The 71,514-nt window shown below is 47.4% G+C and overlaps 1 protein-coding gene across 1 annotated transcript; it reads right to left on the reverse strand.

The window, feature by feature from the left end:
- Window positions 1-3,999: 3,999 nt before the first annotated feature.
- ADRA1D (adrenoceptor alpha 1D) lies at window positions 4,000-31,372 on the reverse strand. The gene is made up of 2 exons (XM_030825778.1): window positions 29,478-31,372; window positions 4,000-5,451 (listed from the first exon to the last, which is right to left on the reverse strand). Exons 1-2 carry the CDS (start codon window positions 30,586-30,588, stop codon window positions 4,844-4,846), a joined length of 1,719 nt encoding a protein of 572 aa, XP_030681638.1. The 5' UTR covers window positions 30,589-31,372; the 3' UTR covers window positions 4,000-4,843.
- Window positions 31,373-71,514: the final 40,142 nt, after the last annotated feature.

Below are 71,514 nucleotides of genomic sequence, written 5' to 3' on the forward strand. Positions count from 1 at the left end.
AATGTGCAATCCCGGGGGGTGTAGTAGGGTGGGAATAGAAACAGGGTGAGGGGTGCTCTGAGGAGTTAAGGGTCTGACAGGTCACTGAGGGAGGGTGACTGAGGTCCCAAAACTTTCTCCAGGACCTGTTGGCACCCGTTGGAGGAGGGATTAAGGGGCTGGCTTGCAGCATGACAGTCAGGAGCCTTTCGGGGCAGGGTGGGGCTCCAGATGGGAGGGTTAGGTGACCTGGAGGGCGCATGGAGCCTGTGTTCCTGCCAAAGTCCAGGGCGCAGCTGGTTCCTTGCAGCCTCTAGCCCCCAGAGGACTGGTGGGACCAGCAGGGGTGAGGGCCTTGCAAGGTTGGTGATGGTGAGCCAGCCGCCAGACGGCAACCGGGCAGTGTCCCAGAGAAGGGTCTGTGGGCCAACTCCCAAGATCCAGTATTCAGTAAACACTTAAGCCCAGCCCTAAGCAGCCCTGGGGACAGAGCCCTCTCCCCTGTGGAGGATGCAGGTGCAGATTCTATCGCAACCGAGGATGACTGGTGTGAGCTACGAGGGAGGCTGCAAAAAGTGCAGGGCTTGGCAGGGGATCTGTGTATGGCAGAAGGAAGATGAAGACTCTGGAAGATAGGGAAGGGAGAGGGCCAGCAGGGTCAGGGGCGTCATCATGCCCAAAGAGAGCAGAGGAGATAGGAGATACTGCAGTAGGCGAGTGGCCTTGGGGCTTGTATTTGGGGTGTGAACACTAACATCTGGAAGGGTGAACACTAACATCTGGAGCTAGAGACAGCCTCTTGGGAGTCATTTCTGTACAAGTGGTCATTGAGATGACATGGAGTGGATAAAATTGTGTGAAGAGTTGAGAAAAAAAGGAATAAAACCCTAGGGAGCATTTAAGAGTGGAGAGAGAAGCCTGTGGAGGAGGCAGAGAGAGAGAGTAGGGTCAGCAGGTCAGAAGAGATCCCAGAGGCACAGCTCAGAGGCAGGGAGGGAACATTCCAGGAATCAGGGGGTGGCCACCAGTGTGGACTGGAGCAGAGAAGGCGGGGAGGAGACCAGGAAAATGGAAGGTCCCAGGTGACTTGCAAAAGCAGCCCTGGGGATGCTGGGGACAGAGGTCCCGGGAAGAGTGTGGGAAGAAAGCAAGGTGGGCAGTGAGAGCCCAGCTGGAGAGAGAGGGCAGACTGGAGATGGCGTCCTTGAGTGGGAAGCAGGAATGAGGCTCTTTAAGGATGGGGAGTGGGCACTTGGGTGAATGCTAGTGTCCTCGGAGGCTTGCTTCTGTCCCTGTCACATCTCACAGGACCATCTCTTTCTCATTCACAAACTCCCTCAGGCCTCACCCCATCCCTTGAGGATCATGTAAAGAAATTCCTACTTGCTGGAGACAATTGGCCCATTTTTTTTTTTTTTTTTTTACATGCATCTCAGGGACAGTCTCTCTAATCAGATGTGTGGGCCGGGCTGGGGATCTGAGCACCTGAGGACCCAGGAAATGGTACAGCGAATGCACTTCTTTCAGATGGTCCCCAAATCACTAGCAAGAGGCTGCCTCCTCCAGAAGGTCTGTTGCTGTTTTCTCCCATCCTCTTGGCCATTCTATGACCCTTTGCCATGTCCCAGAACCAAGGTCAGCAGCACAGTGCTTTATTGATGATTAGAACAAGGTACCTGGATGCCCTTGCTGTGGCATGATCTATCTAGGGGCTCTGAAGCCCTCCTGCACCTCCTGTAGGCTCACAACCTGGTGAAGGGATACAGACGGAGGAGGTAGCTGTGTGCAGGGGGGCCCTGTGTCCCAGAGACAGGCTGAGGCTCAAACATCAGACATATTTTCCAGATTGATTACCATGCCTGGAGCAAGTACAGGACAAGCCGCTGGCCTTCCTGCCTCCACTCCCACTGGGTTAACCGGGGCAGGGAGGCCCACAAATCCTCCTAATGAAGGCTTCCTTCCCACCCTCCCCTTTTGCCCCCACTGTTGACTTTCTGTGGGATCAGCTGCCCTGGCATGTGGGACTGTCAGAGGTGCTGGAACCAGAGTGACTCCATCTTAAATAGGGGCTGGGTAAAATGAGGCTGAGACCTACTGGCTGCATTCCCAGGAGATTAGGCATTCTTAGTCACAGGATGAGACAGGAGGTCGACACAAAATACAAGTCATAAAGACCTTGCTGATAAAACAGTTTGCAGGAAAGAATCCGAACAAAACTCACCAAAACCACGATGGCGAAGAAAGTGACCTCTGATTGTCCTCACTGCTCATTACATGCTAATTATAATGTATTAGCCGGTTAAAATACACTCCCACCAGCACCATGACAGTTTATAAATGCCATGGCAACCCAAGGAAGTTACCCTATACGGTCTATAAAGGGGAGGAACCGTCAGTTCTGGGAATTACCCACCTCCTTCCTGGAAAACTCATGAATAGTCCACCACTTGTTTAGCATATAATCAAGAAGTAAAAATAAATATGAGCAGCTGAGCAGCCCATGCTGCTGCTCTGCCTATGGAGTAGCCACTTTTATTCCTTTACTTTTTTTGTTTTTTTTCTGAGATGGAGTTGCCCAGGCTGGAGTGCGATGGCATGATTTTGGCTCACTGCAACTTCTGCCTCCCAGGTTCAAGTGATTCTTCTGCCTCAGCCTCCTGAGTAGCTGGGATTACAGGTGCCTGCCACCACACCTGGCTAATTTTTTATATTTTTAGTAGAGACAGGATTTCAAAATGTTGGCTAGGCTGGTCTTGAACTCCTGACCTCAGGTGATTCACCCGCCTCGGCCTCCCAAAGTGCTGGGATTACAGGTATGAGCCACTGTGCCCAGCCTATTCCTTTACTTTCTTAATAAACTTGCCTTCACTTTACTGTATGGACTTGCCCTGAATTCTTTCTTGTGCAAGACCCAAGAACCCTCTCTTGGGGTCTCGATAGGGACCAACTTTCACTCTGCTTAGAGACCCTCTGCAAATCCAAGGCTGCTGTTGAAACAGGTCTTGCTCACCCCTGTCCCAGACTCCAATGTTCAATTCTTTGACACTGCAGTCTGCCCCCTTACTGACCACTGATTTAACAGATGGCCCCTACCTCTGCCAGAAGACAGTGAGGGCTGTCCCCTGGTGTCCCCAGCTTTGAGGCAGCCAATGTGCTGCAAAGTGGAGCCCTCTTTGGAGTATGCAACATTCTGTCAGCACCCAACATGCTCTCAGCCATAAACTTCCCTTCCTGTGCCTCCAGGGAGGCCAGGCCTGAAAGCCCAGAACCTGCTGTAGACTCACGGTGTGAAATGTCTGCTCCAAGCCCTGCCTTTTTACTGGCTGCCTTTTTAACTCTGTAAAACTTGGGTAAGATGCCTGAAATTGTGGGTGACCTTTTAGATAGACTACCTGCCTAGAAAGAATGGAAGCTTTGGGCTCAAAATACTGGTCTATGTGGCCCCAGCAGCTGGGTCATCCAGTTCAGAGCACCCCGAGACACCCCAGTGTATTGTCTAACCCACTCTCCTCCCAAGGGTCCACTGGACCACAGCCATCACCCCCATGCTGGTTGGAAGTATGTGGTTGATACTATCCAGCTGAAGACTGAAATGCCTGCAATCTCATGGGAATATGACAAGTAGAAATATGACATTTTACTCAAAGCTAACAAGCATGGTTCCTAGGTATGGGTTCTTTTCCTAGCCATGTACAGCTATCTACTCGGGCTTGTATATCTTTTCATGTAAAGTTATGTTTCACCCATTTACCTGATGGCCGCCTTCCTCACTGAGGCCCTCAGAGCATTACATAAGCATCTGGGGAGACTGACAAAGGGACAATTTGTGCTTAGGATCACTATTTGGTTCACAAGACCGATCATGTGAGTTTTAAAACCTAACAACCCCCCCAGGTCCTTTGGTCATGCTAAAACTCCCAACAGACAGCAGCCATCAGTTAAAGACTCAGTTAAGTTGAAACTAGAAAGGCAAATGTAGACCCAATCTATTCTGTTGCGGGCCTTTAGTTCTTGACAGACTTTAGGGGAAAAAGTAGTTTTTTTTTTTTTAATGGGTTATGGGCTAAAGAGGGGCAGTTTGCACAGTTTGGACAAAATAGAAGTACTCTTACCAATAAATATGTCTCAAAATGACAAATAAAGCTCTCCAATTGGTGGCTTGGAATCCCAGCAAGAAGTGAGGGGCACAGGCACGATGAGCTATGTACAGAGTGTAAACAGTAAGGCCCTTGAGAGGAAGTAATAAGGGTTAGGGGCCAGGTGATGGGGTGTGCACGGAGGAGCCTGGGTGGCGGACAGTGGGCCCATGGATAAATACAGCAGGCTTGTATGACGGCTATACAATCTGCCACCAAAGCTTGTGGGTGGTGGTAGGTCCATTGGGTTCCTCCAGTCGGCAGTAAGAAGGAGAAATTTGTCCATTGAGGAGCCCTGGTCCCACTGACTTTTTCCCTAAGGGAGGCACTGGGGTAGCCGGCCAAAGCTTCTGTGCCTATTTCCCAGAAAAGGAGGGGCAGGCCTTCCTGGCCATGCTTGCGGCTATCTACTCAGGGTTCAGGGCATGGAGGATGGGGCAGTGTTTCTCAAACAGGGATTGGGAGCAAAAGGCCCCACGGAGCCCGCAGCCTCTCCCTTCTAGGAGAAGAGTTCTGGGCACCTGAGTCCAGCAGGGGGCCCCATTACTTTTCACCTTTCAAGGGCTCCAGCCTCAAGCTCTGCCCAGTTTCTCAGGGCACAGAGCAGCTGCCCTGATCAGTTTCCGGGTCTCCGATTTGCACGGGGGCTCTTAGAACAACGCCAGCCTCCCTCTCTAGTCCCCCTTACCCCCAAGCCCAGCACACTCCGCGGCCTAGCTCTGGGGTCCTTAAATATCAGTCTCCCGTAGGTTGCTGTAGTCGGCCAATTCGTAGGCGTGGCAGGTGGCGCCCTCGGCCACCTCGTGTGGGACGCCTAGGGACACGGCCTCCACCTCTGAGCGCTGGGCGCACGCTGCCTCTGCGCGCTGCGCGCCCCCGGCGCGGATCTTGTGCGACAGGCTGGAGACTTTGGCGCGCAGCTGGGTGGTGGGTCTCCGGAACGGCCCCAGCAGCCTCCACTCGCGGAAGGCGCTGGGTGGCTTTCGACGGCTGGCGACCGGAGCCTGCATCTCGGGAGTGCCTGGGGCTTCGGGGTCGGGGTCGGGGAGCGCGGTGAGGGCCAGCGGCGCTCCAGGGGGCGCGTCGCCCGAGCTCGGGCAGCAATCCTGGCGCAGGCCGCTGGTGGAGGCCCGCCAGTGGTGGCCGTAGACACGCCAGAGGGGGCGGCGGCGCCGGCGACGACGGCACTGGCAGCGCAGGAGACGGAGGAAGGCGCGCTTGAACTCGCGGCTGGAACAGGGGTAGATGAGCGGGTTCACGCAGCTGTTGAAGTAGCCGAGCCAGAAGATGACCTTGAAGACGCCCTCCGATGGCTTCAGCTGCGGGAACAAGGAGCCTGTAGGGAGCAGAGACCGATACTGGTTAGCTGCTTGGGGAGGGAGAGGCCAGGCGGCTCTGGGCGCAAAGGGGAGACCCTTCAGTAGCCTCGGCTGAGTCATTGACTAGGAGTTCTCAAGGGATCCGTGCTATAAATCAGGAGGTCCATGAACTTGGATAGAGAAAAATAATAATTGTTTTCACTCACCGCTACCTGATATTGAGGATTACCTTCAATGAATGTAGGCAACAAACCAGAGTAGAGTTAGACAAAACCACGTGCAATTGCTGTTTTTGTAGCTCAAAACCGGTGCAATATTGGCAGTTTCGTATTATGAGACAAAGTAGCAAACATAGCCATGTTTGCTCATTTCTGCGTGCCAGCATCATTTCACAAAGTCCCCGACTCTGTGACAAACTACGGCTCTCTGGAAAGATGCTTTGAAGATAAAATAGGATAGAACATATGCCCCCGCCTCCCTGCCACATTTCTTGTCTGAGTCACTATTTTCCTGAAATGATAAATGACCCTAGTCCTTGCCTCTTCCTACACAGAAGATAACGTCTGACCAGGTTAGTAATTATGCTGCTATGAACAGATATACTCTTACACTCAAAACTCAATATAATTCTGCTTTAATAGAATTGCTGAGCAAGTTCAATATAATTTTGTACATATGGAACCCCCGCTACCTATATATAAACAGTAGATTAAAATACTGTGCTGGAGCAGTCTGATATAACCTCTCTGAAGGGCTGGGCTACAGGGCTTAGTCTATAGTCCTCAATAAGGCTTCGAAATAAAACTAATGTTAATTTTTTAAAAGCTTTTTTCTTTAATTGATAATATGATTCAAACGAATATTAGCAGTCCCCACAGATACTTTCCTATCACTTTCAGTTGTTGCAGATGTTTTGAAATATTCTCTATGCTCCTCACTTTTGGGAAATGACAGTCATTAGAATGCACCACTAGATCTTGTTTTTTTTTTAGACCCACAGAGTCAATTTATTTTTGATAAAGGTACAAAGATAATTCAATAGAGAAAGGGTAGTCTTTTCATTTGTCTTTTCAACAAATGGTCCTAGAACAATTGAACTAGATCTTGTTATGTAATACCTTAATGCAGAAGCACATTCATTAGCAAGTCACGCATTTCCTGTAAAAATATTTTGATGGCTTTTCCAATAAAATCAGTTTCATTTGTAAACTTTTGTATTTTGTTTTATGCTTTTGAAAGCGTGACTCTGAGAAGGGACCCATACGCTCCCGCAGGTGTCTAAGTAGTCTGTAACAAAAAGGGGTAAGAACGCTCGAATTAAATGTTGGCCAAGGTTTGCTCCCTGCCAGGTGCTGTGCTGGGCTCACCCACACGAGGAGGCATTACACATGGCCCTTATTTCCTAGCTAGAATGTGAATAAATATCTTTGAGATGGAGGTGGGGTGATGATGGTGGTGCTCAGTGTAGACAGTCCCTGACTTTTGATGGTTCGACTTAATTTTTTGACTTTACAATGGTGCAAAAGTGATATGCGTTCAGTAGAAACCATACTTCAAGTACCCAAACAACCATCCTGTTTTTCACTTTCAATATAGTAGTTAATAAATTACATGAGATATGCAACACTTTATTATAAAATAGGCCTTGTGCCAGATGATTTTACCCAACTGTAGTGAATGTAAGTGTTCTGAGCATGTTTAAGGTAGACCAGGGTAAGCTATGATGTTCGGTAGGTTATATGTATTAAATGCATTTTGACCTATGATATTTTCAATTTATGACAGGTTTAACAGGACATAACCTCCACTGTAGCTCCCCACTGCAGCTGTGTGTGCATGTAGGGTGGCAGCCACAGGCTCAGAGACAGCTTAGGGGGGTCAGCCAGGTTGAGGCAGGGCAGAGGGTATTACAGGTGGAAAGGACAGGTGGGCAAGAAAATACCAAGTTTGGGTCCTTGGAATATCCTATAGGATAAACTCAGAAAATCTCATTTGGGACAAATAGTGAAGGGGCTTACATGCTGTGAAGTTCAGCTTTTATTTTGTGGATGCTTAGGGGCCGTGAATATTTTTAAGCAGGGGAGAGATAGAGCCTGGAATTAAGCCTCCATAAACACACTGCTCATGGGCTGTTGAGATGCAGGGCAATGGGGCTGTTCCAGTGGAAGTGGTCAGGAAAGGCTTCTGGGATGGTTTTGAAAAAGGAAAGTGCCAGGCAGGATGGGGCAGGGGCACTAGGATCTGAGCTGTGCCAGGAAGACCCTCCTTTCCACAAATATCTCCCCTCGCATCCCTACCATGGACCCAGAAAAGGTCATTTTTCCAGAAAGGCACATGACCAAATGCAAAGGCACAATCCAGGCAGCAGAGGCCACTCTTTCATCCTCACTCACCCTCAGCAGCAGTAGGGGCAAGAGAGCAGGGGGCCAGGGGTGTTCCATCCTGGATAGAGGCTGCAGGTGCCTGTGAGACCAAGCAGGCCAGGGGTGGGGGGGTCCTTGACAAATTATGGGACCTTCTCTGTCTTCCTCTTGCCTTCAGAGAAAAAAGAGCAGGGATCCCTACTGAGGAGGCAGAGGCACCATTCCCCTCTCTTTGACCTGGGGAATATCAGCTTTGCTTATCACCCCTCCTCCCACCATACAGGGACAGTTTCTGGTGCTAAGAGACACCGCAGGGGAAGAGGAGGGTCCCATAGCATCATATGGCACAGGCTTCTCAAACCTTGGTCATATGGCCCTAAGCAAGTTATGTGGCCATCTAAGTTTTTTATTTTTTATTTTTTTTATTTTTTTTAATTTTATAGATGGAGTCTCGCTCTGTCGCCCAGGCTGGAGTGCAGTGGTGCGATCTCGGCTCACTGCAACCTCTACCTCCTGGGTTCAAGCAATTCTCCTGCCTCAGCCTCCTGAGTAGCTGGGATTACAGGCACGCGCCACCATGCCCAGCTAATTTTTGTATTTTTAGTAGAGACGGGGTTTCACCATGTTGGTCAGGCTGGTCTCCAACTCCTGACCTCATAATCCACCTGCCTCAGCCTCCCAAAGTGCTGGGATTACAAGCGTGAGCCACCGTGCCTGGCCCATCTAAGTCTTACTTTCCTTTTAATATTATTTTTTCTAGAAGGCATTTTGTGAAGATTCATATATTTTAGGTCCCAGCACTTAGCAGGCTCTTAAAAAGTATTGGTACCTATTACTTTTTTTTTTTTTTTTTTTTTGAGACAGGGTTTCTCTGCCATCACCCAGGCTGGACTTCAGTGGCATGCTCTTGGCTCACTACAACCTCCACCTCCTGGGCTCAAGCGATCCCCCTGCCTCCTGAGTAGCTGGGGCTACAGGGGTGCACCATCATACCCGGCTAATTTTTGTATTTGTAGTGGTGTTTTGCCATGTTGGCCAGGCTGGTCTTGAACTACTGACTTCAAGTGATCCGCCTGCCTCAGCCTCCCAAAGTGTTGGGATTACAGGTGTGAGCCACCATGCCTGGCCTATTAGTATCTATTACCTCCATTTCTGTGGCTTTTGAGTGAAGAGACCTCAGATCTGGGAAGGGACTCAGTTTCTAGCTCTGGAGAATGGCCAGAAACAGCAGCTGAGACCTAGTGGGTTTAGGGGCCACTGGCGCATTAGTCAGGATGTGTGAAGGAGATTATTTTCCCTGGGAGAGGGATTGGGCCGTCCCTGGAATGTGGGGGGCCACTAGTGTTGACCTCAGCCTCTAGGAAAGTGGCCCTCAAGAACAGCATCGCTGAATGGCTGTGAACTAAGACAGAGTGCTGAAAATAGCCTTCTGACTCAGGCTACAATTCTTTTATATTTAGCCCAGGATGACAAATCAGTGGACTATGCTTTTCAGTGGTGAGCCTGAAGCTGGCCAAAGGGCATTGTTATTGCATGGTTTTTATTCAGACTGGTGGGCAACATGGTATACTGTAGTATGGCCAGGTCATGTTGTAAACATTAATATGGTAATTTATGCTCAACCAACCTGCTGTGAGCTGGGAATTCCTTACACGAGAAGGAGCTGTAGTACAAACTCAGCCTTTCAGCCCCAAGGTTTTCCCACTGTATCCTGTTGAGGTTTAGTCTTACTTTGGGCTCTCCCATAGCAGATTGACAAGAATGGAAATACAAGCTTTTAATTTGGGAGGTAAATGAAACAGCTTGAGTGCAGTGGGAAAAAGAATGAGGGAAGAGAAGGAAGCCAATAAAGTGTGTTATCAAGTTATTGATCACTATGGGCAATGGGGGAGCTCTGGGTGGCTATGAAGAGCACAAACCTCAGTGTTCTCACACCAGTAGAGTGAGGGAGGTGAGGTATTTATACGCCCATTTCCATCAGTCATTGTTTGGGCTGCTCCTTCTGGGTGTTAATTTTCCACACTTCCTTTCTGCCACATGAGTGTGCAGAGAAAGTCCCTGGGCAAAGAAATGCAGGCAGGTGCTTCAACAGAATTTGGCCCTCATGCACTAAAGCTCTGGGGGAGATGGGTGGGGAACCAGTGGCATCTGCCACAACTTTGTTTTACGTGTTCTCTGCCCACTGCATGCAGACATGTTGCCTGGAAATACAAACAATCTGTGCATTGGGCTCCAGATTCCACAGGCAGCGGCTCTCAAGAGACTTCTCCTGTTCCGCTCACAGATGCAGGTCTGAATTTCACACCCGCCTCTGCCCACAGTGCTCCAATCCACCACCTACACCTCCCTGCACTTGCCCACTCTCTTGGCTGCACCCCTCAGCATTCTCTTATGGGCCCACAGCCTCATGCGGGCATCTCTGGAAGTCAGAAAGACAACTGGGCATTTCCTTCTCCATGGCATACCATGAGTGTGAAATGGGGAACTGCCCTAAGACCCCTGAGCATGGGCACTTGGCTCACGGGCGTTGTTCTTTTGTGGCTCCAATGTCTCTCTGCAGTCCTCTTCATGTGCAACAGCCAAGTGGCCATGCTGACTCACTTTGCACTCTGGCCACAAGGGGCTCCCCAGTCTTGCCTCTGGGCTCTTGCACATGATTATCCTGGAATGCCCTTCCTCTATATCTGGTAGTGCCAGCTCCAGTGGCACCTCCTTCTGAAAGTCTCTCTTACACCACCCGCTCCTGACCCAGCCGAGCTATTTTACTCCCCTCCCACCAGCAGCACATCACACTCCCTTTTAAGTGCCTAGAGCACTATAGGTAATGATCAATTTCCTGTCTATTTCACCTTTAAAGGCTAAGCTCCCACTACCACTTGGCATCTAGTAGGTACCTGATACATTCTTGGACTCTTTTCTGTGTATTGCACCTTGCAGCTCACCCATCACCAACTCCTGTTGGCCCCTAAGTCCCCTCGACTTTCTTTGTATCACCTTCATGTACCTTGGTCCAGGCTACCATCGTTGTCTACCTGCAGTGCCTTTCTTTCCTTCCTTCCTTTCCCTTCCTTCCTTCCTTCCTTCCTTCCTTCCTTCCTTCCTTCCTCTCTCTCTCTTTTCTTCTCTTTCTTTTTTTTCGACATGGGGGTTTCCCCATGTTGGCCAGGCTGGTCTCGAACTCCTGACCTTGGGTGATCCGCCTGCCTCGGCCTCCCAAAGTGCTGGGATTGCAGGTGTGAGCCACCACTCCTGGCCCCTGCAGTGCCTTTCTAAGCGGCCTTCCTGCTCCTGCCTTGTGCCCGCCCCCCACTCCGAAGCTTGCTCTCTATGCACAGCTGGGGATCCTTTTAAAATATAAGCCTGAGCATTTCATTTCTTCACTTAAAATCCATTAGCCACTCAGTGCAACTTCCTGTCTTTTCTCTCTCTTCCTTATCTGTACTTTGACCTCCTGCCAGCTCCTTGGATTCCTCCTTCTCTGCTTAGCTGAGACTCCTACTCACCAGCACCTCAACTGTTCTCTTTTCCACCAACCCACCTCCTCATCCTTCTGGATGTAGGGAGACTCATCCAGCCAGATCCTGACTCTAGAGCAATTTAATCGCTCCCTGAACACTCTTGGGGTCTCCGACCTCAGCTCTATGTCCCATATTTCCAGTGATTTAGGCTCCCGTCCTCTGCCAACTCTCTCCCTTTTCCTGTACCGGCTCTTTACTGCATCTCAGGTAGACAATGATGGGAGTGTTGATCAAGGTGGCATTAAGGAGGTGGTGCAAAGTTGGGGGGATTTGGCAGCCTAAAGGAGTTGGTAGTGGATGAGTTGCAAGGTGTGATACAAAGAGAAGAGTCCAAGAATGTATGAGGCCCCTACTATGTGCCAAGCACAGTGTGGGAAGCTTAGCCTTAAAAGGTGAAACAGAGAGGAAACATATAGTTGCCTACAGTGTAGCCTTTCCTACACCAAATCTTTACTCCTCTCTCCAAGCCTTGCAGCCTGCCCCTTCTTCTCCGGAGCAGTTGATCTTACCTCCTGTTTCACAGGGAAAGCAGAGGCCACAGAAACTAGGCACTCGCCCAGCCTTCCTCACCTCTCCTCTTCTTTGGTAAGGAAGGGATCTCTCCTCCCACCCAAGGTTAGCGTCCCTACTTGTATGGTGGAGCCCTCGATCCTTAAGCCACCCACGAGCCTGCCTTGGTTACAGCTGCTGCCTCTCTGCTGGCTGGCTCCCTGGCTACCACCTTGTTCTCTCCACCTCTCCAGCCCTCACCTACAGTCTCCTCGTCCCCACCTGACCTCACTCTGCTCTGCTGCTTTGCCCCACATGTTCCACCCCTCCCAGGCCCTCAACCTGCAGACACTGCCCTCATCCTCCTGGGTGCCGCTCATCTCATCTGTGGCTTCCCGGATGACAGTCTCTTGGTTTTTCCTACTCCTTGTCAGTTTCCTTGCTGCTCCTTCCTCACATCCTCACTGCTAAAATGTAGGAGCGCCTCATTTAGTCTTGCAGTTTCCTGTCTTTGCATTCTCCTGTCAATGTCATCCAGGCTCATGGTGTTAAATATTGACTTTACAGCTCAGACCTCTCTCCTTAATTCCAGACTCATTGATCCAGCTGCCTCCTGGACATCTCCCCTTGGGAGTCTAGTGGATCTCACACTTATCCTGTCCTCATGAAGCTTACATTTCACTGGGGAAGACAGGAAATAAACAGGATAAACAAGGAAAATGTAAAGGTATCAAAGAGTAAAGGTTGAAAAAAATGAAGCAGGAAGGAAGATAGGAGGCGAGTGTGCCTGTGATATGTGGCTAGGGGTGGTGGTATAAATTCTGGATAAGGTGGCCAGGAAAGTCCTGATGAGAATGTGACATTTGAGTAAGGAGCTGAATGAAGTGAGTGAATGAGATGTGTGGAGATCTGGGGAGGAACATTCCAGCAGAGGAAACGGCAAGTGCAAAGGCCCTGAGGTGGCCCCGGTATGTTTGCAGAACGATGACGAGGTTGGTGTGGAGAGAATGCAGTGATTGAGGGCAGAGAGGAAGGAGATGAGGTTAGAACTCAACCACCCACCCTCAGTGTGCCCTCCCACCCTGTCTGAGACACCATCATCAGTTGCCTTGATGAATCCAGCAGCCCCCTCACTGCTTGTGCCCCTGCCCCCTGAATCTTTTCTCAACCTGGCAGCTAGAAAGACTGAAAAGACTGGTCACGTCACTCCTCTGCTCAGAACCCTCCAACAGCTCCTCTGCCTCCTCCTAGCAAGGGCCTATGACCTACACAGCTCAACATGTCCCCCCAAATCTCTCCTCTCCTCTCCTTCCCTCGCCTACTCTGTTCCAGCCACACTGCTTTCCCTGTTGCTTTTTGGACATGCCAGATGCACACTCACCTTGGACCTTTGCACTTTTTCCCCAGAATTTTCTTCCTCCAATATCCATGTGGCTCACACCCTCACCTTTGTGATGAGATCACACTGACTTTGTATTTACAATTGCAATATCCCCCAACCCTGTGCTCCCTGCCTGGCTCAGCTTGCTCTGTTGTGCCTCATGGTACTTGTCACCTTCTGTCTTATTTGAGTCACAGTTCATTTGTCTATCGTCTATCTCCCTGCAGTGAACATCCCTGGGGTGGGGCCGGGGTCTGTTTTGCTTGGTGCTGCATTCCCATTGCCAAGAAGACCTCACAGGCATATCAAGCACACAGCAGGTGCATAACACTTGCTGAGTTTGCTGAATGAATCCCTCCTCTGTATCCTACACATCCAACTGGTCACCACGTCCTGTGCGGTAGATGTCCTTTTTAGCAGGCCCCCCGTACTTCACCATGTTCTTTAAGCCTTGGTTTGCTCTGTCATTTCATTTTGCTTAGGTGGCGGCAGCAGCCCCTGACAACCCCTGGCTTCACAGCCCCTGGCCTCAACCCATATCCTCTCCACTCTGCACACAGCTGCTGGGAGACTTTTCCTTAAAAGTTGGTTTCTGTCCTTTCGCTTCTGAAAACTGTCAATGGCTTCCTGTGGCTCAGAGGAATCAATCGAAACATGGTGCTGCTCACAAGGAAACACAACGTTTCTAGGGCCAGTGTGGTCTTTGTCCTGCCTTCCTCCAAATTCAGCCATGTTAAGCCCCAAGCAGATCCTCCCACACAGCTGGGCTCCTTCTGCCTCTCTGCCAGGACTTGCTGCTCCCAGGAGCCTCCTCCCCGAGTCCCTGAAGCCCCAGGTCAGGTGTCTCCCCACCCAGTCTGGCTCAGCCGTCCTTTCCCGTGCAACTATAGGTTCATACAATTTGCTATTACTTCATCTACTCTATGTTACTCTTGGTTTCTTGAAGGCAGAGATGGGATTCTTTCTTTCTTTCCTTGCTTTCTTTTCCCTTTCTTTTCTTTTCTTTCAGTTTTCAGAGACTGGGTCTTGTTGTCACCCAGGTTGGAGTGCAGTGGTGCAATCATGGCTCACCGAACTCCTAGGCTCCAGTGAGCCTTTTGCCTCAGCCTCCCAATTAGCTGGGACTACAGGCATGTGCCACTACACCTGGCTAATTGTTATTATTATTATTATTATTTTTTGTAAAGACAGGGTCTTACTATGTTTCCTAGGCTGGTCTTGAACCCCTGGCCTCGAATAATCCCCCTGCCTCAGCCTCCCAAAGTGCTGGGATTCCAGGAGTAAGACACCGTGTCTGGCCTGAGAAATTTTCTAAAAGGCATGTTTTTGCACTGTCCAGTATGTTTTTCTTTTTATCCCAGCCTCTAGCACAAGTGCCTGACTTGAACGAAGCAGGGACTCTGAAATGAACAAGTAAATGGCACTTGAATAGGTGGCCTCTAATGTGCAGAGGAAGGAAAAGGGAGCTGATGCTTTCCGAGTGTTCAGTACCTTCTAGGCACCATGCTGAGCCTTGTATATAGGTCTTAATGAATCCTCATGGCATCCCGCTTTGCAGAATGATTCTAGTTACCCAGAGAGCCAGTAGCCCTTAGGGTCAGGACATGCATCTGAGTTGGTCTAGTCCTAAAGCTCCCGGTCCTCTCCTGACATCACTTAAACAGAGAAACAGAACTCCCCTTGGGCTTCCAGGGGCACTGGGGTCAGGAGGCACAGCCACTCTGTTTGTTCTTCCTGGCAGCTGCCCCACCAGCAGTGAGCCCATCCCACCTCTGGGTTTTCTTTTTCTTTTTTTCTTTTTTTTTTTTTTTTTTTGAGACACAGTATCGCTCTCTTGCCCAGGCTGGAGTGCAATGGCATGATCCCGGCTCACTGCAACCTCCACCTCCCACGTTCAAGCAATTCTCCTGCCTTAGCCTCCCAAGTAGCTGGGAATACAGTCATCCACCACCACGCCTGGCTAATGTTTTGTATTTTTAGTAGAGATGGGGCTTCGCCATGTTGGCCAGGTTGGTCTTAAACTCCTGACCTCAGGTGATCGACCTCAGGTGATCCACCCGCCTCGGCCTCCTAAAATGCTGGGATTACAGGCATGCGCCACTGTGCTCGGCAGCCTCTGGGTTTTCACAAGGCTGGTCTGGCGAGGAGGCTAGTCCTCCTCCTCCCTCCACAGGGGGCATTTCCCCTGGAGCTCAGCCTTGACTCAGCCTAGAACCTTCTCCAAGGGTGTTCCTGCGATTGCCTGCTCCGCTGGGGTGTGAGAGAGTGATAGTGGCTTCTGGAGTGTGCGTGCTCGGAGCATGCTTCATTCTGCTTACACCAGGCCGTGTGGCATTTGCTGGCCTGTATGTCCTCAAGGGCGCCTTGCAGGGCATGCCACATCAGGTTCAGCTCCACGTCCATCCATCCAGACTGCTCAGAAGGGCTGGGGTGGGGCTTGCTAGCTGGAGAGAGTATCAGAATGACCCCAAACTCCTGGGAGGAACCCTAGAGAGCTGCTTGGCCATCTCTTTCACCTCCTTCAAGTCTTTGCTCACAAAGTCCCTTTCAGGCTTGAAGTCAGATGATGTCGGTGCCCTGCCCAGGGGCCCCCAGGTGCTGTGTTGGCAGTTAGAGGCTGGCTGTTGCCCCTTCTCTGGACAACTGCCCTCAGTCAATGGGAGCTGCTTCAACTGGGTCCATGACACCTGCTTCCCAAGGGGACAACCTGCAGCCAATGACAGACTGATGTGGTGATAGAGAAGGCCGGCACCCTTGCCTCAGCACAGTCTAATTCTGCCTTTCTTGCCTCAGGGATCCCTGGGGGGTTGGGCTAAGGCCAAGCTTTGCCTCAACCACACCCTGGCTTTAGCTCTTCCCCTCTGGCTTCCCGCCCTCCCTCACAGGTGTCTCCTGAAATTCCTCTTTCAGAAAATTCCAACTGGGCACAGTGGTGCATGTCTGCCGTCCTAGCTACTTGGGAGGCTGAGGTGAGAGGACTGCTTAAGCCCAGGAGTTCAAACCCAGCCTGGGCAATTTAGGGAAACCCTGACTCTAAAAAATAAAATAAAATATTTATTTTTAAAAAAATCATCCAGGCTGGGTATAGTGGCTCATGCATATAAATCCCAGCACTTTGGGAGGCCGAGGTAGATGAATTTCTTGAGCCCAGGAGTTCCAGACTAGCCTGGGTAACATGGTAAAACTCCATCTCTATAAAAAATATAAAAATTAGCCAGGTGTGGTGGTGCACACCTGTAGCCCCAGGTACTTGGGAGACTGAGGTGGGAGGATCACTTGAACGTGGGAGGTTGAGGCTACAATAAGCTATGATTGCACCACTGCACTCCAGTCTGGGCAACAGAGGTGGGTACATGCAGCCACTTGCATGGTGGCTGCATGTACCTGCCTTTTTTTTGAGGCCCTGTCTCAACAAGAGAACAGATCACCTAGCACCATGAGATCTGTTAGAAAAAAAAAAATCCTTCAAGAAGAACCCCCATCTCAAACTCTGCTTCTAGAGAACCCGACCCAAGACATTCTTTGTCAGTGCATGGACACATCTTCAAGTGCTTTTCCTGGTCCCCAAAACCTTGGGACCAGGGATTAGCCCTTAGTGGCCATCATCACTCTTCTGCCCCCTGCTGGGAAAGGTGGGGCCTGAGTGTGCACGTTTGTGTTCATTTCTCCCCGTTCAACAGGAGGCTTGCAGTGGGGTGGGGGGTGAGCGTGGCTGCATGAACCCACCTCTGAGGAGACCCAGTAAGGACGCAGGGAGGAGACGGCCAAAAACAGAACTCCCGCCCGCTCCTCTCTCTTTCTTGTTCTTGTTCTCCCATGTGGTGAGTCGCCATCCAGCTGGCTGGGCTGCTCCAGCCTGCCTTCCCCATTCCCTGTGTTGGGGTGCCCATGTCAGGAGTCTAACCTAACATTTGGGGGGCTGGGCATCCTCTGGTCAGAAGAGGTGGGGCCTCTCCTATGTTTAAGCCTCTGGCGTGTTGGCTGGGCCAGCTGGGCCCACATATTGTTGGGGAAACTGAAGCAGGGGGTTTGTTTACAGCCAAGATTATCATAAGCCAGTCCGTTTTCCTAAGGAACAGGAATGGCCAGGCCTGCAGGAGCTGCTGAGACGCTGCTAAGGCAGGGAGGGACATGGCTGGAGCCGAGCAACTGACTGGCCAAGCCTTGCTGAGGACAGACGGCGCTGAAGTCAAGGGGCGGACTGTGTGATTAATAGCACTCTTTTGGCATCACCAGAAGGAACTTGTTCTTGGCAGATTGTCAGAATTCACAGCCAGCCTTGCTCATAACTTGTAGACGACCATGAAATATCAGGCTGCACCCCAGCCTCCCCCATCTTCCTATCCTCTCCTCACTGGGACTTTTCTATCCATAGTAAGCCATTCCCCTGGCCACAGAGATACAGAGGAGTAAAAATACCCCATCCTTCTAGATATTCAGTCTCCTCCCACCCTGCCAGCAGGGCTAGGAGAGAAGCAATTCCCAGCCCCAGACTCCCTTCCTCTCCCTCAGTCTGCTCAGCTGCTCATGCAACGGCCCTAACCTTGGAGCTCAGTAGCAGTCTTCCCAGGAGAGGCTGGGAGCTCTGCCCCTCACAGGCCTCTTTGCTACATTATAAAGGGTCAGCAAGCCTCTCTAATACAGTACACTTGAGCTAAGACCTGAAGACCCTGTGAGGGAGTGAGCCATGCATGTATTTGAGGAAAGAAAATTCCAGGCAGAGGGAAGAGCATGTGCAAAGGCCCTGAGGCAGCAGGGTGCCTGACAAGTTGGAGACACCTGGGAAGTTAGGGCTGCCAAAGTGGAGAAGGGGAGGAGGAGAGTGGTAAGAGATAAGGCCATTTTGAAGGGGACACAATCATGGAAGCCTGTCAGGAAAAGGTGACCTGGATATGGTCCAGATCTCAGATGGATTGTGAAGACTCGAAGGGGTGAGTCGAGGGCACTGTGGGGCCTGCTGTACCAAGCCAAGTCTCTCACATTCCTTGCATCACCGATTTTCTGTGGTGAGAGGTAACTGACAGGGTCCTCTCACTTGAGATGCACCAGGTGTAGGTCAGAAGTCCTGTGCCCTCGTGTTTGCTTCAGGATCCTTGAACTACCTGGGGCTGGCCCCCGACTCCCTTCTGTAGCTGAGGGGCAGGTGAAGGGAGGGCAGCTCCTAGAGCAACGGAGGCTGCCTGGTGGAGCCTAAGTTAGAGAGATGAGCCATAGGCCTGTCCCGCATCCTCTTGCCTCCTCTAGGCCCCCACCGGGCCCCACCCATTTCTCTTTGACTCTTTTTTTTCCCTCCTCTTCTCCCTTCTCTCTTCCCACATTCCCTCTTCTTCCCCCTTCTTTCTCCTCTTTGTTGTCACTTCTTAACTCACTTATTTCCTGATTTGTGGTCTTGGAATGACCACACCCCAAGCTCTGAGTGACCAAGGCTGCAGTTCTGCCCCATGGCCAGGCTGGACCCTGATCCAAGCATGAGCCTCTCGGCTCTGGGGCCACACTGACAAATGGCTCCTGGGTGTGAGCGGAGCAGCACTAATACCAGGGGAGAGAAGGTTCCCAGGCAGTGGCCGTGCTGTCCGGGAGTTCCAGCACTGAGCCGCCTGGGCTTTGCCCACTGGGCTCCACACTGGCTTTCAGAGACTCAAGACCCTGTTCTCCTAGGTGACCACTTGCAAAGTGAGGGAAGTCCTACCCTCCAGCGTGCTCAGGGTGCCTGGCGGGGCTGGGGGGTGCACGGCAGGCCTGGGCTTAGGCGGGGGCAGAGATGGGCTTAGGCGGGGGCAGAGATGGTCTTAGGGACTCAGAGACTTCCTCAGGGACTTTGGGGGTCTGCCAGGGTCTGGGAGAGGATCTGGCCATGTGGGAAGGGGCCATGTCCCATGGCAGTCCTCAAGATCCCCTCTTGGCCAGTATCCAAGACATAGAAGTAAGCCTGGGGGATGTGTGTAGGGGCTGAGGGCTTGGGTGGGATGGAAAGCTGAAAACATGGCTTCCAACTATGGCCCTTAACCCTGGCCCCAGCCCGACCTCTGACCCAGGCAAGAAATAACATGGACTCTGGGACCAAAGTAGTTGGGTTCCAATGCTGGCTCTGACACTTATAAACTGGGGGGACTTTGGTCATATTACTCAAGCTCTCTGGTGCCTCAGTTTTCTCCTCTGTAAATGGGGCTGCTAATAGCATCTACCTCATAGGACTGTTAGGGGGATAAAATGATTTGAACAGCACCTGGCACATAGGATACATGTGTTTGTGATTAATTAGTTAAATAAGGTGGGAGAGTGGGAATGAGAAAACAGAACAGACTGAGGGATGTTTGGGAGGTTGGAGTGTCTGAGTGGGGTGTGAGGAGGAACTGAGGCTGATGCTCAGGTTCCTAGCTTGGACTCCAGAGGACAGACAGAGATGCCATTTGCCAAGATGAAGAATTTGGGAGAAGTGGCAGGCTCGAGGGGAGAAGCAGAAAGGTGGGCCTAGGAGAGGAGGACAGTGTGGCTGGGGCGTGGAAGTGTGGTAGATGGAATAATGCCCCCGAGACGTCCAGACCTGTGAATGTCACCTGGTGAACATTCTGGCCAACATGGTGAAACCCCGTCTCTACTAAAAATAAAAAAAATTAGCCGGGCATGGTGGTGGGTGCCTGTAGTCCCAGCTACTTGGGAGGCTGAGGTAGGAGAATCACTTGAACCTGGGAGGCGGAGGTTGCAGTGAGCGGAGATCATGCCACTGCACTCCAACCTAGGTGACAGAGCAAGACCTTGTCTCAAAAAATAAAAAACAAATAAAATAAAGCAGCTACTAGTCTTTAGAAAAAAGAGTTAAGAGGGTAAGTAGCAAAGAATATGCTTACAAGTAGGTGAAAGGGAGGAAAGACTACAGCGCTAAGTGGGGGAAGGCTGAGGACAAAAGGGTCCACGGGATTGAGGCAGAATCTTTAAGAAAGCTCTGGACATGTCGACGTGCTGTATGTGTGGACCGAAGAGAGGTAGGAGACAAAGAGGGTTGAGGAGTAACTGAAAGAGTAAGGCTCCTTAGAAAGGAAAAAGGGCTGAGAGAGAGTCAGAGCTCACAGAGGATCTGCAGGACTTATGGGGAGACCCTGAGGGCTGCTTCGAGGCAGCAGCCTGACTATGGAAAGTGTGACTTTTCTACAGCAAGTGCTCAGCTAGACCCTGGTTTGCACTAGCTTGCTACAATTTCAGAAATGCTGTGAGCTCTCTTTGGAATATTTACACCATGAAAATAGGCAGACGCTATAAATCAGCCTCCATCCCCGAGCCAATTGTGAAACATTTACCAGGACATCATAGGGAGGAATGGTCTAATTCAGGATCTGGGGCTCACAGAAGTAGGAGGAAGTGAGGGAATCAAAGATGGCAAGAGAGGATGAAGCGACAGATCATCTTCTGGGACTAGCTGACTAAGGAAGGGATGTGTAATCAACTGGGAGACAAGGTGAGGGCAGGGAGGTGAAGGCTTGGTCAAGGCTGGGGTTGACGAGCAGGTGTAATGGGAGCCAAGCAGGGAGGAGAGGAGTAGATGGACTCAGGAGGAAGAGCTTCACTGAGGATTCTGGGGGAGGGAGATTAAAATGGGCACATGGACCAGGGCATAAGCCTTGGAGGAGGGGAGGAGGGGAAGGTCATTGTAGTCTCAAGGCCAGAGTGTCATCATGGGTCAGCCTCAGTACAGTGGAGTCACATCGATGACCAGGGTAGGGGTGGGAGTGGGGAAAAAACCGTATGATTCCGATGCCCAGATCTTTAATGAATGGAGCAGGGTGATCAAGAGTTCGTTAGATGTTTGGGACAAACATATCAGCAGGAGCTGGGCAGAGGACAAGATCTTCAGGGGATGGGGAGGAGGAATATATATGTCCAAGGACAGAAGTCCCCATCAGTGTTGTGTTTTTCTTCTACCGGAAATAAAATGTACTTCCTAGATCTGTCCATTGAATCAGTGACCAACTCAGTATCAATGAACAGCTCAGACAGTCATCTTCCATTGAAAGAGACTAGGGCTCTTTAGAGAAATGGCTAATTCCAGGTCTAGGGCAGAAAAAATGCAAGCTGAGCCTGAAGCATCTTATCAGACCAGAAAGCAGAGAAGAGCTCAAGATGCTCCAGGTTCTGCCAAAGATCTCAGAAGCCAAGTGGAAGGAGTACCCACTGGCCAAGCCCAAAACAATGATGTCTGTGATGTGTTGGAACAGCAAGGATGTCTAAAAATAATGACATTACCATGGTACTAAAACAGCCTCAGTGGTCACGTCTGGAAAGAATGCTAGAGAACTGACTCTTCCTCTGATAAATAAAGAGGAATATTGAATATCTTCCCTGCCTTTGCTGTACAGATTCTATTTAAACCAAACAGCTAGTGGTGAAATCATTTTAGAGTGCTAGTGAATAAATGAAGAAGGAATGATAGGATTAGAATATCCCCACTTCAAGCCCCAGTGATATAATGGGTCCAGGCCATGGTCAATGGCTGCTAAAACCAGCAGGTGAAAGGCTGATGGGTCACTTTGTAATGGACAGAGCAGGCTGACAGCACATGAATTCTGGTCAATCTTGACACCACAAAAGAGAAGAATTCTTGCCAGGCCAAACCTGCACCCAGGAAGTACAGAGAACAGAGGGACATGTTAGATGGCACTGTGGAGATGCAAACTCCAAACTGTAGGATACACCTGGGGACAATCTGGTTTCTTCACTAAATAAATGGAAAGAAAAAAAAGCAGTGGAGGCTTACTGAGTAAAGAAACCTAATAGGCAAATCGACCATATGTAATGTGTGCTCCTTCTGTGGATTCTACTTCAAACAAACCAACCAAAAATTTACGGGGCAGCCAGCAACATTTCAACACTAAGTAGATATTTGATGATATTAAATTATTTTATGTGTTATGATGGATTGTGGGCCTTTTCTTTTACAGTTATTATCTTCTAGAACTATATATTAAGGATTTGCAGATGAAGGGATACTGTATCTGGATGTTCTTCAAAATACTCTACAGTGGCCAGGTGCGGTAGCTCACGCCTGTAATCCCAGCACTTTGGGAGGCTGAGGCGGGTGAATCACCTGAGGTCAGGAGTTTGATATCAGCCTGACCAACATGGTGAAACCCCATCTCTACTAAAAATACAAAAATTAGCTGGGCATGGTGGTGCACGCCTATAATCCCAGCTACTTGGGAGGTTGAGGCACGAGAATCACTTGAACCCAGGAGGTGGAGGTTGCAGTAAGCTGAGATTGCGCCACTGCACTCCAGACTGGGAGACAGAGAGACTCCATCTCAAAAAACAAACAAAAAGAAATCCAAAATAATCTACAGTGATGGGAAAGTGGGTGAGGATGGAAAGAATCTAGGTTAGCTTTGGGGTGAAGCTGGGTTACAGGTATACAGGGGTTCATTATACTAACAGGGTTCTCTCTACCAATGTATGTGTTTGAAACTTTCCATGTTAAAAACATGAAAAAAACCCAACCCTAGCTCATTGCTTATTCATAGTAATCACTCAATAAATATTAACTGTTCTGTTAAAGATTTTTTTTTAGGCCACAAAAATGGGGACTCACCCCCAACCCACAACAGGTAAGGAGAGTTGACTTTAAATAGAGGGCTGTTATGCTAAGTGAAATAAGCCAGTCACAGAAGGAGAAATACTGCATGATTCCACTTATATGGGGGTCTCTAAAATACTCAAATGCATAGACTCAAAGAGTGGGATGGTGGTTTCCAGGGAGAAAGGGTGCTAGGAAATTGGGAATTGCTAATCAATGGGCATAAAGTTTCAGTTTGGCAAGATAGATGAGTTCTAGGGGTCTCATGTGCAACAGTGTGCTGTAGTTAATGATACGATATTCACACTTAAAAGTGTGTTAAGAGGGTAGATCTCATGCTATACGCTCTTGCCACAATAAAAGAAAGTTAAAATAATAAATACATGGAGGGCTGTGCTTTGCCACCCAGACCCTTGGCGTGGCAGGATGGGAATAGAACATGGGTTCTACCATTTCCTTCTGCACACATTTACTGAGCACCTATTATGTGCCAGGTGCCACAAAAGCACAGATAGGAGATGTAATGCCAGCCCTTTCTTCAGGCTTTTGGGTCGGGAGACAATGATGCCATTACTGAAGACCTACCGCAAAGCATCCCTCGCCTCTCTCCTTCATCCACAGACCCCTGCACAACCTCAGGCAGCCTGTGGAGATGAGTCCTTTAGCACCTGGCCGACTCTCAGACATATGCATAATCCACTCTCCACAAGGGGCCACCAAAGTATGCCTTCCAGCCTGGACACCAATTACTAAGCAGGGCTCACAGCTTCCCTCCTGCCTCCTCCTGCCTTCTCTCTCGCTGTAACGAAGGCATAACATGTAGACAGTCAAATTTAGAAAGCGTGTGTATCTGAAGCACACAGCCTGATGGCTCTGCATATGCATGCACCAATGTCATCACTACCCACGTCAAGGTATGGAACTGTCCCAGCCCTTCAGAAAGTTTTCTAGCATTCTCTTCCAGTTAGTACACTCACTGCACACACACAGATGGGTAACCACTATCCTGGATTTTATCACCATTGATAAGTTTCCCCTGTTTTTGAACTTCATCTACATAGAATCATACGGTGTGTACACTTTTAGTTTCAGACCTGGCTTATCTTGCCCAGTGTAACATGCATGAAATTCATCCATGTGCACATCAGTAGTTTGCTATTTTTCTTTGTACGGTGGTCCAGTCTATGGATACATGGTTTATTTATCCATTCTCCTGTAGATGGCATCTGGCCTCATCTCTTGACCCCTCTTCTCATAGGCTACACATTTTAGGTCTCCCGAACCACAGAGCAACCCAGCAATACGCTACTCCTGTACCTACGTGTGTGTAGTTCCCTTTGCCCTCACACTTCATGATACATATCTGAATATTGACAATTCCAGTGCATTGTGATAAAAGTACATGCAGAGTGTTTCAGAAGCACATGGGACATCTAAGTCTGGGGGTGGTCAGGGACACAGGCACTATCACAGAGCACAGACTGACAAGATAGGAGAGAGGCTCAGGTGTGGCTCACAGATGGCTGGAGTGGGACATTGGCTGGGCTGTCCTGGGACTTCTGATATCAGAGCCTCTGCCCAGCTTGTACGCCTTGAGGTGGATTTGAGGGCGGCCCTGGGCTCTGAGTCTCTGGGCTGCTTTGAGTGGATGGCATTTGGAGGGTGGAGGTCAGTGATGCTCGGTGATCTGCCCAACAAGAGAGAGCTGGGATTGAAAGCCTGGGGTCTGTGAGTGGTCACTAGGAATGACAGGGGTAGGGCTGGTGTGTGTGTGTGTGTGTGTGTGTGTATGTAGGTCTCGGCAGACAGTCCACCTCTGGGCATGGCTGGGGGACAATTGCCAGGCAGCCCAAAGCCAAACGCAGTGAGATGCTGCCGCCATGAAAACACACAGGAGGGACACGGCCTCTGGAGGCTCCTGGGAGAGGAGGAAGCTTTTCTGCAGATGGATGCTTGCCTGGGGCAGGGTTTCCCCAGCCCCTCCAGTACCCCTCACACCCGCAGGGAGGATGATCTGCATTCTACACCAAACAATTGGCCTAGACCTCTAGGGTCAGGGGATTCTTGCACGAAGCTTCTCGGCGCAGAGGCTGCAGAGACTTTTATCAGGGACTTTTCCAACCTACCCACCTGTCCCAACGACGCAGCCCCGCCCCAGCCACGCCCCCTCTCTCTGGGTCCTCTCTGGAAGTCCGCAGGCAGCAGGCTCTCACTGCGGCCCCTCCCACACTCACTCTACAAGTCTGGGCTCCTCGGGCATCCGGCTGAAGGATCCTGATGAGGAGGGCAGATTTAGACAATTCCCTGTGATTTTCCATGGCACCCAGCCCTGCACCAGCTTGCTGCGGTGAGGGTAGGGGATTGTACCTGGCATGGGCGGGGCTGCCAAGAGCACCTCCTCCACAGGCCCCAGGGATTGGTGTCACTACGTTCTATCTCCAAAGTAGAGCATCTGTGACTGAAAGGGGAGCACTACTAGCTATCCCACCGGTCACAGGCAGGGAACAGGACTGTCCTGGGTCACTATGCACGGAGCAGGCAGCTCAATTGGGCATCACCATGGAATGTGGGCAGGAGGGTGCCCTCCCCTCTCTCTCAGCAAGGGGCGTTCTACACACACCTCCGTACCTCTGGCACCAGCAGCTTCCTGGGGGTCCCAGAGGAGCTGGTGCTGCCCTCCCCGGACTTGCCTCCTGAAATCGCAGCATCGGGGCACTTGAGGTCTAATGTGCTTGTTGACCCTCTGCCTGCCTTGGGGACATGCTCTGCAGTTGTTCCTCACAGGGAAAGTGGGGCAGCTGGAAGTGTAGGGGATGATCTCCAGCTACCTCTGGGATTCTCTGGATTTTAGGTGCCCACATCTGTGTCCCAGTCTCTCCCAGCCAGTGACTTGGGTCCTTAGATGCCCCCACAGTTCAGGACAGCCCGCTTGTGGTGCTGCCTCTCTGGCCTGATCACAGCATTCCAGGTTTACAGGTGACAGCCCATGGCTCACAGTGCCAATGTTCCTCTGGGACTCCGGGCCCTTCCCTGAGGCTCTTGATGCCCTCCAGGCCACTGTGGCTGCTGCTACCACCTGGCTTTGTGTGCGGAAGTGTGAGTGAGGGCACCCCAGGTCTGCTGTGGCCCTACTGGGTGCCTTTACTTCCAGGGCCTATGTGGGCCCATTCCTTGCTGGCATATACATTGTTTCTCAATCTCTCCGTCTCTGGTGCTCGTCACAGCTGGTGTGGTGACCAGGACCTGGGAGGAGGCAGGTGCCACCTCAACAGCCATCCTGCTCCTCCTGGCTGCCTCTTTTTCTGCCTCCTTTGGGTCTTTCAACGTCAATGCTCCCCAAAGCTCTGTCCTGAGATCCTCTTTTCTCTCTCCTCCTCTTTCTGGGAGACTGCACCCCATGCTCCTGCAACCATCCCCATCTTTGATCCCTGCATCCAAGTTTCCAATGTTCTCTATCCCCTACCACATACCTGGTACCTCCATACCAACATATACCAGCCCCGGGGGTCCACATTCCCCCCAACAGTTGCTGCTCAGTGTTCCCTGTTCCTTCAAAGGTATCTCCCTCTTCCCAGGCCTGCGCCTTATGCTGGGGGTGTCAGGACCTCCTGGCCCCCTCTCCTTCCTGCACAGCCTCCGGACCCCTCCTGCTCCAAATGGGCTCTGCCCTCCCTCTCTGCTGCTTCTGCCCTCCAAGCCATACTGGGGCAGATCAGAATATTTTGTTTCCTTGTTTGGCCTCTGTCCTGTTTGCTCATCATTGCCAGATTCAACTCAATTCAGCTCCACCAGTGTCCCTGGGCTCTGCTCTGAAGCACTCGGAAAGGTGCCCTGAGAAACCTGGTGCAGCACAGACCATTAGGAAGGAGGATTTAGGGCCTCCTCCACCCCCCAGTTCCCTACGCCACATGTGAGGCGCAGCAGAAATGTAAGGATTGAGAAAGAGCTGTGCGTGCCAGCAAGGAGCAAAGGTCATGGAAATTAAGGGATGACTTCCTGGAAGAGGGAGTCATGTGATGTGGACCTCAAAGAAAGCAGTGGCCTTTTGCAGTGTTGATTGGAACAAGGAAGAGTTAGAAAAACCTAACATTCAGCAGGATCAACGCACTGTGTAATACTCTCAAATGTACTGCTGTGAAAATGGCCCAGCATGGATAAATCTCAGCCACATAATGTTGGATGAAATGGCAAATTGAAGAATGGTGATATGCATGGCATGGTGCCATTCATATAAATCTCAAAGACAAACAAAACAATATATTATTATGGATACAGATGTTTGTAGTAAGAGTATAAAAATCTGTATAAGAGTGATAAACTCCAGATTTATCTCTGGCGAGGCAGGGAGAGAAAGAGGAAGGGACAGGAGGAGGGGATCTAGTTATGGCTTGTTCTATTTATTTGAAAAGAGAGAGGAAGGGGTCTAAGGCAAATATGGCAAAATGTTAACATCTGTTCAGTATAGGTGATTACAGGTATGTGGGTGTTTTTTTTTTATTGTTTTCTCCTTATTTGTGCATTAAACTAAAATTTTAAAGGAAGTTAAAAGGAGAAATAAAACAGGGAGCTGGCATTCTACACAGGTTGGGCGTTCCCTACAGGGACCCAGTGTGAACCAAGGGGCAGGGGTTGAATGAGGGTACCCAGGAGCCCAGCACAGCTGGGCAAGGCTGGAGCAGGGGCTGGGGCGATGGGCCTGGGGGATGGGCTTGGGTGTCTAAAGGGGCAGGCACCAACTTTCTCCTCCCTGCTTACTTGCCTCCCTCTCCTAGTGTGTCGCTTAGGGTCCGTTGCTTGCCCCATCTCTGCAACAACCTTTGGCTGGATGATTTTCAAGAGTTACTTATTCATTCCTTACCCTATATTGAGTATCCACTACAAAAGCTACAGTTCCATGATGGCCCTATAGATAGGCATGATTACCATCACTCCATCTCTATTTTATAGATAAAAAAGCCAGCAGAGAGGGGTTAAGGGATTTGCCCATGGTTACACAGCTAGCAGGAGAGAGGCAGAGCTGGGATTGGCGCCAGAACCTGTGGTCCTCACTGCAGTGCTCGCTTTTGCTCCCCACATACCAGGCCCATGCTGAGTGCCGTGGACTCAGTGATGACCCAGGTGACACATCCCTGCCCTCACACAGCTTCTGGGCCAGTCCCAGAAACAAACCAAGCAGCACACAGATGTAATTACAACCAATGATCTAGTGAAGGAAGCGAACCTTGTGCTTCAAGGGAGAAAACAAGGACATGACTGAGGGTCATGGGTCCGAGAAGGTCCCTCTGAAGAGGGAACATTTAAGCCAAGACCTAAAGGATAGAGTTGGCCAGGAGGGACTGGGAGGGACAGTGAAGTCAGAGAGAACAGCAAGTGCAAAGGCCTGAGGACAGGCATGGGCTCCGGCAAGAAACCGGAAAGGGTCAGAGGGGAGGAGCCCAGAGTAGAGGGAAGCGGCAAGACCGTGAGGGCACAGAGGGGGAGGGCAGAGAGGGAGACGGCTCTCATTTGAGATCTCCATTGTAGGAAGGGGGACCACATGTCCCAGTTCCAGCCGGTGGTCCCAGTGTAAATATTCATAGTGTTCTATTTTGGTTTGGACAATAATATATTTGAAGGTCACCCTCTCATAGGTGAAGATAGAGAGTTTGGATTTTGTTCTCAGGACAGTGGGAAAGCATTGAGGGCTTTTAATAGGAGAGTGACACATCTAATTTATAATATATAAAGTTCACTGTGGCTGCAGTGTGGAGAGGGCTTTCGGGGGGCACAGGAAGGAGGCCATTGTCTCTTTCCTGACTCAGCCTGGCAGTGTGGAAGGGTCCAGGCCTGGGAAAGGCAGAGAAGGCCCGGCTTGGGCCTGCGGAGGTTGCAGCCATGGGTGGATCTGACTCCCCAGAGATGCTGTCCCCCTCTATTCCTTGCACTGGTCCAGCCTCCAGTCCCAGACCCAGGGCTTCCAAGAGAGGCCTCAAGGGGTAGGAGGCGGCCTCTGAAAACAGCTGCCTACCTCCCAGGACTGCAGGGCAGCTTGTGAAAGAAGCAGGAAAGTTCCCCAGAAGAGCTCAAGGACTCAGTAAGCTCAAGAAATAGTGATTAACAATATGAACTTTCCGTTTGATAATTTATCCCTATCCCTGTGCTTCTCATCACCACACAGCCTCCTTCCTTTCCAAGAGGGGATTTCAGAAATGAGAACCCAGGGCACTCAGAAACACCAGCTGGGGAGGGTCTCAAAATGGGGCCAGCTTCCAAACTGAATGAGTGCTGGGGAAAAGCGGGTGGCTTCTGGCATCTGCTGATGTACCTGCTGACTGGCCAGGGCTTGCTGCCCATGAATGAACACATGTAGGCCCACCCACTCTGTGCGCCCACCTTCCGGGAGGGGGATCTGTAGGGGGACACATACACCGCCGACCACATATGGGCAGATGCCCGCCCAGGTTTTCACAGACGTTTTATTTTTAGAGGGGCCAGCAGCACAAGCCCAAGGCTTGGAAGAGAAGGGAAGGACAGAAAAGTTAGAAGCCTGTGAAACAAACCTGGCGAGGATGAAGAACCTCTCCTTGGCACTCCACAAAATGGTGCATGCACACCTGCCTCTTAGGAGACTCAGGACTTGCTAAGTCAACCTTCTAGGTTCAGGTGAGGGTCGCCCAAGTCTGGGTGCCAGGAGGGCACCGCCATAGGCTCAGGGAGAACAGGAGGGGCCGGTGGGAGAGGGGTCACTCACCGAGCGGCAGGACAAAGAAGAAAGGGAACCAGCAGAGCACGAAGACACCCACGACGATGGCCAGCGTCTTGGCCGCTTTCTTCTCACGGGAGAACTTGAGCAGGCGCACGGAGAGCGAGCTGCGGAAGGTGTGGCCCTTGGCGCTGCGCATGCCGTGCGCCCCGTCGGCGCCCGTGGCCGCGCCGCGACAGTGGATGCGCAGCACCACCTCGGAGGCCTTGCCTCGCTCGCGCTTGACGCCTGCCTCGAGGCTGCGCGTGGTGCTGCGCGCGACCACGTACACGCGGCAGTACATGACCACGATGACCGCCATGGGCAGGTAGAAGGAGCACACGGAGGAGAAGACAGCGTAGCCCGCCTCCTCGGTGATACCGCAGAAGCGCTCGTCAGGGGGCACGGGCTCCTTCCAGCCCAGCAGGGGCCCTACGGACACCACCAGGGCTACGACCCAGAGCAGCGCCAGGATGGCGGCCGCCTTGCGTTCGGTCATGATAGCTGGGTACTTCAGTGAGTGGCGCACGCCCACGTACCGGTCCACGGAGATGGTGCAGAGGCTGAGGATGGAGGCCGTGCAGCACAGCACGTCCACGGCGGCCCACACGTCGCAGAAGGCCCGGCCAAAGGCCCAGAAGCCCAGAACCTCCATGGTAGCCGAGAAGGGCAGTACGGTGGCGCTCAGCAGCAGGTCGGCCACGGCCAGGTTCACGATGAAATAGTTGGTAACAGTCTGCAGGTGGCGGTTGCAGGCCACTGAGAGGATGACAAGCAGGTTACCTGCCACGGCCATAAGGATGAAGGCTGCCAGGAAGACGCCCACGCCCACGCCCTGCGCGCTCACCACCAGTCCCCCGACGGCCGCCGTGCCATTCACGTCGCCGCCCGCGCCCGCGCTCCCCGGCTCCCCAGCGGAGCTCCGGTTGTCCTCTCCGCTGCCTGCGCCCACCACGCCGCCACCGCCGCCTGCGCCCCCCGGCACGCCGCCCACCGCCGGGCCCTCCGAGGGGGCCGCGCCGCCCGCGCTGCCCCCGCCGCCGCCCGCGCTGGAGCCCCCTGCACTGCTGTCCGGGCGGGGTCCCTCGAAACTGACGCTCAGGAGATCGCGGAAAGTCATCTCAACGCGCGGCCGTCGGTGGCCGGGCCGGGGCACAGAACGAGCGGCCGGCAGGGAGGGGAGCACAGGGCATAGCCGCGGGGCTCCAGATGCAGCTCCGCGCACGGGTCCGGTCGGAGTCCTGCCCAAGTTCCTGTGACGCGGAGCGCGGCTGTCCGAGAGCTGAGCCGCCTGGCCCGGGCGGCGGCCGGGCTCCCCGAGGCCGGCCGTGGAGTAGCACCGAAGAGCCGGGGCCGGCTACGCGCGCGGCGCTCTGAGCGTGCCCGGCAAGCGGGCAAAGCGGCGGCTCCCGGGCCAGGCGGTGCAGGCAGCGGCCACTGCGGCGCTCCCAACTCGGCGCGGGGGGCGGGACCGAGGAGGGGCAGCGCCAGGAAGGAGGAGGGGGCGACCCGGGCCGAGAGAGGGGTGCCACACTCCAGGGGAGAAGGGACCCTTCGCTCAGGACAAGCGATTGTGTCGGGGTCCAGGAGGGCTGCGGCGCTGGCGCGCGCTCGGGTCCCGCAGCAGCCACCCACGCCTCTCCGCAGGTGCCCAAGCCCGCCCTCTCCCCTCGCGGTGCCCTTTGCGTTCCTTCCCGCTCCTCTCCCGGACCCCGTCCCCCTTGGCCCTCAGCGGCGTCCCTCTTCCTCCCGCCCTCTCCCCCGAGTCTCTCGGTCACTCGCTGGTGCCCTTGGGCGCGCGGTGCGTTGAAGGCGTGAGTCTCGGGTCTTCGGGATCCCGGCTTTGGCCGCCAGAGAGCAGCAAGCGCCTGGGATCTGCGGACTGCGGACCGGACGGCGCAGTGCCGCTGCGGGTTGCCTCCTGGGACTGCCGGCTTAGATCTGCCGCACCTCCTTTTTCTCAGGCCACTGGCCATGGCAAGGTTTCAGACACCTCTGTCCAGTGCGATGGCGTGAAGAGAGCCCAGGAAGGGTCGGTAGCCTGTGCTGGGCTGAGCCTGGGTACGATGGGCTCAGGAACAGGAGGCTGTGGCTACAGCCCTCGGACCCTGCCCAAGACACGCTGGTCTACATACACCAACTTCCCCACTGTTACTTTTCTCTGTATCAGATGCGGGAATAAACCTTACTGTAGCTACCTTAAATAAGGGGCCTTGTTCTTGTTCTGGCCTTTTTAAAAGGGAGGGTTTAAGTGCCAGAGGGTGGGAAAGGGCACTTGGCAGGATGGTTAAGCGGGGCGGGTGTGAGACAGCCTGGCTCCGCATCTGAATCCAGGCTCCGCCCCATATTAACTGCGGAACCTCTTTGTGCCTCAGTTCCTCATCTGTAAAATGAGAATAAGAAGTGATGTCTACCTCCTGGCCTGAGGATCAACTGAGTAAATATGAGTGAGGGCTCCAGAGCAGTGCCTGGGTATGTCAGCGGAGTCGGGCTTGTTCAGGGCAGGCTTTTAACGGAGGATGGAAGGCGAGGAGGTATGGGGCTGGTATGGACCCTGGATGCGGGTGTGGGAGAGGGTATGAGAAGCTTCTTGAGCAATAGCAGGACTGGGTAGGGAGAGGCACAAAGAAATCATACAGTTAGCCAACATAAAAATACCGGCTGCTGGCACGTGGCAGGCACCATGCTGGACACACTAACTGTGAGGAGGGTAATGCCATCTCATAGTTGCAGAATGAGGAGGGCTTGAGCCCTACCAGGGAGATGAAGGCCTGTTTGCAGAAGTGTCTGCGAGGGGACAGAGAACCCATAGCCCTAGTGTTCACTGGTTATGGTTGACACAGGGGCAGGATGTCTGAGTTCTAGATGAGAAGCTGCTTTGGAGAAAAAGTAAAAAACTGGAGAAATGTTTAGAGATGGGTAACTTCCCTCCTCCCCATTGCCCAGTCCAGGAAGATAGGGCTTTTATAATCATAGCTTGGAAACAGCTCTTCCAAGGCCTTCCCCCATTAAATCTTCTTTTATTTTGGTTTTTGGAAACTTACTATAGTGAGTTGAAACGAAAGCAACGTGGCTTCTAGGGATTAGCTAGCAGCTGACCAGAAGTAAAATCTCGGGTTTGGACTTCCTCTCTGAGAGGGGAGGGACAGTGGGAACTGAAAAGGGAGGCCAGGAGCTCCTCTCTGGGGAGTGTTAAATGGCAAGTCAGTGTCCATGGTTGGCTGCTATCACATAGTGTGGGATAGGTGCAACCCTGGTGGAATCCATTCGATTCTGGGATTGGCCAGTTTTCAAAGACTGGGAAGAGGAGACAAAGTTAAACCTAGGGCTGGGGCTGGGGTGCTGGGGGCTACTTGACTGGTGTCACATAGAGATCTGTGCCTGATTCTGGTGTGGAGAGCCAGCAGAAGGCTGGCTGGAGGTGTCCTTGCCAGCAGTGTAGGAAGAGTTGTGGGATAGAATGCCTAGAAGAAGACGGGGAAGTCTTTCCCTATTTCAGGTCTTGGTGGTCGTCATAAGGTCTGCAAGATGATTCCAGAGGTTCTGAAGCTCTTGGGGAATGAATGTGGAAGGACAGTGGTTGTGAGATCGTTGTGAGTTTCCTGTACCTGCTTATCAGATGCTGAAATCTGGGAAGGGGCCGGGACAACGTGCTGGTGGCAGGGGCAACAAGAGAAAGAGCTGTCTCTCTCTGAAGGGAGGTTTTAGCAGTGGAGGGCTGGGATAAAGCTCAATATCATCCCAAGCACACCATTCACACCCACATCTTTTCTTGGATGCCTCATGAGCACCTCAAATTAAGCATGTTCCTAAGTTAAACTCACCATCTCTGACACTAAAATCTTCAACTTACTGTATTCACTTATGAAAATGGAACCAGCATCTATGCAATTGCTGCAGTTAGAAACCTAAACTCCTCTTTCTGTTTTACTCTCCACCCCAAATCTAGCCAGTCCTAGAGTGATGTTGATTGTGTTTGCCTACTTGACTTTGTGAACCCATCCCCTTCTCTCCAAGGTCTCTGCCTAAGGTCAGGCCCTGATCACGCCTCACTCTGATTTTCATTCGTACTCCAATAATGCCTCCTAGTCTGTTGCTATGTGGGCCTTCCTAAATATGATCATTTTACTCTTTTAAAAATATTTCTTTGATAACTCACCAGTGCTTTTAAGTTCATAGCACACTTAGTCTTGTGGGACTGGACTCTTTCCTTTTTCTTACCTTTTTTTTTTTTTTTGTGGGGGAATGCTCAAAGTAAGTTGTTTGGAAGGTGACTTGCAGGAAGCATGATGAGGTGGTTGTTTCTTTAAAATGGATGCTGCTTTGAAACTGGGCCACATGGGACCCTGGGATTTATTTGGATTATAAATGAATGAATGTGAGTCAGAGGCTTTGTTCCTGAAATGATTCTTACGTGAGATTTGTGTTCTAGCATCTCATACATGAATAGAATGCTGTCCAGAGGGACATCCTCTGGAAGAATGGCTAGAACCTTTCCTATCTGAACTCAAGGTCCAGAAACTGAAACTATCAGGCACATATCTATAGCATTTTGTTTGTTTGTTTGTTTATTTATTTATTTATTTATTTATTTAGTTTTTGTAGTGACAGGATCTTGTTATGTTGCCCAGGCTGGTCTCAAACTCCTGGGCTCAAGCGATCCTCCCACCCTGACCTCCCAAAGTGCTGGTATTACAGGCGTGAGCCACCATGGCGCCCGGCCTCCAAAGCATTTTGGTCTGGAGTCTGTCCCCTCCAGTTATCCTTAAGGGCTTCCTGGAGGAAGCGAATTTCAGGGAGAGCTTAAATACCCTTTGGGTCAAGAGTTATCTTCCATCCTTCATCATTCCGTACTTTGGCTTGGCCTGTGAAAGTGGGACCATCTTTCTCTAAAGAAATGTTGGGGCCAGGCACGGTGGCTCACGTCTGTAATCCCAGCACTTTGGGAGGCTGAGGTGGGCGGATCATGAGGTAAAGAGATCAAGACCATCTGGCCAACATGGTGAAAGCCCATCTCTACTAAAAATACAAAAATTAGCTGGGCTTGGTGGCGTGTGCCTGTAGTCCCAGCTACTTGGGAGGCTGAGGCAGGAGAATTGCTTGAACCTGGGAGGCAGAGGTTGCAGTGAGCTGAGATGGCGCCACTCCACTCCAGCCTGGCAACAGAGTGAGACTCTCTCTCTCAAAAAAAAAAGAAATGTTGGAGGGCTTTCTGAAACTGCCATGTGTATGATCTGTCAATGTTCTCGGCTGAAGGATACTGTTGGGTTTATTCCTTTGGGTAAAATATTTGCTACAGGTGGTAGAGGAAGAATGGTTGGGGCTGGTGGTAGCATCAATTGTGATATTGCGATATGATGCGAACTCCTCTCCCTTATTCCATCAACTATCCTCTCAGCTGTCCCCATTAGAGTCAAGTCCCTAGCAGGCCGTATATTTTCTAAATGCAGAGCCTTTCCTGGGGCAGCAGGGAAGTCATCAGCGGTTTTGGTAGGAACTCTTACCTAAGAGTCAAACATTGGTGTTCTGGCTCTGTGCTTCCTCCCTATATGGTCTTTGGCAAATATTTGGACCTAGTTGTCTCCTTTATAAAATGGGGCAAATGGGATTGAACTAGATCAGAGATCAAAGCAAGGTAATTCTTTAAGTGAAGTCTTCATAGAAACCCAATGTAGGCTGGAGTATGGTAGCTCATGTCTGTAATCTCAGCACTTTGGGAGGCCAAGGCAGGAGGATTGCTTGAGCCCAGGAGTTTAAGACCAGCCCAGGCAATATAGTGAGACCTTGTCCCTACCAGAAAAAAAAGAAAAAGAAAGAAAAAAAAAAAGCTGGCTGTGGTGGTGTGCAGCTGAAGTCCCAGCTCCTCTGAAGGCTGAGGTGGGAGGATCGCTTAAGCTTGGGAGGTTGAGGCTGCAGTGAGCCGTGATGGCAGCACTGAACTCAGCCTGGGTAACAGAGGGAGACCCTGTCTCAAAAAAAAAAAAAAAAAAAAAGCCCAATATAAACAAGCAGATATTTGTGGAGAAACTTTGGTTGGATCATAGGCAAAGTCCTGAGACCCTCGAGGCCTCCCTCTCATGCTGCATCCTATTCCCTGAGGCATTCTCATGGCCTTGTGAGTCCAGGAGCCTTGTGGGCAAATTGCTGGCCCAGTGAGCCCTGGAGACCCTGTTGGTTTGTGGGTTCTTTGTGATTTGGCAGTATGGCGCCCAGTTTAGATGGAATACTAAGCACCTGCATTTATCTCTTCTCCCTTATGAGACCTCTTTAGAGTGACAGCAAAGAAAAAGGAGCGGTTTATCTTACAACTGAGAAGTTAACTCCTATGCTGACAAACCCTGGACTCTAGCCCCTAAGGAGGAGGCTTGATGGAACCCTGCAAGGGGTCATGAAGGCATTGAGGAGTTCTGGACCGCCTCCTTGCTTGTGAAAATGATACAGATTGATTGGCACTGTCAGAGTCAGGATGCTGAATGGGAGACAATGGTAGTGGAGAAGAAATTCATGACAGATGTATCCTGTTTGCGGGAACCAGCTGGTCAACCCCCAGTTTCCTCCCACCCCATCAAGCCTGGGCAGCCTTTATTCATTCATTCAACACAAGTTAACTAAGCACCAGCTATATGCCAAGGAACTATTCTGGGCACTGGGGATATATATATTTTTTTTTTTTTTGAGAGAGATAGGGTCCCACTCTGTTTACCTAGGCTGGAGTGCAGTGGCATGATCACAGCTCACTCTGAACTCAACCTCCCAGGCTCAAGCCATCCTCTTACCTCAGCCTCCTGAGTAGCTGGGACAACAGGCACACGCCATCATGCTCAGATAATTAAAATTTTTTTTTTTTTTTGTAGAGACAGGGCCTTGCTATGTTGCCCAGGCTGGTCTCCAACTCCTGGGCTCAAACTATCCTCCTGCCTCAGCCTTCCAAAGTGCTGAGATTACAGGTATGAGCCACTGTGCTCAGCTCATGATAAATAAAGCAAATTCCCTGCCATCCTGGGGCTTGCATTCAAATGGCAGAGAGTGCTACCCAGAAGAGTTAGGAGGAGAGTTTCGCATTGCCATGGACAAAAGTTTTCTCTGGGTTTGATATCTGGGTCTTGAAGATTCTTTGCAATGAAATTGCCAAAGAAAATCCAAATCTAAAAGAACTCTTTTCCGGTACCTCCCCATCCTAGAATAGCAGTGGGAGCTGACTGCCAGACCAAAGGGTGCAAATTCATGCATGTCATTGGAAGACTTCGTTAAAGCTGCCACTTCCTGGGATCAGTTCCTATGAAGAATATGGACATCCATTCCATTCTTCAGCTGCGAATTGATCTCTAGCCCCGGTCTGACCTTTTACCTTACCATGGCCTGATCCTAACCCTGGCTACATCCTAACCATTAATACTGACTGACCCAAAACCTTCCTGATTTCCTTAATTAGACCATTCTTCCCTAGATCCATGCTGTGGTCAGCAAGGGCACTGGGTGAAAGGGTTAGGTCTCAGTGCTACCCTCCCATACCTTCATGACAGCGAAGTTTGGTGCTCAGAACCGGTCATGGATCAGGGAGTATCTGGAGAAAGAATGTGGTTTCTGCAGGAAGGAGTTTCTGAGTAGTCCATCCTCTCAGCTCCATCCCTATGTCAGCAGAGGCTGGAGGGAACTTGAGCCAGTTATGTTTGATGATTTGTGCTAATATTTGCCTAAAATTAATAGGGTTGGAAATTAATAGAATTGGTAGCGGGTGGCAATGAAATGAAATTCCCACTCAGAACCTGGCTAGCAGCCCACTGTTCTGGGGACCCTTGGAGTGGCTCTTTGCCTTGCAGCTGTGTTTGCTTCTGCTTCTAAGATATATTCTTTTGTTTCTTTTTACTTTCTTCAGGAGAGGAGATAAGCTGGGAAGCAGGATAGTGAACAAAGTTGGAAGACACACTAGAGTGGAAAACTCTCAGGGCAGAGATTTGTCAGGACACGTTAAAACCCATAATGAGCACCCCCCACATTTCAGTGACTTAACACAATAAAACTTCATTTCTCATTTACTCAAAGGCCAATGTGAAAGTACCTGATTGAACAGCTGTCCTGGAAAGATCTTCTCTATGGGACAACTCAGGGATCTAGGCTCCTTTTGATGTGTGAATTCCTTGTTTTCTAGAGACTTGGAATGCTCCAGAGCCCTGGAGATCTCTTCTGGATTGTCTATAAAAGATATCCAAAGAAGAAAGGGAGAGTGTGGAGAATTACGTGGATATTTTAGAAATCAAGCACAACAGTTGTGTCTAAGCCCATCAGTCCCATACCCTCACTTACTTGCAAGGGGGAAATGTGGTTTAGCCAAGTGCCTAGGAATAGGGAATGGGTTTGGCAACTGTCCAGCCTGTCTATACTGCAGGACAGCAAGAGTCCCAGGAATACTCAGTTTGGGTCATGTCTAGGAAATGCATTATAGATGCATTGTGAAAAGAGCAGAGAGATTGGCTGCCCTGAACCCCCCCACTAGAACTCTACCCAGGCCCAGTGGATGCTTCCATGACTTTTCATGTTTGCTCTTTCTTCTAGGCCAGGCCCAACATGAACATTTCCACCACGGCTTGCTAAAACAGGGCTAGAATTGGGAATGCCATTTGGGAATGTGCTGGTGACAGTTGGTGACAATTCCAACTCGCTCAGCTCTGAGAATGCAATAGGAAAATTAAGGTGGGCATCAGGGGCTCAGCTAACATTGTTCTAACCTTCATAGAGAGTAAGCAATCCCTCCCTATAGAATCTACCTTATGCCAATGGGAATCTCTTACCTTCCTTTATCAGTGCCTGAAATTCCACCCCTATAATCTGGGTCTGCTAACTCCAAGAACCAGTGTGTTTCTCATTATATTAAATTCATCTCCTAGTAGAGGTAACATACAAGGTCACTATCTCCTCCAGTCCCTTAGATCTGCTTAGCCATTGTGGGATGGTGAACTAGGAGGAGTAGGGAAGTCATCCAATGGGGATATTCGGTGGTGATGGAAAGAAAGGTGAGAAAGTTCCAGGGATAAACTTTGCTAACCTGACAAGTGCTCTGGCTCCCAAATGGAGAAGCAAGTGCTAATTAGGGAGATTTCCTAACGCAGAATTAAAATAGGCCAGTCCATTCAGAGGAAGTGACCTATAATCAACTTGAGAAGCCAGGCAGGGTTGCATGACTCCAATCCCAATTAGGGAGGCTGAGACAACTCCTGCTGGGATGTCAACCCTCCAGCTCATGAATAAGATGGCCCAGAGCCATTTTCCATTTCCTTTCTCCTGGGCCAAGATTCAATCTCTGGAGAAGACAGTGAAGAAGGACTTCCCTTGATAATGATTCCCTGGAGAAATGGAAGGATGGAGAAAGCAAAAAATTCCAACTGTCCCAGGAAAAATATTAGGAAGTGAGGCTGGCCTCTACTTTGGAGTTCTCCATGCCTGATCCTTTGGGCTCCTACAACTCTCCCTTCCTCTCTTCTGTGTGAGTTAGTCACTTAATCTTTCTGATCTTATATTTTCCCATTTGTAAAATGGTGATAATAACCCTGCCCCCTTTGGGGTTTAGGTGTCTGTGAAGCTCCCATTTATCTTCTCCTTTGTGTCCCTATTGTCTTTGATTTATTCCTCTGTAGAGTAGTGTTTGGTAATTTAGTTGCTTACCAGTCTTATTCGTATCTGGAGATAGTGAACTTCTTGGGTTTTTCAGTGATTGTAACATATTTATCTTTTTATGCTCAGCAGCCAGTGCAGTGCTCGCTTCTTGAAGTGGCTCAGTGAATGTTTGTTGAGTTAGTGGATGAAAACATGCATCAACAAACGAGTAAACAAATGAATGCATGAAGGACTGTGCACCTCTGAGTGTCACTGAGGGTTACAGTATATGTCTGTGTCCCAAGGTGTCAGCCCTTCTGCAAGAGATGATTGGAGAGGGCTTTCATTCATCCCAAGGAGCATAGTCTGTCTAGGGCAGGGCTGGGGACCTTTCTCCTAGGAGGAACGCTTTGAGAGGCACGAACACGGAGCTGGATCAGAGGAGTACGTGCCCTTGCTGTCAAGGTGGGGGTGACTGGCCCATGGAATAGAACTTATCTCTGATGTATGCCACGAGCCCTGCCTAGGAATCCCTTCCTTAGGGGCGGTCCCTACCTCCATGTAGATAGACCTGTGTAGGAATAGCGTTGCCTGGTAGTGGGTGAATAAATCTGCTTAAGCATGGGGCTCAGTTAATAGGCTATTGTCTCATCAGGCTTGGGATTTAGCAGAGAGGTTGGAGCCTAGCACACTGGATTTTCACCTCAAGGAAGATGCTGCAGCATACTATGTAGGTGGATTTTTTTCCCCAAAGCAATTGTGGTGGAGGCAAAGATTGGTTTATAAGTGCATGAAGACGGAATAATTGGTGACCACATTTCACTCCTCCGTAGTATTATTATACATCCATACCCCTTCCATAGCCTCATGGTGGGAACAATAATTGTCTTTGCCCCTTGACATTGAGCTTGGCCATATGACTTGCTTTGGCCAAGGGGATGTTGGCAGATGTGACGAAAGCAGGAGCTTGAATTTGCTTGTGTGATCAGGTTTGTGTTCTTGTGCTTCTGCCATCACCACAGAAATACCATATTTCAGGTTGCCATTGCATCTTCATGTCAGACACCAAAATGAGACATCTGCAGTGAAGCTAAGCCAACCAATCTGCAGACACATGAATGAGAAATAAATGTTTCTAGCTGCATGTCATTGAGATATCAAGGGAATTTGTTATGTGGCAAAAGCTGATTGATACAAGGCAAAATGAGTTTTTAAAATTTCAGGCTTTTTGACATTGACAGTTGAGGAAATTATTTACTGCCTTTAATTTGCAAGGCAGCAGTTACTAAAGCTTAATATACATATAGCCTGTGATCTAGAAATGTCTATGGGGGGGACATTCAGCTTATGTCCCCCCCATAGACATGTATAAAAATATTCATAGCAGCTTCGGCCATAATAAATAAATCTGGAAGTAACTCAGGTGTCCTCCAGTACGGCACAGAAGGCCAAGGAGGGAATGGGAGTGAGAAAGTAGAGGCAGGAAGTTGTTGCGGATGCAAAAAGAGATGAACGAACAAATGGGAGTGGACTCTTTCTGATGAAAGAGGTTTGAGTGTGTTTATAAGCTTTGAGAAAAGATTCAATAAGGAGGTAGAAGTTGAAGGTTCAGGAGGAGGTGCAGAGGGATGGAGTAAGATGTTCAATAGGTAGCAGGGCATGGTGTTCTAAGCCCAGATGCAGGAGTTTGCTTCAGAGAGAAAACTGGAACAGAGGATAGGAAGATGAAGATGTTTGTAGGTTGTTGGTGTCAGAAATCCAGAAGTGTCCTGCCTGATGTGGGTGGTGGGGAGTTAGGGGAATTAAAAAGAATGATAAGAATTTGTAATAACCATTGTGGGAAATGAGAAAGGGGCCAGTGAGATTGTTCAGGGGCAAATATGATTGCTAAACAGTTCCAAAAGTCCAGCTGAGAGGTTGGAGACCAGGAAATTGTGATGCTTTCTAACAAGATTCAGCAACCTGGATATGGGAACCGAGAAATTAAGAGATTGGCCTGCTCTGTGTCTTGGATTTTAGGGCATAGAGAAGCCTGAGGAGCTAGTGATTCAGTGGGAGGAATACATGTTGGATTCAACAGTCCTACTGTTTTATTTTTTTTGAGACGGAATCTCACTCTGTCACCCAGACTGGATTGCAGTGGCATGATCTTGGCTCAGTAAAACCTCCACCTCCTTGGGTTCAAGTGATTCTCCTGCCTCAGCTTCCCGAGTAGCTGGGATTACAGGCGCCTGCCACCACACCTGGCTAATTTTTGTATTTTTAGTAGAGGTGGGGTTTCACTGTGTTGGCCAGGCTGGTCTTGAACTCCTGACCTCAAGTGATCCGCCCGCCTCAGCCTCCCAAAGCGCTGGGATTACAGGCATGAGTCATTGCGCCTGGCAACAATCCTACTCTTTTTAGTGATATAAGGAGATTGGTGCCTTAGAACCTGATGAGTCTAGAGGATCTGAGAAGTCATTTAAGGCAGTGGGTGAGGCCTTGGAGGTCTCTCCCTCTGTTGTTCCAAGCAGAGTGGCTCAACTGTTATCTTTCGGGTAAGACTGACTTTTTTTTTTCAAACAACTTTATTGAAAGATAATGGGCATCCAGTTAATCGGGAACATTTAAAGTGTACAATTTGATTAGTTTTAACTTATATGTACATCTGTGAAACTGTCACCATAATTAAGATAATCAACATATACATAATCCCTCAGATTTCCTTATGCCCTTTTATAATCCTTCATTGATCTGCTTTTTTCCCTATACATTTGGGTGTATTTTAAATAATTTTATGCAAATGAAATCATAGAGTATGTACTCTTTTATTGTCTGGCTTCTTTTATTCAGCTTAATGATTTTGAGATGTTGTTTCATGTATCAATAATTCATCTTTTGTTGCTGAGTAGTATACCATAGTGTGTAGATGCCACCATGCATTCACCCATTCACCTGTTGATGGACATAGCCAGTATTTGGCTATTACAAACAAAGCTGCTGTGAACATTTATGTACAAGTCTTGGTAGGGACACAGGCTTTCATTTCTCTTGGGTAAATATCTAGGAGTAGCATGGTCATGTGGTAGAAACTACCAAACTGTTTTCCAAAATGCCTCACCACTTTAAATTTCCACTAGCCGTGCATGAGTATTCTAGTTGCTCTACATCTTCTCTGACGTTTTAAATTTAGCTCCTCTAATAGGTATGTGATAATATCTTATAATGGTTTTAATTTGCATTTCCTAATGACGGTGAGTTATTTTAAGGAGCTTATTTGCCATCCATGTATATTTGGTGACGTATCAGTTCAAACCGTTCCCAGTTTTTAAAAATTGGGTTGTTGGTTTTCTTATTATTGGCTGTTGAGAGTTCTTAATATATTCTGAATACAAGCCACTTATCAGATATATGATTTGCAGATGTTTCTCCCGGTCTGTGGCTTGTCTTTTTCATTCTCTTCACAGTGTCTTTGAAGAGAAGACATTTTTAATTTAGTTGAAGTTCAAATGATCAAATTTTCTTTTATGGATCATGTACTTGATGTTGTAACTAATAAATCTTTGTCTAACTCTGATTCACAAAGGTTTCCTCCTATGTTTTCTTCTCACTGGAAACAATGCAGGAGAGAATGCAGTGAAGCAATATCTTTAAAATACTGAAAGAAAAAAATGGCAACCTAGAATTTTATGCCCAGCAAAAATTTATTTCAAACACAAAGAACAAATTAAAAACAAGATGACAGATGTAAACTTAACTATATAATTACATAAAGTGTATATTTCCCTATCCTTTTGCTTTAACCTATTTTTTGTCTTTATAGGTAATGTACTGAAAGTAATGGTGAAAACTGCAATTACTTTTGAACCAACCTAATATATTTGTTGTAGCCAGCCTGTAATTTGGTGTGCTGTCATACTTATCTTTGTTCCTCTGTATGTCATACATCTTCTCCCTCAGGCTACTTTTAAGATTTTCTCTTTTACACTTAAAAAATTTGGTTACAATGTGTGTTGGATTGCTAGATTTATAGTTTTCATCAAATTTGGGAAATCTTCAGCCATTATATCTTCAAATATTTTTTTCTCGTCCTTCCTGCCTGCTTCAGGGACTTCAATTACCCATATATTTTACCACCTGAAGTTGTCTCATACCTCACTCATGGTATATTTTCCCCATCTTCTTTCTCTTCCTTCTCTTTGTCCTCCTCGTCTTCCAATTATTTTTTTCTCTGCGTGTTTTATTTTGGATAGTTTCTCTTGCCATGTCTTCATGTTACTAATCTTTTCGTCTACAATGTCTAATCTGTTGTTAATTTCCTGTAGTATATTTTTTATCTCAGATATTTTAGTTTTCCTTTATATAAGTTTGACTTGGGTCTTTTAAATATTTTCCATGAATCTATTTAACTTTTTGAATATGTAAAATACTGCTACAACTGTTTTAATGTCTTTTCTCACTTAACATCTATGTCAGCTGTGGGGTGATTTTGATGCACTGATTTTTCTCCTTATTACGGGTGATGTTTTTCTACTTCTTTGAAGACCTGGTAAATTTCAATTGTGGATTGAATTTATAGACATTGTGGATTTTGCATTTTTGAGTGCTGGATATTTTTTGTATCATTATAAATATTCTTGAACTTTGTTCTGGGGTGCAGTTAAGTTACTTGGAAATAGTTTGATCCTTTTAGATACTGTTTTTATGTTTTTCTTTTAGATGGGACCACAGCAATGCTTGATATAGGGGTAATTTTGCCCTGATACTAAATCAAAACCCTTTTCAGTACTATTCCTAGTGGTCTGTGAATTGTGAGCTTTTCCGGTCTGGTTGGTGGAAACAGGTACTATTCAAGGCCATATGTGAGTGTCAGGAATCATAGGTCTAATCTTTTAGGGTGTTTTTTCCCCCAGCTTGGGTAGTTTCCTCACATTCATGCACAGATCATTGCTGTGCTGAGTGTTGAAGGGGGACTTGGTGCACATTTCAAGAGCTCTCTTTCCGTGCAGCTGTCTCCTCTTTGGTGCTCTGTTCTACACATTCTAGCTTCCCAGGCTCCCTGGGTTCCTTGCCCCATCTTCTCACCTCAGGGAGTTTCAGGACTCCACCTGGGTGCCCCTTCTCTTCGGCTTGGCCTGGAAACTCTCTCAAGGGGGTAATGTGAAGGAATTTTAGGACTCATTTGTTTTTCATTTCTCAGGGATCACTGTTCCTGCTTATTAATGTCCAATGCCTTGAAAGCCATTTTATTATATATTTTGTCCAGTTTTTTGTTTGCTTCCAATGGAAAGTAAATCTGATCTTTGTTAAGCAATCTTGGCTGGAAGTGGAATTCTGATAAGGCCAACTTAGAAGAAAGCTCCCTGCATATCTTCAGCTCTCCAGAAGCAGATCCTGACCCATGTATAATGATTCTCCCAGGAGAAATAGGTAACGTTTGGGACACAAGGAAAGGGAGAAAGCCAGTCAAGGGTATTGTCTCCTGCAACATCCCACAGAGGAAGCTTTAACCCGATCCTTAAGGGAAGCTCTGAAATATATCTTATGCCTCAGAAATGTCTCCAGGATAGCGAAGGAGCTGGGTTCTCTTAGCTCCACACCCACTTGGCAGTCATTAATTCAGGGCCATCATTTAAGAAGGGCCCAAGGGTTATATTTAAGGGCTAAGACATACAGAAATTTTGTGGGCTGTTTGACATATCTGCCACCGGTGTGATGTGTTTAAGGAAGAGGTTGAACGAAGGTGGCAGATTCACTGTAGAAAGAATAGCACCCATATCTACCAGGAGTCTATGAGGTTGACCATCTATATTTATAATAGTTAATTTGCCTTAGATGTTTAAGGGTAAGGCAGGATATTGAGTACTTTTTCTTTCCTTAGAGAACCCTCATTCATCTAAATTGAGATACATATTTTTTTAAATGGGATGATTTTTCCAGTGTCCCTTCTGTTTATGATATCTAAATACATCCTCATTAGTACAGGTGACCAGTTTGGAAGTGAGCCATCTATAGCTCTTTGATCTGCAGGGCTGTAACAGCTGGGTTCTCCCACTGTCCCTCTCCTGGCGGAACAGAACCAACAGGATATATACGTGTGTGTGTATATATATACCTGCTGGGTCTGGGTCTGTTTCTCTGACAGATATATATATTTATATATTTTATATATATAAAAAACATTTCTTTCTTTATTTTTCTTTATTTTAAGGAATTGACTCACTCAATTGTGGGGGCTGACAAGTCTGAAATCTGTAGGGCAGGCTGCAGGCTGGAAACTCAGGCAGAATTTCTGTTACAGTTTTGAGGCAGAATTCCTTCCTCTCTGGAAAATCTCAGTATGTGCACTTATGGCCTCTTAAGCTGATTGGATGAGGCCCACTCACATAATGGAGGGTAATCTCTTTTACTTAAGGTCAGCTGATTAGAGATGTCAATCACATGTATTAATACAAAATACCTTCACAGCAACATCTAGACTAGTGTTTGGGCAAACAATGAGGTATCATAGCCTAGGTTTTCTTTTTTTGCATGATGAGATTATAGTCCAATAGATTTTTATTGGAAATATTTCAGGTAGGGCTTTTAGGAGATTTTGCCCTACTTTTTGAGCCTGTTTTTTCATCTTGAGGTTTATTGTGGAAAGAGGGATCCAGGTGGGTCCAATCACCTTTAGTAGGGTTTAGCATCTGAGGTTCTGACCAATGTGTGTAAAATTGATAGAGGTCTGGTAACCCTGGGTCACATGCACCCCAAATAATTCTAAATTTATCTGTGAATAGTTGCTGGTCTTGTCTGGGTTTAGGAAAATCTGTACTTATGGTTATTAATTCAATTCTGGCCCAAGGTTTAAATGCTACAGTTGCTTGCCTGTCTGGCTCATGGGAGGGGTTGTATCTTTGAGGCACCTGGCATTTAAGGATCTTGGGAATTGTTGACAAAGGACTGGGAACTGGATAAGGGAAGAGGAGGGAGGAGTCAGCAGAAGTGCAGAGGGAGAGCAATTAGAAGCATAAGGGGGGAGAGGGAGGACTGGATCCAGGGAAGGCGCTTGAGGACAAGGAGCTGGAGATGGACTAGGAAAATGTGTCTAGTCTGCTGTTAAGTTTTTCAACTTGCTCATTACCTTTGGGCAGAGAACCTTTCAGTGAAGCAATTTTAAAATCAGAATTGTATCTGCAGGCCTCTGCACCCTGATCAAAGTATCCTATTCTCTTTGTTTTTTAAGGTGCCTCTCAAATGAACAATTTTGTTCAAGTCACACATTCTCCACAGTGGCCATTGGAGATCCAAATGATTCTTGATGGAGTTAGGCTATTTACGGAGAGATGAGGCACAATAATTAGAATTCTAATGAAGGTCTATGTAAGAATCAGGACTTTTTCCTGGAAGAGGAGAGGATTTTTATTCAGATGACCCCATGAGAGCCCTTGGGTACCCTGTGTCTTGGGTCCCCAGCCTGATGGTTAATGGTCTCCAAAGGGAGACCTGATAGTTTGCACTTCTTGCAGAAAACCAGAGAGAACATTCTCTCTGGACAAAAGATGGCAGACAAACCTTACCCAAGTTTATTGGTGACTCACAGCAAAGTTTGTCTGAATGGATTCTGATCCAGTAAGAACAACAAACTCACCAGTCTAGGAAGCTGACTTGATCAACAGGCCTGTAGGATATACGCCTGTGTTCTACCCTGTGATTCTTGTTATGTGACAAACAATAATTTTGACAGCACAGCAGAAAATGGAAGAACAAAAGAAAAGAAAAAGAACAGTCTGATTGTACCAAAGATGCAAACAAATGGGAAGAATAATAAAAATCGGGGCAAAACTAATAATAAATAACTGAGAACTCACCGCAAAGAGAGTGGAGTTCAGACCTAGTGCTGACTTCCCACACCAGTGTGGATTTGACAAGCCACAGGTGGCAAGGCACAAGAAACCTCTACAAGTACCACACGCACCTGGCCAGAGGCTGAGGTCCGTGATGATGGGCAGTGCAGACTGTATCTCAGCAGGACTGCCAGGAAAACTGTGGAAATAAATGAAGACCACCCACATGAGAACAGACAGAAGCTATTTACTCAGAACTTGCAAAGGAGTCAGCCATCATTTGCATTTGGAAGGGTCTCAAAAACAGGCAGAGACTGGGAAACTTCACAGTGGAAAAAAAAAAGGGAAGGCTTCAGGTATGCTGTGATTGGAGGTTGTTGGCATGGGGACAACAGAGGTGGGTGAACTGGAAGAAGGGCATCTTATGTGGTTGACTGGGGAGCATATTTGACTTTTTCTGATTGGTCTTGAGTTGGAAGCAGGGGTGAAAAATAGGGAAGCTGAAAGTCATTGACCAATTCCTGGCCAGGTGCAGTGGCTCACGCCTGTAATCCAGCACTGTGGGAGCCTGAGGCCAGTGGATTGCTTCCAGACCAGCCCGGGCAATGTGGCAAAACCCCATCTCTACGAAAAATACAAAAATTAGCTGGGCATGGTGGTGCATGTCTGTAGTTCCAGCTACTTAGGAGGCTGAAGTGGGAGGACTGCTTGAGCCTGGGAAGCAGAGGTTGCAGTGAGCTGAGATTGTGCCACTACAGTCCAGCCTGAGTGACAGAGGGAAACCCTGTCTCAAGAAAAAAAAAAAAAGAAAAAAAAAAAAGAAAAGGAAAGTCATTGACTAATTCCTGCCCAGGATTCCGGGTTGATTACTGCAGGGGTTTGGCTTCCTGGGCTGGTTGCTGCAGACTCTATTGTTGTATACAGTCTGGCCATTGTGGATTTGTATGTTAAGTCCTTGAGGAGGTATTGTTGCATTGTTCCAAAAAGTTCACAATCCGGGTAAGAAAATGAGATGTACATTCAAAATCAAGATTGTCTGTTCCTGGGATCAGGCATCTGCATGAGGTCAGGCTGAGGGTCAGGGTGCAGGTAGAGGGAGGGCTGGGCTGTATTCAGGTGAGGAGTTGGGCTGTGGATAGGTGAGTGGTCAGAGTAGGGCAAGGGGGTTGGCCAGAAGCTTCTTTCAGAGGGTAGGTCACCAATGTAGGACTGACTCAGTGACCCTGACCCAGTTAGCCCTGTCTTTGACCAGCTCTGATTTAAGGTCATGCTCTTCCTACTTTCTTAACATTTCCTTTGGCATAAAGAAACTTCCTCCAGCTGCACCTGGTCCCTTGGGGGATTTCTTTTAGGCATAGTCTAAGGTTGGGGAGGAAGTGGCATGGCTTTGATAATAGGGGACTAGGGTGAAATTGCAGCCTGCGCTCTCTCCCTGCTGTGTGATGAAAGCATCAACCCACCTGCACAGGAAGGTGCTCTTAGACCCCCCTCCTCTGACAAGCCAGAACTGCCCCCGTGCCATTGTGTTAAGAATCGAGATGCTGCAACCTGCAGATCTCTCAGGTTGATAGGGGTGTGAAGAGATGGTGGGAATGAAAAGGGGCTTTGTTCCTTTCATTGTGCTGTTTAATGCATTTCCTTCTTCATGAAACATTGGCTGTAGGAGTAACTATCATCCATAATTTTCAGTCATTGCCTATTTAGGGTGACTGAATTGAGGGGTAACCTCACTTACTGTCTTATCACAGTGCCTAAAAGGCTACATTATTGCTTTACTCTTTCAGGCTGAACATTGCTTTCTTTTTGGTTTTTGTTTTTGTGCCTCAGCCTCCTGAGTAACTGGGATTACAGGCATGTGCCACCATGGCTATTTCTTATTTATTTATTTATTTATTTTTGTATTTTTAGTAGAGACCGGGTTTGCCATGTTGGCCAGGCTGGTCTTGAACGAACTCCTGACCTCAAGTGATCCACCCACCTTGGCCTCCCAAAGTGTGGGATTACAGGTGTGAGCCACCACACCTGGCCAACATTGCTTTCTACATCTTCATTCGTTCATGCCGCACATATTTATTACAGGTGTAAACTATGTATCAAGCACTTTGCTGGTTACTGGGGATAAAATGTTGAGTAGGACAAAGCATTGATTTTCATGGATCTCACAGTCTATTATAGGAAACAGGTGGTAAGAACAAAAGTGCAATGAGGAACACTTATAGGGTACCATGGCAGGATAATGGAGGGGATAGGTTACTTAGGTGGAGGGGAGAGGGCAGGCCTCTTTGAGGGTGAGATGTCAAGTGAGATTGGATTTTGAGGAAATGCCAGGTTCATGAAGAGCAGATGAATGCACCTCAAGCAGAAGAAAAACATGGAAAAGTAGCGGGGTCCCTGCCCTGATATTCACGTAGGTTCTTTTCTATTTTCCTTAAGCGTCGGCCAGCTTGAGAAATAAAGGGACAGAGTACAAAAGAGAGAAATTTTAAAGCTGGGCGTCCAGGGGAGACATCACATGTCAGTAGGTTCCATGATGCCCCACAAGCCGCAAAAACCAGCAAGTTTTTATTAGGGAGTTTCAAAAGGGGAGCGAGTATGCGAATAGGTGTGGGTGACAGACATCAAGTACTTTACAAGGTAATAGAATATCACAAGGCAAGCGGAGGCAGGGCGAGATCACAGGACCACAGGACCGAGGCGAAATGAAAATTGCTAATGAAGTTTCAGGCACCATTGTCATTGATAACATCTTATCAGGAGACAGCATTTTGAGATCAACTGGTCTGACCAAAATTTATTAGGCAGGAATTTCCTCTTCCTAATAAGCCTGGGAGCGCTATGGGAGACTGGAGTCTATTTCACCTCTGCAGTCTCAACCATAAGAGATAACCACGCCTGGGGGGCCAGTTCAGAGACCCACCCCCAGGTGCGCATTCTCTTTCTCAGGGATGTTCCATGATGAGAAAAAGAATTCAGCGATATTTCTCCCATTTGCTTTTGAAAGAAGAGAAATATGGCTCTATTCCGCCCGGCTCACCGGCGGTCAGAGTTTAAGGTTATCTCTCTTATTCCCTGAACAATTGCTGTTATCCTGTTCTTTTTTCAAGGTGCCCACATTTCATATTGCTCAAACACACATGCTGTACAATTTGTGCAGTTAATGCAATTATTACAGGGTTCTGAGGCGATATACATCCTCCTCAGCTGACAGGATTAAGAGATTAAAGTAAAGACAGGCATAGGAAATCACAAAGGTATTGATTGGGGAAGTGATAAGTGTCCATGAAATCTTTACAATTTATGTTTAGAGATTGCAGTAAAGACAGGCATAAGAAATTACAAAAGTATTAATTTGGGGAACTAATAAATGTCCATGAAATCTTCACAATCCACATTCTTCTGCCATGGCTTCAGCCGGTCCCTCCATTTGGGGTCCCTGATTTCCCGCAACAGAAAGGTCTTGGCATTCCTGGCACCAAATGAAGGCTGGTGAGTTTAGAGCACAGAGGATGAGATTGAGGGCATGAGGTTCAGCTGGAGAGGAAGCTGGCAGTCACTTGGAGATGCAGAAAGATGCAAATATAAGAGGAGGCCACAGGGGGAGTTTAGGTAGGAGTGTTACAATATGATTGGATTTAGGCTTTATAATAGTTTCATTTTATGGCCGGGCACAGTGGCTCATGCCTGTAGTCCCAGCACTTTGGGAGGTTCAGGCAGGTGGATCATTTAAGGCCAGGAGTTCAAGACCAGCCTGGGCAACATGGTGAAACCCCATCTCTACAAAAATACAAACATTGGCTGCACTTTGATGGTGTGGGCTTGGTGGCACACACCTGTAGTTCCTGCTTTTTGGGAGGCTGAGGAGGGAGGATCTCTTATCTTTTTTTTATTTTTAATTTTTTTTGACATGTAGTCTTGCTCTGTCACCCAGGCTAGAGCAATCTTGGCTCACTGCAACCTCTGCCTGCCGGGTTCAAGCAATTCTCCTGCCTCAGCCTCATGAGGGAGGCTCTCTTGAGCCCAGAGGTTGAGGCTGCCATGAGCCATGATTGCACCACTGTATTCCAGACTGGGCAACAGAGTGAGACCTTGTCTTAAAATAAATAAATAAATGAATAGTCTCATCTATAAAACAAAGTCATGATTGTTGTTTTTATAAAAATGACCACGTGCATTACAAACATTTCACCAAATAGGGAAAAGTAACCTAAGAGGAGCAATAATTCACCGTGGTGACTGTTTTTCACCCAATCTTTTGGATGCCAGGCTACGAATGGCAAGAACAGGAGTGGGAACTCATTCATTAGTCATTTATTGATTAAACAAATACCTGTGAAGCACCTACTCTGTGTCACACACTATTCTCAGCTGTGGGATGTGGTGAACACAGCCAAGCAGGTTCTTGCATTCTTGGGGAGATACAAGGAAAGAAACAAGTTGGATGCAGCTGGTGATTGGTGTTATGCAGACAGCCAAACAGGCTAACACAACGTAGAGGCAGTGTCTCGAGATTCCTAATGAGAGGACCTCTCTTTGGAGGGGTGACATCTGAGCTGTGATATGAATGACAAGGAACCAGGAGAAGAAGCCAAGGCTCTGGGCAGGAACGAGTGTGGGGGCTGAGCTATGGTGGGTTTTGTGGGTGGTAATGAATTGCCTGGGCTTTATTTCAGATATGATAGGAAGCTACAGAAATTCATTCAGAACTTTGTACACCACGAGGCAGGAGCTGACGGTGGCTCTGAGAGGGAGAGGAGTCAGAGTTGAGATGTATTTTGGAGATGAACCGACTCCTGGTGAACTGGATGTGGAGGGGGACTGAGGGAATGGAAGGTGTCAGGGACGACTCCCAGATTTCTGACTTACATAACTGGCTGAATGGTAGGAGGTACTATTTACTGACGTGGGGAAGAATGGAGAGGGGGAAGAAGGACATTTTTAGTGAACATTGAGAGTTAATGTTGGGACAAATTAAATTTGAGATGCTGTGAGACAGCCAGGTGGAGGTATGGAAGCATTTTTTTTTTTTGAGACAGGGTCTTACTCTGTTGCCCAGGCCAGTGAGTGATCTCAGCTCACTGCAGCCTTGACCTCCTAGGCTTAAGTGCCTCAGTCTCCTGAGTAGCTGGAACCTCAGGTATGCACGACCACAATTGGCTAATCTTTTTTTTCCTTTTTTGTAGAGATGAGTTCTCCCTGTGTTGCCCAGGCTTGTCTCAAACTCCTGGGCTCAAGTGAGCCTCTCGCCTCAGCCTCCCAAAGTGCTGAGATTACAGGTGTGAGCCACTGCACTTGGCCCTCAGGAGGCATTTTGATATCTAGATTAGAGTCCTGAGGAGAGGTCTGAGGGAAGTTAATCTGGGAGTGGAGGGCACACAGATAGCCTTGGAAATGGCTAAAGTCTCCTGGGAAAATAATGCAGGTAGAGAGGAAAAAAATGCCTCTGGAGGTACAGATGAAGGAGGAAGAGCTGGCAGTGGAGAAGAGGAAGAACTGCTAGGGAGGTTGGTGGAAACCTGGAGGGTGGCGACGTGAGTCAGGAGGGAACGAAGCTTTAAAAGGGAAGATGTGGTCAAAAATACTGAATGATGCTGAGAAAAGGAAATTATCCATTGGTCTGGTAACATGGAAGTCCCTGGGGACCTTGACAAGACCATCTCCGGTGTCATGTTGGAGGAGGAGCCAGGTTGAAGTGGATTGAAGAAGGAACACGCAGGCAGAAGAGGAAGCTTGAAGAGCCAACACGTATATGAAAAGATGCACAGTGCAACCACTAATTAAAAAAAATGCAAGGGAGGCAACAATGAGACACTATTTCTTACCCATCTCATTGGGCAACAATCAAAATGTCTTATGGTTGGTGTTAAAACTGAAGTGTTAAAACTGAAGTTTTGACTGGGACTCCCAGTGACATGGATGAGGCATCCCAGAGGCAGTTCCCTGTAAGTAGAGTTTAAAAGAGAAATGGTCCCCAAGACTGTGACTCTTGGGCCCCAGAATCACAGCAAGGAGACCAGAAGGGCCAGACAGTGAAGAAGAGAGGACTGGGTGAAGAGATTCCTCTGGAATGTGTCACTGCTCTGTGGTGAGGCCTCACCATGGATGCCAGGTGGAGAGGGGTGCAGGATGCGGCCTCCTCACTTCAAGGTTTGTGACTTGGTCAGCTCATGCTGCTGTAACAAGTACCATAGACTGGGTGGCTTAAACAACAAACACCTATTTCTCACAGTAATGGAGGCTGGGAAGTTCAAGGTCAAGGTTCTGGCTGATTGAGTGCCTCCTGAGAACCTGCCTCCTGACTTGTAGACAGCCACCTTCTCACTGTATCTTCACATGATGAGGAGAGAGATCATCTCTCATCTCTTCTTATTTTTTATAATATTTTATTTATTTATTTTTTTGAGACAGGGTCTCACTCTGTCACCCAGGCTGGAGTGCAGTGGTGTAATCACAGCTGACTGCAGCCTCAACTTCCTGGGCTCAAGTGGTCCTTCCAACTCAGCCTCCTAAGTAGCTGGGACCACAGGCACACGCCCCCATGCCTGGCTAATTTTTGTATTTTTGATAGAGATGGGGTTTCACCATGTTGCCCACACTGGTCTTGAACTCCTGGACTCAAGTGATCCTCCTGTCTTGGCCTCCCACAGTGCTGGGATCACAGGGGCAAGCCACCATGCCCAGCTCATGTCTCTTCTTATTAGGGCGCTAAATCCCATAATGAGGGCTCTACCCTTTGGAGCAATTACCTCCCAAAGGCCCCATCTCAAAATACTATCACGTTGGGGATTAGACTTCAACATATGCATTTTGGAGGGACACAAAAAGTCAGTCCATAGCAATTAGCAAGCCTTCTGAGGAGGTTTGCTGTGTGTTCACTACAGTTAGAGGCACAGAGAAAACTCACACTGAAGAAAGCTAAAGTGACAACCAGCAGTCGGAATTTTGTCTCATTTCTGATCTCAGGAGGAACATGTCTTAGTCAGTTTGGACTGCCATACCAACATACCATAGACTGGGGTCCTTAAGCAACAGAAATTTATTTCTCACAGTTCTGAGGCTGGGAAGTTCAAGATCAAGGCACCAGCAGACTCAGGGTCTGGTGAGTGCTCCCCTCCTGGTTCATAGAGAGCCATCTTTTCACTGTGTTCTCACATGGCAAAAGAGGCCAAGGATCTTTCTGAGGCCAAGGATCTCTCTGGGGTCTTTTTTTTTTTCCATAAAGGTACTAATTTCATTTGTGAGGGCTCTACCTTGATGGCCTAATCACTTCCCAAAGGCTCCACCTCCTAATACCAGGACATAGGGGATTAGGTTTTAAAACATGAATTTGAAGGGGATACAACACTCAGTCTGTGGTAGAAAGGTTTAAATTTGTCAGTTTTTTGTCTTTTCTTATTCTTATTCTTTTTTTTTTGAGACGGAGTCTCTCTCCGTCTTTTTGTTTGGTTTTGTTTTTTTGAGACAGAGTCTCTCTCTGTCGCCCAGGCTGGAGTGCAGTGATGTGATCTCGGCTCACTGCAACTTCTGCTGCCTGGGTTCAAGCAATTCTCCTGCCTCAGTCTCCTGAGTAGCTGGGATTACAGGTGCCTGCCATCGTGCTTGGCTAATTTTTGTAGTTTTTTAGTACAGACGGGGTTTCGCCATCTTGGCCAGGCTGGGCTTGAACTCCTGACCTTGTGATCCACCCGCCTTGGCCTCCCAAAGTGCTGGGATTACAGGCGTGAGCCACTGTGCCCAGCTTCAGCTTTTTATTTTACGCAGGGCTTTTGTTGATTTTTTTTTTTTTTAGCTTAAGGAAATTATACTATTAGTTTGCTAACTGTTTTTAAAAATCATAAATGGGTGTTGAGTTTTATCAAATGCTCTTTTTGCATCTATTGAGAATCCAACTCTGAAACTAAGTAGAGCCTTTGGAAGTCTTGTGGTGCTGAGGAGGCAAAAATAAATTTTCAAAGCCTTCCAACATGGAGGGACATCAGTGAACATCCAGACTTGCAGGTAAGACCCGTGAAGATACGGGTACAGAGACTTCAAAGCATCTCAATCCCTGGTTGGATTAAGGCAATTTTCTCTACTGTCTGCCATAAACAAAGGGTTACAACATAATCCTAAACTGTCTGTAATTTTTCTTAAACAATGTCTGATATTCAATCAGAAATTACCAGGGATATCAAGAGGTCAAAGGAATTGACTTGAAATCAAAGGAATAAAAAAAGCCCACAGGAAATCCAGATGCTGGATGTATGAGTTTTAAATAATCATGGTTAGCATGTTTAAGAATATAAGTGATAAGATGAAGAATTTCACCAGAGAACTAGAATCTGATTTAATAAAAAAGAAGAGAAATTATTCTCTAAGCTTATCTGAAAATTTTGTTTATACTCTCCACCACCCTCTTTTGCCAGAGTATTTTAACGAAAATGCCAGAGTATTTTAATGAAAATCTGTGAATATCAATTCATCTGTAAACACATGATGATGTCCTATATTTTTTCCTTGTGCAAACAAATGGGTGCTTTATGATCATTTGAAACCTGTACATATATGCTTTCACATTTTTGGGTATATTTTTGTACAGTTTACAATTAAATAAAAAGAGTGGTCCATATTCACTGTCATCATTTCCTGTAAACACCCCATCCCTACCAGTTCCATCCCTCCACCCTCTTCAAATATTCCTTGCAATGGAATACATATTTTTTTTCTTCCGAGACAGAGTCTTGCTATGTTGCCCAGGCTAGAGTACAGTGACTATTCATAGGGGATCATAGTGCACTGCAGCCTCTAATTCCTGGGCTCAAGCAATTCTCCTGCCTCAGCCTTTGAAGTAGCTGTGACTACAAGCATGTATCACCACACCTGGCTGGAATATTTTTAAAGTAAACTTTTTATTAAAGTGTCACATACATAGAGAAACATGCACCTATCACAGGCAAACAGCTTGCTGAATTTTCATAAAGTAAACATACCTGTGTAACCATCACCCAAATCAAGAAACAGAATATTTTCTCGCTCCTTTCCTATTGGAGACTTCCAGGGGCATCTGGACCTTCTCAATTGCAAGTGTCCAGCAAATGTTTATTCAAGTAATTTGGAATACTGGCTGGTTTTCATTTTAGTTCCACATTGAAACTTGAACCAGCGAGCGACCTGCCTCTCAGTGGACCTCCATCAAAGGCAAGAAGGCTGACTCTGAATGGGAACAGGGAGTTGTTATGGCAACCTGCAATCAATTTCTTCAAAAACAAAGTTAAAGTAGACATAGGCTTACAATTACAAATTCTTGAAGAGTCACTTTGAGTGTGAAGAAGCCAGGTAGGTAGCATTTGGCAAAGGAATGATTCTTTTTTGTACAGTCGTTCTTTGGCTGCTCGTCTTTGCTTAGACCTAGTCTTATTTATTTATTTAAAAATGACAGCTTTGACTGGGCACGGTGGCTCACGCCTGTAATCCCAGCACTTTGGGAGGCCAAGGTGGGTGGATCACGAGGTCAGGAGTTCGAGACCATCCTGGCTAACACAGTGAAGCCCCATCTCTACTAAAAATACAAAAAAGTTAACTGGGCATGGTGGCGCATGCCTGTAGTCCCAGCTACTCGGGAGGCTGAGGCAGGAGAATGGCATGAACCTGGGAGGCGGAGCTTGCAGTGAGCTGAGATCATGCCACTGCACTCCAGCCTGGGCGACAGAGCAAGACTCCGTCTCAAAAATAAAATAAAATAAAATGACAGCTTTGTTGGTATAGTTCATATACCACACAATTCACCCATTTAAAGTATACACCTCAGTGGTTTTTAGTAAATTCACAGATATGTGTAACCATCATTAAAGTCATTTTTAGAACATTTTTATCATCCCTTTATAAAACCTTCTACATTAGCAGTCACTCCCCATCCTTCCACAGCCATTTTCCCTCATTCTAGGCAATCATGAATCTATTTTTTATCTCTATAAATTTGCCTATTTTGGATATTTTATATAAATAGAATAATATGATTTTTTGTGACTAGCTTTTTTCACTTAGCATAATGTTTTCAAAGTTCATTCATATTTTAGCATGTATCATCACTTCATTCTTTGTATGGCTGAATATTATTCCATTCCATTTAAAATAGCTGATTTGACTGGGCATGATGGTTTATGCCTGTAATTCCAGCACTTTGGGAGACTGAGGCAGGAGGATTGCCCAGGAGTTTGAGACTAGCCTGGGCAACATAGTGAGACCCCTATCTCTAAAACAAACAAACAAACAAAATAAAATTGCTGAGTTGAAGTCTTTGTCTAGTAAGTTTGCTATCTGGATTCCTTAGGAACCATTTCTATTGATTGCTTTATTCCCTGTGTATGGATCATATTTTCTTATTTATTTGCATATCTGTTTTTTTGTTTAAATCTATATGTATAAAATAATATAGTGTGGCAACTTCAGAAATCAGATTACTGATTAGCTTAAGGAAATTACCTTATACTACTAGTTTACTAGCTGTGTTTTTAAAAATCATGAGTTTGTTGTTGTTGCTTGTGGTGTAGATCTTGTTGCTGTCTGTTTAATGACTTTTCTGAACTAATATTGTAGTCTGCATTCTTTGTCATGTGTGGTCACTGAAGCCTCTGCTTGGTGAGTTTAGTGGTCAGATGATGACTGGACAGAGATTCCTTACACGTCTGAAACCAGCAAGTCTCCCAGTCTTTGCCAAGGGGGCTCTATGTGAGTGTTAGGAAACACTTTCAACACTCAGCCAGGCAAGTGACATGCCTTTCTCAGCCTTCACTTGCTTGTACAGGTCCTCAAATTCAGCCAGAGGTGAGAGCTGAGGGCCTCCTCAGGCCTTTCCTGAGCATGTGCACAGCCCTGAGCATGCATGTGACCTTTTAGGTTCCTGGAAATATGTCAGAGATTTTCAAAGCCCCCATGGACATCCCATTCCCCAGCTCCTCCTTTTTGGTTGGTCTAATGTTTGCTCCAACTGTTATCCACCACCTTACGTAGTGTGAAGTTAAACACTTGTCTTTAATTGTTTTCAATGTCCCCAAGGGGAAAAAGTCTTTTCACTCTGAGAAAGTACTGAGTCAGGTTAAAAAAAAATTAAAATAGAGTCTTGCAAGTGGTATCTTCCAGGGAATTACCAGACATGTCAAATAATGACAATTCTTTAGGATTGAGACTTTGAAAGTGCCCCAGCCCTGTTTTGCTCTGTCTGGTGGCTGCCAGGATGCTACTTTGCACTGTAAGTATAGGCTGTTCTTTTTCTTTTGAGATGGAGTCTTGCTCTGTCACACAGGCTGGAATGCAGTGGCATGATCTCAGCTCACTGCAAATTCTGCTTCCCAGGTTCAAGTGATTTTCCTGCCTCAGCCTCCCAAGTAGCTGGGCATGTGCCACCATGCCCAGCTAATTTTTGTATTTTTAGTGGAGATGGGTTTCACCATGTTTGCCAGGCTGGTCTCGAACTCCTGACCTCAAGTGATCCACCCACCTTGGCCTCCCAAAGTTCTGGGATTACAGTTATGAGCCACCGTGCCTGGCCTAGGATGTTCTTTTTTTTTTTTTTTTCCCTTTAGGTTGTTCTTTTTTAAGGCAATTAAGGAGCAAGGGAGTGGAAAATAGGAAGGGGCAGGTTAAAATGCCACAAAGCTTGCTGTTTTTAATGAGATTCAGTCATTTTTCTTGAATAAATGCTCTGTTAATAATGAACTCGGATTAAATTTCAGAGTTCTAAAAAAGTTGATTCTGACCATTTTTTTTCAGCCAGTTTTCTCATTGCTTTTATGGAGGAGAGAATTTTCAGAGGTCCTTACACTCCCATTTTTGCTGATGTCACCTTTTATATTAGTCTGTTCTCATGCTGCTAATAAAGACATACCTGAGACTGGGTAATTTATGAAGGAAAGAGGTTTAATTGACTCACAGTTTGGCATGGCTGAGGAGGCCTCAGGAAACTTACAATCGTGGCAGAAGGGGAAGCAAACACATCCATCTTCACATGGTGCCAAGAAGTGCCGAGTGAAGTGGGGAAGAGATCATCAGATCTCATGAGAACTCACTCACTATCATGAGAACAGCATGGGGGAAACCACCCCCATGTCTGTTGGGGGATTCTGGGAATTTTTTATCATTCTTCAAAAAAGACACAAGGAAAAGATAGTAAGTTTTCTACTTCTAGAAGTGATTGTTTCTGATGTAATGCTTGGAACACCTGCAGCCATCTTGGGACCATGAGGCAACCCAGATTGACAGGTTAACATGCTGGGGCTGGCAGAATAAAAAAATGGAAGGATTCTGGGTTCTTGATGATTGTGTTGAAGTACTTAATCAATGGCAGCCCTGGAGCTGCCATTTTTGTCATGGAAAACAATACATGTCCTTATACACTATTTTGAGTTGGACTTTCTGTTATTTGGATCCTTAAGTGTCATAACTGACACCATGAGGCTGGAGGAGGTTGGAAAATATACATATATCTTCAGACATATTGCCATCCCCGACAACAGAGGGATTTGCCACTAAATACATATAAAGAGATAAATATGTAGATGTGTGCCTGTGTGTGTACACACATTTGTGTATATATTATCTCTAGAAAGATTCTAAGAGACTGGTAACAATTCTTCCCTGCAGGGGCAAGTTTGCAAGACAGACATACTTTTCACTGTTTGCCTATGTGTTTCAATATGTGTTGAAAGTGGTTAAGAACCTGACATTGTGGAAAATAAAATCAGTGATGGAGGGAGTGAATGCAGGAAAAGCTTCTAGGATGCCATGCAACAGCCCAAAGAGATGGAATTAATAAAAAGGAAGGATGACAATTCCTGAAGAACAAACCAGGAAGCCACCATAAAAATGGAAAGGAAGTAACAATCAAAGGCATAAAATAATATTTTTCAGAGATGAGAAAGGATGATCAAAAGAGCTGAACTGTGTTTCAACAAAACATATTGAAAAATATAAAAAATATTAACAGAGTCTGATATTTCAATGCATCCTGGTGAAGATTTTATGTTTTGGGTATATGGGAAAAGAAATTCAGTCTGAACTTGGATCTCTCCTTTATCAAGAAAATGGGGTGAATACTACAGCATCAATTCTTAAGTAGATGTTATGCCCATCATTGTTTTGGGAGACCGAGAGGTATGCTCTGAAAGGAAGACATCTTCTTTTTTAAGACAGAGTCTCACTCTGTCGCCCAGGCTGGAGTGCAGTGGCACAATCTCGGCTCACTGCAAGCTCCGCCTCCTGGGTTCATGCCATTCTCCTGCCTCAGCCTCCCGAGTGGCTGGGACTACAGGCACCTGCAATCACGCCCGGCTAATTTTTTGTATTTTCAGTAGAGATGGGGTTTCACTGTGTTAGCCAGGACGGTCTCGATCCCCTGACCTCGTGATCTGCCTGCCTTGGCCTCCCAAAGTGCTGGGATTACAGGCATGAGCCACCGTGCCCTGCCTAAAGGAAGAATCTTAATCAAACATGCTTGGGAAATGCTATAGGCTTCCTTTGGAAATTTGCAGAGCTTGTTAACTCAGTAAAAAATGATTCATCTTTGTTTATCCATATTTTCAAATAAAGTTTTTAAATTTTATTTTATGCTGAGATGGGGTCTCACTATGTTGCCAAGGCTGGTCTCAAACCTGGGCTCAAGAGATCCTCCCACCTCAGGGTCCCAAAGTGCTGAGATTATAGGCATGAACCACTGTGTATAGCCTTCCAAGAAAAAATTTTATACTTTTATTAATGTCCATATAAAAGTGTCTCAGAAACTGCTACTTTGGGAATTATTCAGCAGCAGAGTTCCAGGATTGCGACCCAAAAATTTTTGGCTCCACTAAGTTGTTCATATGTAAAGGTAACAGGACTTTGTATATTTATATTTAGTTATAGCCAAGATATGCAAATTTTTAGACAATGTATAATTATATGCACTCCTCTTTTAAGGTTGCTGCCAACATGAGCTCTGGGGCTGAATTAGTGTGCAGGGTTCATTTAGAGATGGGAATGACCAGAGGTAGTAGGGTGTGGTGGAGAGTACCAGGCTAGGAGTCAGCAAATCGGATGTTAAACACAATGCAAAATCCATGGCTACTAGTCACGTGATTTCAGCTGGTTATCTTAACTTTTTGGATATCAATTCCAGCCCCTAACAATGAGAATAATTTCTGCTTCCTTAAACTGCTGAAGGATTAAATAGGATAAAAGATATGAAATTACACTCAAAGGGATAAGACATGTATTATTTCAATTAGAGCTCCCCAAGAAGCAGACAATGAGATAAGAGTTTCAAGTACAGGTAGTTTGTCTGGGAGATGATCCGAGGAAACACTGGTTGCGAGTGAGGAAAGGAGACAGAGAAGAGAAGGCAGTCAACAAAGGTGTGCTCTCAAGCCAGTTACCACTGTGGGCACCTAGGGCTCTGTCCACTGCAGAACTCTGGGACCTAGCATTGAATGCACACCTTAGAGTTATCCCCATAGTGGGGTCAGGGAGCTGGGTTATCTACACACCGATTCCCATCAGTCATTGATGTGGGCTGCTGGGGGTGGGTGTTAATTCCCTGTTGCTCCTAGCCTTCCCCCAGCTCATGCAGCGAGAGCTCCAGCAGCCAAGGGGAGACCATAGGAAAGGAGTTGCAGGTGCAGGCAGTTGGAAGTCATGGAAATTGTTGGTTCTGATGGGATACAGGTAGAGCACTGATGGTATCTACTACTGTAACTATCCTTCAAGTTCCATTTCAGCATACTAATTATCATAATCAAAATAGTATTTGGATAGAGGTGTTTGCTTTAGTGTTTCCCCAAATCTCTTTTCCAAATACTGTCTCAAAACCTACCTTGTCCATAGGAATGGCTGCAGCCCACACTCAGGTCTAAAATCCTATGACCCAGTGGCATGGCCTTGTTTAGCTCTTCTCATACTTGTTAGTCTTGTCCTCTTTGACACTGTCTCCTGCCCCTCTCCCACCTCCCACCTAGCAAGGGATTGGGAACACACAGATGCTTAGGAAGGACTTGTTAACCTAGAGAATTAAATTCAGGATGCAACATGAGTTTTCACTCATATGTATTCCCATTTCCACCCAGAAATTCCATTTTTGAGCCAGATACCTACTGATGAGAATAATGTGTCAAGGAGGTCTGCATAAATAAAAGTCATGAATGATAGCCAAACCTCTTCTTAAAAATTAGATTCCATCTTTCCCCCCAGCAAAACGTTCAGTGGAACTGCTCACATGGAGGGAAATCAACTGGCTTGAGTTTCTCCTCTGCCACTCTGGAGCAACCCTCTTGGGACATTTATGTTTTAAAAACATCTTCTTATCTCAAAATCTTCTCTATCCCCTGTTGCCAACCCCTCATACCACTGGTCCTCAGCTCCTGGGTGCTTGCCCCTTGCAGTCAAGGCCAGGGCTCCTGAAGCCTTTGTGGGTTTGGCAGGCTGTTCAGGTATTTCATTCCCACCCCACTGCCCACCACCCCCATGCCAACCCATGTGGGGAGCTTTCAAAATTGCTTCTTAGCTGACCTTCCCAGTGAAAGATAGCCCACTGGCCTGAGACCTGCTGTGAGTGAGGGGTCAAGAGAGAGACAGGCCCTCCTCTGCAAGAATATCTGTCTTCTTCTCTCTTAAGCTTGACATCTTGAAGCCATATTCACTTCTGGGAAACAAGTGAGGGTCTTGATTTTTCCATTGTCATCTTTTTAAAAAAATTGGTTCATGGGAGGTGAAAGCCTTAGATAGAAAAACTCAAAACAGTGCCTAGAACAACCCACTGCACGTTCTCAAAAACACTAGTGATCTGCCTGCAGTTTAATTTTTTTGATAATACACAACAGAGCTGTCTGCATTTTTTCCCACTCAATTGAGTGACTTTTTGATGGATTTGACTGGTTGTTTTGGCATCGCATAGGCACAAACTCGAGCTGGGGCTCCACAGAGGCGGCGAAATCAGACATGAATAATAATCATAATAAACCTTCAAAACATTTGAAAGTTTCCAAAGTGCTTTCCTGCACATTTACCTCGTTCCATCCTAAAGCGCTCTGCGACATAGACAGAATTGGTATTACGGCGCCCGTTGTGCCAGTGGGGGACAGAGAGGACCAGAGATGGGTGCTGGCTTTTCCTGGCCCTGATCAGAACTAGACTCCTCATCCAGGGCTTTTTCCACACTGGGAGAGAGTGAGAGAGAGGATATCTGGTGGGGCCTGCAGGGCAGGAGGCTGGGGCAGAGACTTCAGAACGCTAGCTTGGGTAGGGTCAGCGGGGTTCAGGGAAGCAGGTTCTGAAGAGCAAAGCAAACAGCAGGCATTGGACACCAGCCTGGGACCAAGACCCTGATGAGATGTGTGAGCCGGCATTAGGGCTTGCAGAGCACCACATGTGAAGAGGTCTGCAGGGCACCTTACCTCCTCATCTCCTAGGGCTAGTGTCAGGCATAGCTGTGAGGTGGGCACATTTCATCTCCAGTGCCCCTTCTGGGCTCCCTGCTCCAGTGGGCTGGCCTTTCTACCAGCTCCATTGGCCCTAGGCACATCTCCTGCTCATCCTTGGCCCCAGGCTCCCTTGCTCTGGCCCACTGTTTCCATCTGCCTTATCCCCAGGGGCGCTCCCTGTCCCATCTCCCCCTTCCTGGGATCCAGCTCTCTTTGCTTGTGGATGTAACAAACTGCTTGCCAGAGAACGTCTCCTCAGGCCCCTGGGTAAAATCCATCTGTTTTTATAGGAGCCTTCTCAGGATGGTATTGCCGCTCAGCTTGGCCCAAGCTGTCATCCTGAGATGTGCACTTCCCACTGACCTTTCCTTGGAGGACTTGCTCAAATCCTGCTTCCTACAGGAAGCCTTTGTTGATTGCTCTGGTCCACGCTGATCTTGGGCTTTTGTGACCTACTGAGAAGCTGGATTGATGGGGTTGTGGTCCCCAGCTTCTTCTTTATATTCGTCCTCCTTCTCTCTCTCCTCTTCCTCCTCCTTTAAGAAGTAGTAGTGGTTTCTTTGTTTACACTTATGGTCTGTGAAAAAGAAAACACTATGCTTGACTTCCTCCCTTCCTCCCTCCTTTCATTTTAACAAATGTGAGGTCCTTCATTATATTCCAATAAGAAGCTTCAATATTGTCACTTAATGAGAGATCATACTTATTTAAGCAACCAAATGACCATCTTTCCCAGTATAATTGCAAAAGATCATTAGTTAGTTCTTCTTGTAGCTGCTGCTTTGTATGTCAGTCCACTGACCAGGAGTTCTGTTCCAGGAGAAGGTCTCTCCAGGGTCTCTCTGCCCATTCCCTTCACCTCCTACACACCTTTCCATCCTCAGCTGACTGCCATTTTCACCTTTTCACTCTGCCTTTTCTAGCCTAGTTTCTAGGCAAACAAATAGTCTTACAGCGTTGAGTTTTTCCTGGAAAGTTCCCTTGACTTTCTTCCCTTGAATAAAATGTCACTTTTCAACAAACATAGAGCTGTGTTAGGTTCCAAGTATCACTTTTATACCATCACTTTATAACACCCTTGAAAAAAATTCTTTCCTTGTGATATGCGCCACCTGCTGTCTCTCCTCATCATTGGAAAGCACATATTTCTGGTCAGTTTCCCGGTTGAGGGGTCTCAAAATTCTTGTCCCCATTGTCTCTCCACCAATATCATCCTCAAAACGTCCAACATCAAATCAACCCAACCACCCACTCCACTCCTGCACCTACATTGCTAGGCTGTCGGAGAATATCACACAAAGGTAGGGATTTCTGCCACCAGAAGTGTGTGGTCTCCCCAGCATCTAGTTCCCTTCTACTTTTTTGGAGTGTCCCTTTCTCCACTTTTTCTCCACCCACCTTCCTGGTTTCCTTCTCCCTCTCCTCTGGCTCGGTCATACACACACAGTGGATTTCTAGTGTCCTCAAGGTTACTCCCCATGCCTCTTACCAAAACGTTGTGGGAACTGATATGCCTCTTCCTCTGGGTCTTTTCAATCTGGAGTCATGAAATGCAGCACTAGTGGTGGAGCTCCAGGCATCAGCTGGGGCATGTTTGGGTGAGGCTGTGAGTTCATCTGGGAACTCCTGAAATTTATAAATGGGGGGTTCGGGTTTGTGACATGTGGCACTGAATTGACTACTTTTCTGTCATTTTGACATATCTTGTTTTCAGCTCTCATCTTCCAGTAGACATGGAACATGTTTCTCATCTTGGAAGGAATATCTAAATGGGGTGCCGTTGAGTGAGGTGGGAGATGGGAGAAGGGAGCAGACATGGGCAGAGGAGTGGCTGCTGCTCCTGCTCAAGCTCCCTGCACAGGCCTCCTCCAGGGGCCTGGAGGAGACACATCCCCTAGATGTCTCCTCTGCTTGGTGGTGGGGGCCCCTCCTGGCTTCCTCCCATGGTGGCCCCCATGATCCTAGGCTGCAGATGCCCTTCCTGTCTTCCAGGTAGCACAGGCGGCTGCTGTGAGGTCAGCACTGGGTGCCCAGTTGGGAAGCTGAGGATGGACATCACTGGCCACCATAATCCAACTCGGCGCACAAGCTCCAGTGTGCTTGGGGATGTGTCCTTGTCCCTCTGGGGATCATGGGAGTTCTGGGCCCTCCCCACCCCATCCTACTCCAATTTCCCTTTGGAGGGCCTGACAAAGGCGGGGTCCCCTCCCTTCACCCTCTGTACAAATGTGAATCATATGTCATTTTATGGCATTTTCTTTCAGTGAAAAACACATAGTTTGACCAATTAAAGCCTCTTTTGGACCAAGCCCCTGACAGAACTGGAGAGGCAACTGAAAAGGACGTCCTGTTCCTATGGTTTTTTGTCTCTCTCTCTCTCCTGTTTTTTCTTTCTTTTTTTTTCCCCCTTGGTCATGGTTCAGATTTAGAGGGAAGCAGGGATGGGAATAAACTGTGACCACTCTGGCCTCTTGGCGGCTGTAGGGATCCAGCCCCCGCCAGGCCAGAGAGACAGAAATGCACTTGGAGAGCTCTGAGTGAGCTCCCAGGCTGGGAGAGGGAGGGAAAGGGGCTGTCTTCTTGGGAGTCCCATAGTGGATGTGAGGGGAAGAGCCCACTCAGGGGAGAGCAGAGAAGGCAGGAGGGAGAGGCCAGCATAGTCAGGGGCACACCTCACATGCTGGCCCTGCTTCAGGCATGTGTCAAACCTGGTGGAAGGAGATGCTGCAGGTATGATGTTAAGGAGCATCATGATAGTGCTATGGGCAGGGCCACCCGCACTGTCCGGTAAGCCCTGCAGACAGTGGCTTAGTGGGTCCTGAAGGTGAGGCTGGGGCAAAAGTGGAAAAACAAGCTGGATGTGATGTGGCAAAGGTAGCTGATGGGTTATCTTGTGAGACCCTCTGGGGACTCTCAGAATCACTGAGCAAGCAAAGAAGAGGTGTCTTTCGTGAGCAGCACCAGCGATATGCACATTCTTACCACCAAGGTGACCCTACTTGTACCACCAGAAAGGCTGGAAAGACCTGGGGAAATTGGATCATGGGAGAATGGAAGGAAGGAATAGAAGTAAATTTGTTGGACGTTTATGTGCCTGGCATGGTGTCAGGTCTGAATTAGGACAGCGGCTTCAGAGGTGGAGAGAAGTGAATGGTCCCAGGGCTAGTCAGGAAGTTGAATGGAAAGGACATGATCAATGTCAGAGTGATGCAATGGCCACCTTTTTTAGCTTGTGCAATTGGTACAGGACCCTTGCTCTCAGATCCTGCTACTGATATGAGGAATGTAGCAGAGAAAGACACAAAAGTGAGCCCTCTTCCCATGAGATTCCAGCCTGGGGGGAATACATGAACTAAAAGTGACAAGTGTGGTGCACGGTACCAAGTGGTGAGGAAGAGGCCCCTAAGGTAGGTTAGGGCATCTGGCTAAGTTCTTGGAAGGTTCTAACTAGTGCAGGGTCTCTAGGGACACCAAAGAACCCAGATAGGAGGGAGGTTTGAGACAGAGGGAGAAAAGCAGGACTTGGAGCTATTCTTTCACAGTTAGCAGGGTCGCTGAGTGGGCATTGCTGGCTGAGGGCTGAAGCACTTTACTCAGACAGTGGAGGAGTTGGGTTGCAGGTTTGGACATGCTAAGTCAGGTTCCTGGGAGACCATGTGCTGATGTCCTGTGAGTGGTGGGTTGTCAGATAGATAAATGTGGTGTTCATCAGAGGACTCATGGCTGCATATTCAGGTTTGGATCCCTTAACATATCTGGCAGTTGAGGTCATGCGATAGGGTTGTCCAGTGAAAAGAATGAGTCCTGGAAATGGCTGACCTTCCTTACTGCCCGCCCCCCCACCTATTTTTCTCTCTCTCTCTTTGATAAAGCAGTACAAGCCTAATTAACAAACTTTTGGGATGATAAAAGATGCACATAATTAATATTCAAACAATACAAAAGAGTATACAGTGAACAGTGAGTTCCCCTCTCCCTCCCAATCCCTACAAACCCCATCCCCAGAGATATATCAGTTTCTTATGTGTTCTTTTAGCGATGTTCTATGTCTATGAAGCAATACATATATATATGTTAGCACACTCCATTTACCTTTCTATGTCTTTCTTCTAAAATTTAGCTAAATATCTTGGTGATCATTCCTTATTATTACTAAAAATCCACCTCATTCTTTTATATAGCTGGGTAATATTAATATAATGTCACATGATATACATGTCCCATAATTTAATTAACCAGTTCTCTATGAATAGGAATTCAGTCTGTTTTCAGGCTTTTGCTATATAGACAACATCATAAAAATATTCTTGTGTATACAAACATTTAGGGATTGATTTTGGCTGCATGTAACGGAAAAATCAAACAACAGAAAGTATTTGTTTTTTTTTTCCCTCGTATAATAAGAAATCTAGCTTAGGCAAAACTGACATGGTTTAGTGGCTCAGTAGTGTCACAGTGAGTTCTCATGCCTCTTTTCTTATGGTTACAAGATGGTTGCTGAAGCTCCAGCCATCACATCCATATTCCAGGCAGGAGATGGGAGGGAAGACAATAAGAGGGAGAAGAGTTCATCACAAGCTAAGTCTGTTATATCCTTTTAAGATTTTCTGGAAGCTTTCCAAATAATTTTTGCTTGCATCTCATTGGCCAGACCTGTGTCAAGCAATTGTTCCTATCTCAAGGGAGGCTTGGAGATGCCCTTTAGTTGGGTTCATTGTTTTTGCCAACAAAATCAGGTTTTGTTGTAAAGGAGAGAATGGACACTGGGTAGATGTCTAGTAGATTTTATCTCTAGTACAAAGTTTTATAAATGGAATTGCTGGATTAAATACTCTCAGACATTTAAAATTTTGACTGTGCCAAATTGTTGTCCAAAGGGGTTGTGCCAGGGCACTTCTACAGTGCATGAATATGCCTGTTTCCCTACATCACTGCCTACAGACTGCTGCCAAACTCTTCATGGTTTGCTAATCCAATGGGTGAAAAATGATTTCGCATTGTTTTAATTTGCATTCCTCTATTTTGAGTGAGGTTGAGCATCTTTTCATATGATTAAAAACATTGGCATTTAAAGGGTAATTGCAGAAAAAATTCCAGGAGAGGGAATGAGAAAATGAGAGAATGACAAGCAGTGACTGAGGAAGGAGGAGAAAACCAGGAGGGTCAAAGAAGGGGATGAAGGAGCTTCAAAGACAAGAAGAGGATGTGAGGGACTCTGTCAGATGTGCAAAGAAGTAAGATGAGGACAAAGGAGTGCCCACTGGGTTTGGCAATGTGCAGGCCACTTGGGACTCCATGTTGGAGTAGAAACCAAGTGAACCTCTTCTCCTGAGAAGTATCATTTTTTTCTGTTATTTAAATTGGTAAATGAATCCACAGAGGTTAAATAACTGCTCAAGGTCGCAGAGCTTGTAATGGAGGAGCTGGAATTTGAATCCAGATGTGTCGGACCCCCAGATACTCTGAAAGTGAATCCCACAGAGGCTGTGATGGAGGGAGAATGTTTGGAACTACTTTCTTGAAGACCTGGAAAGGGCCTTTCAGTTTATGGATCCCCTGACTCACTTTACAAATGAGGGAGCAGAGTTCCATTAATGTGAAGAGACTTGCTAGAAAGAGTGGGAGCCCAGCAAGAGCCCCAGATCCTGCCCCAGTTCAGCCCGTTTTGTGGGATCACGTCTTTCTCCAGCAGGGGACGCCAGTCAGTAGCTGGGGCTAAGTAAAAAAAAAAAAAAAAAAAAAAAAAAAAAAAAAAAATCACCTGAGGCGGTCAGCACCACGGACAGGGCAACCCACCTGGGCTCTAGTGGAAGCCCTAGCCCCCTGAAGGAGGAGACCTGGACCCAGGTCTTAATGTACTTATGTACTCAAAAAAGACAGGGCTATTGTTAAATTTTGGGTCCAGTTGGTAGTCCTTTGGGAGTGATATAGAGCTTAAAGCAGACCTGAGAACTGCTTTTCCATCTTCCCTGGTGGCAGAACTTCTAAGTTGCCCCACCTGGGGTCACTAACATAAGGTATTGTCTATCCTTGGCTCTCAGTAAAGCCAACCAGATGGCCAAACCCCTAGTGTGTTGATAATTCATTTGCCCATTCATTTAAAATATTTTTACAATTAAGCTTAAATTAATTTATTGTAGTTCTAACAAAACATGGGCTAGCACCCAGATAAACCCTGTTGAGGAGTTTGTTTAGAGTGGCAAAGTGCCCAGGCTCTGAAGACAAATCGTGATTGGTTAAGCCAATCATGGTAATGGATTCCTTTTTTTTTTTTTTTCTAATACTCACTTTCCCAGAAACTCTTGCAGCTAGATGGCGGTGGGGGTGGTCAAGAACACAGTTCTGACCAGTGAAATGAAAGAGATGGGCATGTGAAGAGTGGTCATTGGTATTAGATCTTCCACCCTTTTTTTTTTTTTTTTGAGACGGAGTCTCGCTCTGTCGCCCAGGCCAGCGTGCAGTGGCGGGATCTCAGCTCCTGCAAGCTCTGCCTCCCGGGTTCACGCCATTCTCCTGCCTCAGCCTCCCGAGTAGCTGGGACTACAGGCGCCCGCCACCTCGCCCGGCTAATTTTTTGTATTTTTAGTAGAGACAGGATTTCACCATGTTAGCCAGGATGGTCTTGATCTCCTGACCTCGTGATCCGCCCGGCCTCCCAAAGTGCTGGGACTACAGGCGTGAGCCACCGCGCCAGGCCCCACCTTTTTCTTTCCTTGGATATGGATATGGTGCCTGCAGTAGAGGCAGCCATCTTGTAAGAGCATGTGATCTTCTGAGCAGGTCGTGGATTTAGAACAGACCCTCTACTCCTCTATTTCCTCCCCTCCCCTGCCTGCCCTAATGCTGGAAACCTCCCACAGACTGTCATTGCCCCAGGTTATGACATTTTTTGGTATCTTTGAACCTCCAGAGAGTGTCTGTGTCTAACAGGAACAGGAAGACCATCATGAGCAGAAAGAGGTCCTTGATGATTTCGTTACCAACGTTCCCAATCTCTAAGTTTCTTGTTATGAGGGATGATTAAATATCTTTATTGTTTAAGCCACTGTTACTGAGGTGTCTTGAATGTTTGTAGATAAAACCATTTCTGTTATAGTCTTGGGGTTTTTATTTATATAAAGGCTCATTCATTTTTCAGTGAATTGTATTCTTTAATATATCTTGGAGATTTATTTATATCATTACATAAAAGTCTGCCTAATTCTTTTCTTTTTACAGGCATATAGTATTCCATTACAACACATGTGCCACAATTTATTGCCCACTTCCTTATTAGTTAAAATTTAAATTGCTTCTTCTTTTTTTTTTTTTTGCTACCACAAAGCAGAGCTGTAATCAACATTTTGAACATATATATCAGATACTTCTTGTCAGTATGTGTGGAGGTTAAATTGCTAACTGTGGAACTGCTGGATCTAATGCTGTATAAATTATAAAACTTAGGTGTTGCCAAATTATCTTCCAGAAGGATTCTATCAATATATATATTCACTAATAGTGCACGTATGCCTATTTCCCTAGACTGTCGTTGCAATGGCTCCTATTAAATGTTTATATTCCTGATAGTACAGTTAGTTTTTGGAAAGGTATCTTCTTGTTTTAATTTGCATTGATTTATTTATTATTAAGGAGGTCTTTTGTATACAGGACATTTGCATTTTTTTCTTTTGTAACCTTCTGTTCTTACCCTCTTCTCCATTTTTTCCCCCATAGAATTGGTAGGCTCCTTCAGCTTTGTGCAGGTTTTTTTGTGAATTTGGAAGGTTAATCCTTTGACATATGTGTTGCAAATTTTACCACCCCAGTTTCCTGTTCATCTTTTGGCTTTCTTAATAGTATTTCTCATCCCTCAAAAGGACTTAATTTTTTTAAATTATACTTTAAGTTTTAGGAAACATGTGCACAATGTGCAGGTTTTTTACATATGTATACATGTGCCATGTTGGTGTGCTGCACCCATTAACTCGTCATTTACATTAGGTATATATCCTAATGCTATCCCTCCCCCCTCCTCCCACCCCACAACAGTCCCCGGTGTGTGATGTTCCCTTTCCTGTGTCCATGTGTTCTCATTGTTCAATTCCCACCTATGAGTGAGAACATGCGGTGTTTGGTTTTTTGTCCTTGTGATAGTTTGCTGAGAATGATGGTTTCCAGCCTCATTCATGTCCCTACAAAGGACATGAACTCATCATTTTTTATGGCTGCATAGTATTCCATGGTGTG

The sequence above is a fragment of the Nomascus leucogenys genome, chromosome 13 (genome assembly GCF_006542625.1).
Source record: "Nomascus leucogenys isolate Asia chromosome 13, Asia_NLE_v1, whole genome shotgun sequence".
NCBI classification, from domain to species: Eukaryota; Metazoa; Chordata; class Mammalia; order Primates; family Hylobatidae; genus Nomascus; species Nomascus leucogenys.

Bases quoted from the DNA above. Each gene is read 5' to 3' on its own strand.
- ADRA1D (XM_030825778.1), bottom strand. From the start codon at position 30,588: ATGACTTTCCGCGATCTCCTGAGCGTCAGTTTCGAGGGACCCCGCCCG. The intron at 5,452-29,477 runs GTGAGTGACCCC...TGCTCCCTACAG, and splicing joins CTTCTTTGTCCTGCCGCTCG to GCTCCTTGTTCCCGCAGCTG.